Source organism: Humulus lupulus, chromosome 3 (assembly GCF_963169125.1).
Source record: "Humulus lupulus chromosome 3, drHumLupu1.1, whole genome shotgun sequence".
NCBI classification, from domain to species: domain Eukaryota; kingdom Viridiplantae; phylum Streptophyta; class Magnoliopsida; order Rosales; family Cannabaceae; genus Humulus; species Humulus lupulus.
This window is the reverse complement of record NC_084795.1, coordinates 13,436,808-13,508,896: the sequence shown is the minus strand read 5'-3', so window position 1 is coordinate 13,508,896 and position 72,089 is coordinate 13,436,808. Positions and strand designations below refer to the sequence as shown.

The following is a 72,089-nucleotide window of genomic DNA, read 5'->3' as shown; positions in this document are numbered from 1 at the left end:
TGGCCAATGACGAATTACGCTCCATATCCAGTACAGCACATGGAGCCAGTGTATAAGAGGTTCCGCAAGCAGCACGCTCCGAACTTCGAAGGGACTACAGACCCCTTTGAGGCAGAAGAGTGGCTAAGGAATGTGGAGTTGATTCTGGCCCACATGAACCTCAGTAATGCAGACCGCATATCCTGCGTCTCATCTTTGCTCAAGAAAGATGCCAGGATATGGTGGGACTTGGTCCAGCAATCCCATGATGCTGCCACCATGACGTGGAGTTGTTCCACAAAAAGTACTACAATTCGGCTGTACTTGCTATGAGTGTTGCGGAGTTCACCAATCTGAAGCAGGGTACTTTAACAGTGGTGGAATATGCTCGTCAGTTCGACCACTTAGCAAAGTTCGCGGCAGAGATGGTTCCAACCGATTATCTGAGGGTGAACAAGTTTGTCAGAGGACTTCGCCCGAAGATCGAGATGGGGGTTAAACTAGCAAACCCGGGAAACACCACATATGCTGATGTACTTGAGACGGCAATCGAAGAAGAAAGGTTGCAGGCCAATGTAAGCAAAGAAGAAGCCAGCAAGCCGAAACCTAGACAGCAGAGTCAACCTCAGGCCAGTTGGAACAACAACAACCATAACGGCAACAATCAGTCTAGCAATAGCGGCAACAATCAGTCCAGCAACAACGGTAACGGTCAGAAGAGAAGGCATCCTGACAACAAGCAATCTGACAACAATAAGAGTGCACGTACGAATAATGGAGGAAATAGGACGGGCTACGTGGAGTACCCGCCATGTGCTAAGTGTCAGAAGAAGCATCCTGGAGAATGCCGCGCCAACACCAAGGAGTGTTTCAATTGTGGTCAAGAAGGGCATCGTAAAAGAGACTGTCCTTAGCAAAAGCCAGAAGGGAAGAAGGACGAAAAGATGGTTCCTTCTAGGGTTTTTGCTTTAACCCAAGGAGAGGCCGAGGCTAGCAACGAGGTGGTCACAGGTCAGGTTTCTATCCTCAATAACTTATGTCATGTATTATTTGATTCGGGTGCCACTCATTCGTATATTTCGTTAGGAATGATAGAAAAACTAGACAAACCTAGTGAAAGATTTAGAACTAGGTTTGTAACCGAGTTGCCTTCAGGCAAAGTAGTTCTATCATCACGAATAGTACGAGGCGTACCGATCAAGATTGAGGATATAGAACTAGAAGGAGACCTGATAGAGCTAGTGATCAAGGACTTCGACGTAATATTAGGCATGAATTGGCTAGCACGGCATGGCGCAACGATCGACTGCAGACGCAAGAAGGTGATGTTCGAGACTCCTGACGGCCAGAGACGATGCATCATGGGACAAGCTTCATGATTGCGCACCCCGTTAGTGTCATCTCTCAAAGCTCAGAGAATGATGGAGAAAGGATGCCAAGCGTTCTTTGCCAGCATCACGAATATGGAGAAGGAGACATGATTAGTGCTCAAAAATATCATTTTATTAGTCTTAAAAGTGTAAAATTAATTAAGTTTTAATTAATATTTTCATGGATTTATTGTCATATATTTTATATTTGAAAATATTAATTTTAATTTGATTTGTGTTTAATTTTCAGGAAATAAAATGATTTTTGACACAAAGAAAAAGAAAGGAGAAAGAAAGAATTAAAATTGAAGAAATCAAGAAGAAAATGGCATTTTTGAAGATGATTTGGCCCAAAGCTAGGCCCAAAATGGAGCCAGCCGCCAGACAGCCGCCACTGCCACGCTGACACGATCTGCCCTGACGCGCGTCTGACGCGCCTGCCATGCTCCCCCATGCCCGACAACTTCTCTGACCTGCCACCTGACACGCGTCCCGTCAGCCTGACACGCCTGCCACGCCTGACGCCACGTCCCTTCCAGCCTGACGCGCCAGCCACCCGAGCCAACAAGAAGCTGCCACCTGCCCACGTCGTCAGCACCTGTTCCCCATGCACCCGACCAGCCGCCTGCCACAATCAGCACTTGTTCCCCACGGTTCAACACATTTTCCCCACTTTCACCAGTTTTTTATGCCACTTTCCCACCTTTTTTAACACGGTTTTGCACGTTTTTAGGTCCTATTTACACTATAAATAGAGTACCAAATGGGGTTAAAAAGATATGAGATTGTGCAAGGGAATAGTAGAGAGTATTGGAGAGAGAAACACTTACTTTTCCTATTTTTCTTTTACATTTTCTTAAGTGAAAACAATGCCTATTTTAGGCTAAATTTTCTTGTGGAAAGGCTAGAGTGGAGTTCATGTTTAATATTATATTTTTAATATATTGATTCTTTATTTTGTTCTTCATTTCTATATATTTGTTACAATTAAATTTATTTTCTTCTAATTTTTGTTCTAAATTTATTATTATCTTTTACATAAGTCTAGTCATGCTCTTCTTATGTAATTTAGGTTTTTAATTTAATTTAGAATATTTGTTATATTATATGCTTTTTACTGCATTCTGCCATTGGTATTTTGTCGCTCTAAAGTATATAATATGATAGGTTTTAAAATTAGAAGTTAGTATAATTTAATTAAAGAACATATTTTAAGGTGAGCTTTAATATATATATTTTCCAACTATAATTAATGGTGTAGAATTATAGTTGAGTATAATGAATCAATTTTATTAAAATATATATATGTTTGCATGAATGAAACTTATGCCTTCCATACTTTCTTTCTAATTCTAATCCCTCGATTTTATTCATTTAATGTTTATATTCTTTTTCAAATTCACATTTTTCCAAAGTTTATTATTTTTAATTTACTAATCTTTCTTTTAATTTTGTACTTTACCTCTCCGTGGATACGACATAGCCCGATTACTACTGCGACCGCTTAGGAGTTTATTGGGCGATATCAATTTTTGGCGCCGTTGCCGGGGAGGTAATTCTACAATTAAAGGTTTGCCTAGTAAATTAATTTTTTTCTTTCAATATATAAAAAAAAAAAGTAGTGTAATTTTTAATTTCTCTTTTATTTTATTTTTCCTTAGTAGTTTTATTTATTTATTTATTTTATTTATTCATTTTTTTTTTAATTTTAAGTTTAGAATTTTTATTTTAGATTTAGGTTTTTTTTCCGAAAAAAAAGAGCATAAAATTTTAAATCATAAAATTAAAAAAATCAAAAATCAAAAAATCAAAAAAAAAATCAAAAAAAAATCAAAAATTAAAAAAATCAAACAAAGTATTGAGAACATTTGTGTAATCGTGGAAATTAGTAAAAACCAAACTTGTTCTGTCTTAGAAAAATTGGTTCTTAAATAAGGTCTGTGTTAGCGTTACCCTCCAATCTTTTCTAAGAACCTCGGGGAGTTCTAGAAAAGCTCTTGGGCCTAAAGTGGTACCTTGGCAGCCTTTCCAATTGGCCTGGGAACATTTTGGTGTATACTTATTACATTATTACACATTTGCGCTTATAATACTTACAAAATAAAAAAATAAAAAAATATTTATGCCACGAAACAGAGACGCACTAGGGAGATTTGTAAGACAACAAGTAGAAACTTTAGAAAACTCTCCTAGTTCATCGTTTTCTTCCATTCGTTCAAACACTCCTGATTCACCAAGACTTCCTGAACCACCCACGATGGCTCATCAAGATGAAGTCCAACCAAGAACGCTACAGGAATATTTACATCCTACGCGTACAGCCACACCTTCGTGCATAATGTATCCCAACAATATGCCAAATTTCGATTTCAAACCCGGCATGATTAACCTCTTACCAACCTTCCATGGGTTGGAAAATGAGAGTCCGTACGTGCATATACGGGAATTCGAAGAGGTGGTGGCTACATTCAACAACCGAGCTGATGTCACCAACATTGTGAGATTGAAATTCTTTCCTTTCTCACTCAAAGACAAAGCAAAAAGCTGGTTGTATTCCTTAAGGCCTAGATCTATCGGAACATGGGACGAAATGACAAAAGCATTCTTTGCCAAATATTTCCCGCCCCATAAGACTAGCAGCCTTAAGAGACAAATCTCTACCTTCATCCAGAAAGACCATGAAACTTTCCATCAGGTTTGGGAGAGGTTTAGAGATTTGATAAATCAATGCCCACATCATGGATACGAAAGCTGGCGTTTGATCAGCTATTTCTATGACGGTCTTACAACCGTACAAATGATGTGCAATGGCGAATTCCTTCAAAAAGATCCCGATGAAGCTTTCGAGTACCTCGACGATCTTGCTGAAAAATCCTACACATGGAATGGACCAAGTCCTATGGACAAGCCACGATCAACTGGAATCTACCAATTGAAGGAAGAGGATAACGTCAAAAGCCAAATTGAATCATTGAGACAACAATTCGAGGCTTTCAAATCTCAAGAAGGTAGAGGAATCCACATGGCTGCAAAAGTAGAGACACGAGATCCATGCTTCATCTGTGGAGGAACGGAACATCAACCGCAAGAGTGCCCAACTCTTAGTGAGTTAAGAGGAGGAAAAGAGGAACAATGCAATGCTTTAGGGGATTACAAGAAACCTTATAACCCTTTCTCAAACACTTACAATCCTCAACCCCCAACTAGCTTATTGCTAGTCTCTAGCAATTTAAGCGAAATAAGAAATGTCAACATGATATATTTCCGGTCAAAAATTATAAAAAGAACTTAAGTATTAACACAAAATGTTAGTAACAAGTCAACAAGAGTTATCAAAATTACTTCGAATAAATCTAGAGTTGTGAGTGTGTGCACCAAACTTAAACCTTCTTACCGCAAACCATAGCACATAAGAGCCTTCGAAATTATGCCAAGTAAAAGTCTCAACTCCATTAACCTGTCATGTAATTGAAAATATTTAAAGTTTTAAGGGTTTCACTCATGGAGTTGGAAAAGAAGTAAGCACTCATCAAATGGGTATATATTTAGGACAAACTCTTAAATAATTATTGAAACGAAGATAGGATATAAACTATTTGGACAACCACTATAAAGAGTACCACAAAACCAGTTTTTCGGGATTTTAAGTTAAATAGACAATCTTTACATTTATTCTAAGAGCCATAAATAAAACATGAAATTAATAAACACATTTTTTTTTTGGACACAAGAGACAACATAATTAAAAATGATAGAAATATTGTTCTTGTGTCTTTCTCTTTTCTTTTTTTTTTTATTTTATTTTTCTTCTTCTTCTTCTTCTTTTTCTTCTTTTTTTTTTTTTTTTTTCATGAACAACATAATAAAAGGCTCTCTAATAAGATTTGTCTATAGAAAATATTATCCCTAAAACATCATCCATTCATACCACAATACCTTGTCCAAATAATTATAACCATTTCTAAGAATCAATAAAAATTTAAAAGTTGTTTTCTCAAGTCTCACTTCTCACACAAAAGAATGAATTACTTAAACATGGCAAATTTCTAAGCAAATATGTGCTAACAACCATCTTACCACAACAATTGGCATGTGCATTAGGTAACTCTAGAGAAACTCTTAATAATATAGATAACAAAAATTGACTCAAAAGTAACATTTTGCAAAAATAAATAAGTAATTTTTTAAAAAATTTGACCGTGAAAATATTATTATGACAAAAATCAACATGAACGTGCATGAATATGCTCACCACCCCCAACCAAAATCTGACAGTGTCCTCAATGTCTCAAAAGATAATAAATGTAAAAGAGCAGGGAAAGAGAACACCTGGATAGCGAGCGTCGAGTGGTAGAGCGAATATTGATTCTCTAAAACATGAAAAACTGAAAACACAAAATGATAACAAATAAAATAAAATGACAAAAGGGAAATAAACAGAAAACAAACCTATGTACAAACAATTTGGAACACTACTCAGACTTGGTAAGCCGGTTCCACGAGAGTGACTTCTTCAGGCTGGATTACCCTCTCTATGTAGTGTTTCAGTCGTTGGCCATTTACTTTGAATTCTCTCCCATCAGTTGGGTCTATGACCTCAACAACACCGTTGGGAAAGACGGTTTTCACAACATATGGGCCAGTCCACCTTGATCTCAGCTTGCCAGGGTGGATATGCAGACGAGAGTCATAAAGATGCACTCGTTGGTTTGGCTCAAATTCTTTTCTTAGGATCTGCTTGTCATGAATCGCTTTCATTTTAACCTTGTAGATCCTAGAGTTGTCGTAAGCATCATTTCTTAATTCTTCAATTTCTGACAACTGAAGCTTACGATTGAGTCCTGCCGCCTTGAGATCAAAATTTAGGCTTTTAACTGCCCAATAAGCTTTGTGTTCCAGCTCAACAGGAAGGTGGCAGGCTTTACCATAGACTGGCCTATAAGGAGACATACCAAGTTGAGTTTTGTAAGCAGTGCGGTATGCCCAGAGAGCATCGAGAAGTCGTGAGGACCAATCTTTGCGGTCAGGATTAACCGTCTTTTCTAAAATTTGCTTAATTTCTCGATTAGCTAACTCAGCTTGGCCATTTGTCTGTGGGTGATAAGGCAATGCAACCTTATGAATTACACCATATTTTTGCATTAAGGTCTCGAAAGAATAGTTGCAAAAATGGGTGCCTTGATCACTTATGATAGCGCGAGGTGTGCCAAACCTAGATAACACATTTTCTTTTAAGAATTTCACAACAGTTGTGTTATCATTATTTCGACAAGGCACAGCTTCCACCCATTTTGAGACATAGTCTATGGCGAGGAGAATGTAAAGGTAGCCAGAAGAAGGTGGAAATGGTCCCATAAAGTCTATCCCCCAACAATCGAATATTTCTATTACAAGAATTGGGTTTAATGGCATCATATGTCGTCGGGACAGGGCACCTAATTTCTGACACCTTTCACATGATCGACAGAAATTGTTAGTGTCTTTGAACAAAGTGGGCCAATAAAGACCACACTGTAAGATTTTTGCAGCAGTCTTTTTCATAGAAAAATGACCACCACAAGCTTCATTATGACAAAAGTTCAAAACACTAAAAATTTCATCATCTGGAATGCAACGTCTCATAATTTGGTCGGGGCAATACTTGAAAAGATATGGGTCATCCCAATAGAAGTTACGAACCTCGACCAAAAATTTACGTTTATCTTGTGCACTCCATGCAGTTGGAAGTTCGCCAGTCACTAAGTAATTGACGATATGAGCGTACCATGGCAACTTAGTGACTGCGAAGAGATGTTCATCAGGGAAGTCATCTCGAATGGCTGGGCCATCAGCGGAATCAGAAAATTCAAGACGAGATAAGTGGTCCGCTACCACGTTTTCAACTCCTTTCTTGTCTTTTATGGTCAAATCAAATTCCTGTAACAGAAGGATCCACCTAATTAAACGTGCCTTAGCATCCTTTTTGGAAAGGAGGTATTTTAAGGCGGAATGGTCCGTAAAGACTGTGATAGGTGAACTAATCAGGTAGGAACGAAACTTGTCAAGTGCGAATACTACAGCAAGTAACTCTTTTTCAGTGGTAGAATAGTTCATTTGAGCACTGTTAAGAGTTCTACTTGCGTAATAGACAACGAAGGGCTTCCCTTCCCTTCTTTGACCTAAGACAACCCCTATAGCATAATTGCTAGCATCACACATGATTTCGAACGGTAAGTTCCAATCTGGTGGCTGAATGATAGGGGCGGAAGTGAGTTTTGCAACGAGCGTTCGGAAAGATTCCTCACACTCAGGTGTCCAACTGAACACAACATCTTTTGCTAGGAGGTTTGACAAAGGGCGAGCAATTGTCGAAAAGTTTTGTATGAACCTCCTATAGAATCCTGCATGCCCAAGAAAAGACCGAATGTCTTTAACAGTCTTAGGGGTGGGCAGCTTTGATATGAGTTCAATCTTTGATTGATCGACCTCAATTCCTCGTTCCGACACGACATGCCCCAAGACTATGCCTGATGGCACCATGAAATGACACTTTTCCCAGTTGAGTACCAAGCCTTTCTCTTTGCAACGTTTAAGCACAGACTCTAAATTGAGAAGGCTGGATTCAAAGGAATCTCCAAAGACTGTCAAATCATCCATGAATACTTCCATGCATTTCTCGATCATATCACTAAATATGCTCATCATGCATCGCTGGAAAGTGGCTGGAGCATTGCACAGGCCAAATGGCATACGCCGGAAGGCAAAAGTACCAAAAGGACAAGTGAATGTGGTCTTATCCTGCTCTTCTAAGGCAATCTCGATTTGGTAATACCCTGAATAACCATCGAGAAAGCTATAGAAAGGATGACCTGCCACACGTTCCAATATTTGATCGATGAATGGAAGTGGAAAATGGTCTTTGCGGGTGGCTGCATTTAACTTTCTATAATCAATGCACATGCGCCACCCAGTTGTGACCTTGGTAGGAACAAGTTCCCCTTTTTCATTTGGTACCACTGTTACCCCAGATTTCTTGGGAACAACCTGAGTTGGGCTGACCCATTTACTATCAGCAACAGGATAGATTATGCTAGAATCAAGAAGTTTCAAGACTTCAGTCTTTACTACTTCCTTCATCGTTGGGTTCAATCTTCTTTGAGGGTCACGACGTGGTATAGCCCCGTCTTCCAATTGAATGTGATGGGAGCAAATTAATGGACTAATACCTTTGATGTCAGCTATCGTCCATCCTAATGCATCTCTTTGTTCTTGCAACACATTGATGAGTTGGCACTCTTGTGTGGCAGTGATCTTGGAGGATATTATGACAGGAAAAGTGTTGTCAGCTCCCAGGAAAACATGCTTTAGGCCGTCAGGAAGTTGGGCCAACTTTGGTTGAGGAGCTTGTTCAATAGATGGTTTTGGTGTTTCTCGATCTTGAGGGAGTTCCTCAAAGATTGGATTCCAAAACATGGTTCTTTTAGCCTGTGAGTGTTTGACGATTTCAGGGTTGATTGCAGACTCATCAGGCTCAGAACTTTCTGAAATTTGGAAGAGGTGATTAAAATGACTGGAAGTGTATTTTGATTCGACCTCTTCCGAAATAAGTGTATCGATCAGATAGGATTGGAAACACTCATCGTTGTTAGGTGGTTGTTTGCCGATGTGGAAAACATTCACTTCTAGAGTCATGTTCCCGAAAGAGATTTTCATGAGACCATTCCTACAGTTAATGAGTGCATTTTCTATTGCGAGGAAAGGTCTACCGAGAATGATGGGAATTTTGGACTCTATACTTACTTCAGATTGAGTGTCCAAGATGAGAAAATCAACAGGGTAATAGAATTTTTCAATTTGAATCAGAACGTCTTCTACTATTCCCCGAGGTTTCTTAGTTGATCGATCAGCTAGTTGTAACACCGCAGATGTGGGCTTGAGTTCTCCTAGACCTAATTGCAAGTATATTGAATATGGCATGAGATTTACACTTGCTCCTAAGTCTAGAAGGGCTTGACCAAATTCCTGTTCCCCTATTTGACATGAGATGGTGGGACAACCAGGATCTTTGTACTTAGGCGGTGTTTTGCAGTCAATTACCGCGCTAGCTTGTTCTGCCAAGAATGCAGTTTTCTTGACATGATGCTTTCTTTTAACGGTGCATAAATCCTTGATAACCTTGGCATAAGCCGGCACTTGTTTGATCACATGCAACAATGGCAAGTTGATCTTCACTTGTGTTAAAAGGTCCAGGATTTCACCATGATTTTCCAGTACCTTTCCAGTGGATTTCAAAGCTTGAGGAAAGGGTGCCTTTACTGGAATGTTTATTGGCACATCATCATCTGGAGCGGGCATTGACGTACTCGTTGTCTTTGTTAACGATGAAACCGTACTTTGACCACTTCGAGTAGTGATGGCATTAACCTCTTTGAAATTTGTATCTGTAGAGGAGGAGGTTTGTGCCATGTGTTGCCTTTTTTGATGGATTAGAGGTTGAGCGGGAAGTTTCCCATGCTCTTGAATCGCCAAAGTAGTGTTTAGCTTTGTCATTTGGACTTTCATGTCTTTCATTTCCTCTACCATTTGTGTGAAACAAGCCTTGAGCTCTTGAGTTGAGGCTATTTGAGTTTGTGCAAGCATTTGCAAAGTACTCTCAAGAGAATTACTTGACTGCATGATATTTTGAGGAGCGTTGTATGATTTTGGTGGTTGTTGCTGCTCAGGCCTCCATTGGCTCCCAGATGCTTGGTTCGAATCCTTCCAAATTTCAAGACATCACTTAAAGTTGGAGATGTTCGGGTTATACAAGAATTTCCAGAAGTTTTTCCCAATGACTTGCCATGATTGCCGCCAAATCGAGAAATAGACTTCACAATAGAATTAGTACCAGGCACCGAGCCTATCTATAAGGCACCATACCGGATAGCACCTATGGAACTCAAGGAGTTAAAGACACAGCTACAAGAACTCCTAGACTTGGGTTTTATTAGGCCAAGTCATTCACCATGGGGAGCTCCGGTACTATTCGTGAAGAAGAAGGACGGGAGTATGCGGATGTGCATAGACTATCGTGAGCTGAACAAAGTAACGATCAAGAACAAGTACCCGCTACCTCGGATAGACGATTTATTTAATCAACTCCGAGGTGAGACTGTATTTTCTAAGATCGATTTACGGTCCGGGTATCATCAGCTCAAGGTAAAGGGAGAAGATATTCCTAAGACAGCCTTTAGGACTCGTTATGGACATTACGAGTTCTTGGTTATGTCTTTTGGTCTTACTAACGCACCAGCCGCGTTTATTGACTTAATGAATAGGGTCTTTAAAGACTACTTGGATAAATTCGTCGTTGTGTTCATCGACGACATTTTAATTTACTCCAAGGATGAAGTAGAGCATGAGGAACACTTAAGGTTGATTTTGACGCGATTGAAGGAGCATCAACTCTACGCCAAGTTCAAGAAATGCGAGTTTTGGCTGTCGCAAGTGGCGTTCCTCGGGCACATCATATCGAAAGACGGAGTTGCAGTAGATCCATCAAAGGTAGAGGCCGTGAAGGATTGGCCTAGACCAAAGAACGCGTCAGAAGTAAGAAGCTTCTTAGGGCTAGCAGGTTATTATAGGAAGTTTGTAGAGGGCTTTTCTAAGATAGCCACTCCGCTTACCAACCTGACCCGGAAGCAACAAAAGTTTAACTGGAATGATAAGTGTGAGGAAAGCTTCCAGTTGCTTAAGGATAAGCTTTGCTCAACACCAGTACTTATTTTACCAACACCCAACGATAAGTTCGCTGTCTACTGTGACGCATCAAAGCTAGGATTGGGATGCGTGCTGATGCAAAATGACAAGGTGATAGCCTATGCCTCACGTCAGTTAAAGGAGTATGAGCAGCGCTATCCAACTCACGATATGGAGTTCGCAGCGGTGGTCTTTGCGTTAAAAATATGGCGCCACTATCTTTACGGAGAACGGTGCGAGATTTATACGGACCACAAAAGTTTAAAGTACTTCTTTACTCAGAAGGAGCTTAACATGAGGCAGCGCAGGTGGTTAGAGTTAGTCAAGGATTACGACTGCGAAATCCTATATTACCCAGGGAAGGCGAACGTGGTTGCCGATGCGCTCAGTAGGAAAAGCTATGGGAATTTAGCAGCCTTATCCGGAATAGAAAAGCCGCTTCAGCAGGAGCTTATCAGTGCCGGAATAGAAGTGATTGTAGGCAAGCTGGCTAATTTGTCTATCCAGTCGAATTTGTTAGAGGATATACGAATTGGTCAGGGACATGACGACACACTAGCAGCACACATGGATGCAGTCAGAGAAGGCAAGACTACAGATTTCTCAATATCTAGCCAAGGCTTATTGAGATACAAGGATCGGGTATGCGTGCCGAATGATCAAGGTATTAAGAAGACGATTTTAGAAGAAGTGCACAGCACCCCGTACTCAGTTCATCCAAGGTCTACCAAGATGACTCATGACATCAAGGTAATCTATTGGTGGCCAGGGATGAAGAAGGACATAGCGGAGTATGTATCTAAGTGTCTAGTATGCCAGCAAGTTAAAGCAGAGCATCAGCGCCCTGCGGGCTTATTACAACCACTTAGCGTGCCAGAATGGAAGTGGGACGACATAGCCATGGATTTCGTGACAGGTCTGCCAAAGACGAATAAGCAGCATGATTCTGCTTGGATAGTAATAGATAGACTAACCAAGTCGGCTCATTTCCTGCCGGTTAAGACTTCATACACGGGAGACCAATACGCAGAGATCTACATCTAAGAGATTGTACGGTTGCATGGAGTCCCCAAGACTATAGTGTCAGATAGAGGATCAGTATTTACGTCAAGATTTTGGAGAAGTTTACAGCAAGCTATGGGTACTAAGTTAAGTCTTTGTACAACTTTCCATCCTCAGACAGATGGGCAGTCCGAGCGTACGATTCAGATCTTAGAAGATATGCTATGCGCATGTATACTTGATTTCGGAGGATCATGGAACAAGTACTTACTGCTGATCGAGTTCTCGTACAACAACAGCTACCAGTCAACAATCGGGATGGCACCTTATGAGTTTCTATATGGAAGAAGGTGTTGATCACCATTGCACTGGGACGAGGTAGGAGAAAGGCAGCTTCTAAGGCCCGAAGCTGTTAGACAAGCTCAAGAAGCAGTAGCGCTTATTAAACAGCGTATGCTTGCTGCTCAAAGCCGTCAGAAAAGCTATGCGGATACCAAGCGACGCGATGTGGAGTTTCAAGTTGGAGATCAAGTCTTCCTGAAGATATCTCCTATGAAAGGTGTCAAGCGGTTCGGGAAGAAAGGCAAGCTTAGTCCCCGATTCATAGGTCCTTTTGAGATATTGGACAAAGTGGGACCAGTTGCGTATAGACTAGCCTTACCGCCAGCACTAGCCGATAGTCACAACGTCTTCCACATTTCGATGCTACGCAAATATGTGTCAGACCCGTCTCACGTCCTCAAGTACGATACGATAGCGCTCCAGAAAGACTTAAGTTATGAGGAACGACCGATTAGCATCCTAGATAGAGGGATGAAGCAGTTACGGTCCAAGAGCTTTCCTATAGTCAAAGTCCTATGGAGCAATAGTTCTGAACGCGAGGCAACATGGGAATTGGAGGAGGACATGCAAGGCCGGTATCCAGAATTATTTGGTAAGTAAATTTCGAGGACGAAATTCTTTTTAGTAGGGGAGAATTGTAGAGTCCAAGAACTTTACTTAGCTAATTATTAGTATTATAGTATGTATAGTATTATCTTTGTTACTGTGGATTTTTGGTTCAGACCGGGAATTATTTGGACACTCATAGTAGTACTTATAGACTTTCTAAGTTTGACCTATGGTTTAAGAATATTAATTTTAACCTAAGGTTTGATTATATAGCTGATATTAAGAATAATATTTATTATACTATAAGGTTTAGATATCAACCAATAGGATTTTAAGCACATGTTATGAATGGGTGATTAAAGATTAAGTATTTTGGAGGATTAAATTTAATAAGGAGTAAAGTTTGAATGCATTAGGGTCGAGAATTTGGAATTTGGATAAATGTCTGTTTTAGTAAATTCTGATTTGTTCGAGAATTTGGATATATGTCTGTTTTAGTAGCCCAAAATTGGGTAATATTTTGGAGATGTGGTACAGGTGATATATCGCCTGTCTTGGTCGGAGGAACGAAGAAAGAGGTGGGGGCAGGAGCCCCCCACCTAGAGAGGACCGACCAGCGGACCATAATGCTGGGGGGCAGCCCAGGCAGAAGAATGTCTTTAGTTGGCTGGGAGCCAGTGAGCAGCGACGAAGAGACGATGATCTGAGGGACGTACTTAACGACCGCCGAGAAAGGCACGATGAGTACGTTCCCTCGGCGCCAGAGGCCCCAACAATCCCAAAAGTTGTTCAGGCTCAAATCAATGCCCTGAACCAAGCGGTGCAGCAGCTGGTCGAGGGGTGATAAGCGTACAAAATATACGCTTATTGATAACATTTTCAGATTGATTTGGTTGTTTTTCTCAAGAGAAAGTTTCTATTTAATCTGTTTGGTGAATTTGTGCAGTTTGTTGTTATAATTATGATTTGTTCGAGAATTTGGATAAATGTTGGTTTTAGTAGCCGAAAATTGGCCAATATGTGGAAATATGGTACAGGCGATATATCGGCATAAGAAGGAATTCCAAATTTTGGCTTTGCAGAAACGACATCAGAAACTTGCGTTTTTATCGAGAACATTCAGTAGGCGATATATCGCAGCATCATAGGCGATATATCGGCACAAGGGCATTTTTGAAAATTTTCATGGAAATTCGTAGGTTTTTGGATTTTTGTAAAAAGAAGATCAAAAGAAGGAGAAAGGGGGAGCATTCTGACGGCGGGAGAAAGGACACAGAGAAGAATCTACTTTTATTTTGTTTGTTTTTCTTTATGCTTTTGAATTTTAGATTGTGTGATGAAGTTTAATATTATGAACTAAATTCTTATTTAGAGTATTTTAATATATTCATTGGATATTCTATTCGTCTTTAATGCAATTTCTATGAATCTTTGAATTTATGGTTATCTATTGTTCTTATGTTTAATGTTTGTAATTGATTGGCCATATGTTGCATGATTATTGGTTTTAATTCAATATCTGAAAAGTGAGAATTGGAATAGCTTTAGACAATAGACATAGATTTCAATTTAGAACGAAAGTATCAAATTAGTTTGTGTAGCAATTAGGTTTTTGTTCTTAACGCGGTTTATGTGTAGAATTTATCACAGACATGTAGAGAATTCACAGGTAAACTGAATATTTTATATCTTGAGAAAGAATAGAATTGTCATTAGTAAACTTGCTATAATCATAGATCAAAGAAACATATTAGTTGTATTATTGATTGAATAGAATTGAAGGTTGATGAAATTAGAATACTCTAATATTTCGCTTATATTAAATTTCGTTAATTAAATCTTGCTTTGCTAGTTTATTGTTCATTGTTAATTGTCACTAAATTTTCATTAGTCAAATAGAAATAAAAGTTTGCTATTGGTAATTATTAGATCAATTCCCTGACGGAACGATACTATATTTCCACTACTATTACTTGTTTATTCGATTGCGTATACTTAACCAGTAAGAAAAAAATTCGCAACATATGGATTGTAAACAGTTAATCCCTGAATATAGGAATGCAAATCATAAATTTTATTCATACCTGTTTTCTTCATCTTTACATACTCTTGTGATAGTTCCTGGGTTGGCCAACTGTAGCATATACAAATATGAAGGCAACAATGCATAACTTTCCTCATTTGACCCTCTAACATCATTAGCTGCAAGTGTTTTTGCTCTCCATGCTTTATTGTACGTTACACCTACCCCATGTTCATCTCTCATGTCTCGTATTATTTGCCTTGGTCGATAGGTTGATCCTGGGTCACGAAACTTCTCTTTGAAGTAACTACTGATGACTTTTGCACTTGCTTGTCTATTTTCAAAATTTCTGTGATTTAAGGAGCATGTGTGGTGTTTATGGTATTTGATAACTCGAAAGTAGTCTGATACTTTTGAGCTTCTTGCACGTACATACCAGCCACAATTCTCATCTATGCATTTTGCCCAAAATGCTTCTAAACATGATTTTTCAATTCTGTACTGAAAGTGTTTCTTGATGGCTATTTTCGCAAGTGTATGTTTTAGATCAGTCTTATTCTTGAAAACATAATTGACTCTTATGTCTTCAATCTCCATATTCGGCAACACATGCAAAGGTGATTGAGCTTCTTGCCCGTGTTCTGTAATTTTTTTGGATTCTTGTGTTGAGGCGCTCTTCATCTTGCTAGTGCTTGCAGTATTCGTATTGGGGTCTGTGAGAGTCAAACTGTGACTTGTTGCATTGCTTGCTAAAGCAGATGGAATGCTAGCTTCTCTTGGCAAAGAAATGGTTTGATTTCTCTGTTCTACTTCAACGATGAGAGGACATTTTTTCAACTCTTCCACAGTCTTGTTCAAGTTTAGATAAACTTGAAAATTCCCATTACTTTCTATCTTCATTCCTTTGCTTGTATCCATATTTGCATCAAAAATCAAGTTTGTTGAAATCAATCTTTCATTCAATTTGAGCTCTTTGTATATCTTGTTTACCAAATCCACGTACTTGATATCCTTTTCCACCATCAATATTTTCACTTCATGATCAATATATTTGTTGTTTGCATTCCATCTTCCGTTAAAAACTACAAATATCATTATCTTATCCATTTCCTGCAATAAAAAATAACACAACCATGAGAGCTTATTCCTTTATCTTGGATAGAAATTAAAAAAAAAAATCAATTCAATATACTTTTTGCCTTAACTTCACTCAACTCAAGACAAACACAATTTTTGCAAAACTAAGTGTCAATAATATTTGTGTCTCAATAAGAAGAATCGAAGTAATGCAAAAGATGTTTATCGTGAAGATGAAGATAATAATGTTATTTTACAACAAAATTTAAACCTCAAACATTCAATGGCTAAAAATTTAAACTAATACTTTCATAATTTACAACATTGTTCTTAAAATTAGGATTCAATCTGCTCAACAACAAAAACATATTTTGAGGATGCTGGAAAAATCTTTGGCAAGAGAAATGGATCTCGAAAACAAAATGACAACATTAAGACAAGTTGAAGAAGTGCTAAATCAAACGCTGGTCTCATCAGAACAAGAAGTATACTGCATGGGAGATGAAACAAAAGATGTTCGGGAAAGATTGTTTGTGGCGGATAATATGGCTATGGTTTCAGTGGGAATTTCAAAAGAGTTGTTGGGTCAATTGCAGACACTCCAGCTGAGTTTGAAAAGTTAAGCTTCTCAGCTGAGATCAAAGCTGGAAAGCAGCAATGCAAAATTTAATGACTTGCTTGTTGCATAGACAAACGAACTAAAATCCAATTTGAGAGATGCTGAAGATAAAATAATTCTTGCCAATTCAAAAGCCTTTACTTTGGGTGAAAAGGTCAGATTGCTTGATAAAGAGCTGAAAGAATCTGTGTTTCTGCTGCTGAATGCAAAGTATTCTGCAGATGGGAGTCAGGAAGAGCTTAATGCTCTATGTTCCATAATCAATGAAGTACCATCTTGCACTTCTATAAGACCAAGAAAATCACTAGCAAAAAGTATATATATTGTGTAGTTGGGAAACAAAGAAAATTGCTAAAACTCACTTACTCATGACATATCCATAAAAGGAATTAAGAATGCATTTTCGAGTGAGTTGTACAGAATCATATAATAGTTTTTAGTTACCATTATTATTACATATAATAAAAATAGTTTATGATCTTCCAAAAGTAAATAGATGTTATTCTTTGCATAAGATTTTTTGTTATGTGATAGATCTTTCTTAGGTAATAACAATTATATCTTAGTTTCCAAATCCAATAATGAAATTTCTCAAGAACAACTTTATTAATAACAATGAAAGATTTACAAATGAGCATATGAGAGGCTCAAACTCTCGTACCCCAGCATTTCAAGAGGGCTGATATCTCCACCAAAGTTTAAATTATAAATCTAGTATATTTAAACTCTTAGTTTTGAAATTTAAACTGCTAAGCTTTAAATTTAAACCACAAGGCTTAAAATTTAAACTACTTGCCTTAAAATTTAATCCGCAAGTCTTAAATAACTTAAAATATGAACCACTAAACTTAAATGGCATCAAAATTTAATCCACAAGGTTTAAGTTTTATTCATTTAGGCTTAAATCATAAACATACTCTATTTTAATCTATATAATGTAATGTGTGAATCTAATATAAAATCTTTATAATTTTAAACCAAATGTCTTAAAACTTAAACCACTATTTATAAATCTGAACCACAAGGCTTAAATGACATCATATTTAAACTACAATTTATAAATTTTTATCCATTTAAGCTTAAATTGTAAATCAAGCATCTTTAAACCCCTAGGTTTGAAATTTAAACCACTTGCATTAAAATTTAAACCGCAAGCCTTAAATGACTTAGATCAAATGTTTCATGGCATTTGTTTGCTCAATTGCAGACACTCCAGCTAAATTTGAAAAGTTCAGCTACTCGGCTAAAATCAAAGCTTGAAGGTTCCAAGGAAGAATTGAAGGCTAAAGAAAATTCTTTTAGCAAGCTGGAAAGGAGCAATGCAAAATTTAATGACTTGCTTGTTGCATAGACAAACATACTAAAATCAAAATTGAGAGATGCTGAAGATAAAATAATTCTTGCCAATTAAAAAGCCTTTACTTTGGGTGAAAAGGTCAGATTGCTTGATAAAGAGCTGAAAGAATCTGAGTTTCTGCTGCTGATTGCAAAATATTCTGCAGATGGTAGTCAGGAAGAGCTTAATGCTCTATGTTGCATAATCAATGAAATGAAAAATGTAATTGCAGATTCTAAAGTGAGGATATGTAAAGCAAAAAGTAGGGCTGAAAATGCTGAAACCAAGTGTCCAATATGGAGATTAATGAAGAGCTGGGCCTTCTTAAGAGTGGTCCTCATGCCTCTGACAAGGTTGATTTCCTTGAGAGGCAGTTAAGAGAGTCTGATGTTCAGCTTCAATGTGCAATAACATATGCCAAAGCTAGTCAAGACAAACAAATCCTTCTGCATTCTACAATAGCTGAGCAGTGAGGGCAGAGAAGCCACACAAAGGAGTTTTCATTGGAGGGGCGGAAGATTCTACCACTAGAGCATTACAGTGAGAAGTGTCGGAAGGCATTGAAGAATCAAGAAAGTAAAAGAAACAAGAGAAAGCTGAAGAAGAGGATTGATGTTTTTGGCTGATAGCATTTAAAGAATAGAAAGTGTTTGATAAAAGCTCTGATCAAGTAATGGATTGAGCTACTGAGCTTTGTATTTATAGTGTTTCATTAATACACCAAAACAATATTTTAACAGCTGTATCCTTACCCAGATGTTCATTTAGGTAAACAGTTACATAAAAACAATCTCTAAATTAATTTAACAGAACCTTAGTATAATTGTAATGCCCCGAATTCTCCGATGAGTTTAGCGGCATGAATAGTAGGCCGGGAGGGCCATACTTGTTTAATTATGTTATTAATCGATTAAATGCATGTATATGTTGATTATATTATGATATGATGTGAAATGCATGCATATGAGTCCATATTTACAATTACAGGGGTATGATGATAATTTGGCCCGTTGAGGGTAATTTGTGTATTTGGGTGCATAACTTGGTTTGTGAATGAGATTCTATTATTATGGAGATATATTCGAGCTAAGCAACATGAGACGGTTATTTTTAGTGGATTAGCGGTTTTACCATAATTGGGTCAATTTTGGGGTAATAGAAATGTTCATTTGATGATAAATTGGGAATATTTGAGATCAGGGTGAAATTTTGGAGGTTTTGACTATAATGTCCCCGGGGGTGTTTTCGGGACCCCGAGCATTAGGTTTTATTTGAGGTTACTTAAGGTTGAAGTAGCTTATCAGATAGAACATACGATAGAAAACCTTCCGTTCTCCCTTTTCAAAGTTCGTTTTACCGTTTAAGCCTTTTTGACGAAATCTTGAGTTCTAGGAGTCGGAATCGAGTGAGGATCGAGGCATAGCGATCCTAGGGAAGATTAGAAGCTTCTTAACCGAAGGATTCGACAGAAAACAACCCAATTGAAGGTAATCGAAGTTTAAGTTTTGAGTTTTTCCGAGTTTCTAAGCTTTGAATTGATTTTGTGAATTGTTGAGTTTTCGGTTCGTTCGAGCCTTGGGTTTTGAGGGTTTTGATGCATGGGGAAGCTTGGGAACTTTGTCTTGATGATTGGGGAATGTTTAGGGATGATTTTGGAGGCTTTGGAGTGTTAGAAACGCGGTTGGGAATGGCCCAGGGTGGAGTGCCGCGGCCCTGTTCTTGAGGCGCCGCGGCCCTTCTTTGAAGAAGCAGGTGGAGGCCTTGTGCCTGCTGGGCGCCGTGGCCCTTGATGAAGGGTGCCGCGGCCCTAGCCTCTGGGAACCCTGGGGGCCGCAGCCCAAGGTGCTAGGGCCGCAGCCCTTGCCCTATTTTCGCCCCGTTTGCTCGTTTTGACCCCGGAAACCTAGTTTTAGGCCTCGGGAGTGTCCTTGCTACTTGGATTAGCTTGGATTGATCTCTTGGAGGTTAAATAATGGTTTGAGACCCTTGATTATCTTGATTATTAATGGTATCCCAAATGTGTTGTGATTAGGTAACCGCTAAAGGACTAAAAGCTAAACTGTTCTCAGAGGTTGTTCTTTTGCTCATTTTAGCTCGAATCAAAGGTAAGAAAACTGCACCCAAAGTGTGACATGCATGGATATTTGTGAGGCATGTTGATTGTATAAATATGGACATGGATTGAATACAGAATCGACAAAAGTGTTAGTATCAGCTGTGAGGCTGTGACTTACTTGTAAGGCTCGGCAGTGTTACTGGACACAGGTCAGGAAGCGCTGACTTACTTGTCAGAACGGCCTTAGCGTGAATCACGCAAGCCAATGGAGATTAGATCTAATCGACCTTTAGCATTGAATGACTCAAGGAGCATTAATGCCTGACCGACCCTGAGGGTCGATGAACAAACAGAGCCTGGAGGCTAGTGGCTTACCCATCAGCCACTCTCCCGCTACAAAACAGAGCTTGAAGGCTAGTGGCTTACCTATCAGCCACTCTCTTGCTAGAAAACAGAGCTTGAAGGCTAGTGGCTTACCCATCAGCCACTCTTCCGCTACAAAACAGAGCTTGGAGGCTGGTGGCTTACCTAGCAGCCACTCTCCCGCTAGAAAAGAGAGCTTGGAGGCTAGTGGCTTACTCAACGGCCACTCTCCCGCTAAAATCATGTGATGTTCATTTGCTTGTTTGAAAGCTTTATGTTCAGTATGATTATAATGATAATCATTTGAAAATGTTTATGAGAAATGTTATGTTTTCTTGCTGGGCTTTGGCTCATGGGTGCTATGTGGTGCAGGTAAAGGGAAAGAAAAGCTCACCTAGCCTTGAGTGGAGAGCTGATGTGGTGTTGTGTACGTATGCGGCCGCTTGACCACCACGGCCAAGGCGTTCTCAGAGGAACTAGGGGGTTTACCCTATTTTTGCCGCTTAGGTCGGCGGGATTGTAAATTTCAAACACTAGTGACCATTTTGTACTGAGAACCTCTTGTAAATGTTTTGTTTAGCTCTGCAGAGCAGTTTGTAATAAAATCTCCATTTCCTTTTTATTGGTTTTGTACCTTAACCTGTTAATCATACTTAGAGCACGTTTTTGACCAAAGGACTCAGGCAATGAGTCAAATTTCCGGTCCACCGTTCACCGTAACTGTTCTGGGGTAGCCAGGGCGTTACAATAATATCTAACATAATCATGCCAATCAACGAAAGCTTTCATTGAGTTTAAGCTACATACCTTCAACTTTAATGTCAGGATAAAATCTAATTCTTTGTTCAAGTTGGCAACAGGTATTTGTTTACTTAGATCAAGCCATGCTCTATCAAGTACAAACCTACAGAAAATATAAAATCAATTAAACCAACAATTTTGGACAAATAGGTACAAGAATAATGATCCCAGAAATGGCCAGCACACATGTCAATCATCAGACAAGTTTAAGAATTTATTCCAGTATATTTAATTCCAAATCAAAGAGCCAAATGTAGTATTAAAATAAAAACATATAAATTTGAAAATCATATAAACAAAGATCAATAAACTCTTTTTTATACCAGAAATTTATAGTTTACATAGAGGCATTTAATCAACAATCTCCTAGCATTATAAATTTGTGAAAATGAAGAAAAACTCTCCATTATAATGATAATGATCCCAATGGCAGATTTTTTGCAATAACATAGTCACAGTTTTATTGAGTAATTTTAACAAATACTTAGAAGGCATTTTAAATTATGTATAATATGGAATATTCAATTTCATTTAACTTCACTAAATTTTTATACACACATGAATGTTATTTTATATGTATGATTGCAACAAACACATACAGTTCAAAAAAAATTTTAAAAAATAAAAATTGAGGAAGGAGGAAGAGAGAAATTTAATCTCAAAAGAAAGAAGAACTCACCAAGCAGATTTGAGTGGCTCTGGCAGAGGAACAGAATGGGAAAATTGATGAACAACAGTGTAATGGAGATGGTGGAACAGCAGTGCAGTGGAGATGGTGGTGGAAAATCGATGAGAGAAGGAGAAATCAATGGTGGTGGAAAATCGATGGGAGAAGGAGAAATCGATGGTGGTGGAGAAATTGATGGGAGAGGGAGAAATTGATTCAGGAAGAGCTATAACTATAAAACCAGTATGAGTAAGGGTAATATAGGAATCACAGCTATAAAATCGAGTATATTTAGGTAAGAGTTTGATGGTGGGTATATTTAGTTAAGTATGCCTAAAAACGGGTATATATAAAAAATATATATATATGTACTAGTACTACCACAAATCCAAAATTTAACAATAAATAATAGATAATAGAATTAATTGTATAAACGATCATCCCACTTTAAGTCTTTAAACCCACCCAATAACACAACACAACAAACAAATATGGCACCGAAGCGCACTGACTTCTTCAGTATATGAACACTTTTTCCGAATAAAAAAACAATTAAAAAAATCAATTTTAAAAAAGAAAAAAAAATTAGTGAAACAAATCAAATCCAAATAATAGCACTGAAAGCTCAAGGTCAGGCCCAAGCCCAATTGCCTAGTCCATTAGCTTTAGCGCCACAAAGTGGCCAAGTACAAGATATTACTGGCCATTTGGCGGAGCCTGGCGTTGGTTCTCGTCAGCGGTGAACTCATGCCCATTTCGGAAAACGCATCGTCGCACGTGACAAAATCGGTCAGGGACGCGGACACGTAGCTATTAAAGCTGCCCTTATCGTGGGCCCTCATCTTGCTCAAACTCGACTGTAGGTTACTAAGGGCATCATCGTAATTTTCTCTGCAGATCCCGAGAACCGGGGACCCCCTTCCCCCTTTCGACGCCGCTTTTTTCGCGCCGAAAGTCGACGAAATCAGTTGCTTTACTGCCAATTGGGTGGCAACGAACGGGTTCTTCTGGCCCTTCACGGCGGCGCGGCATACGGCGGTGTAGTCGGCTCTTCGGCAAATATCGCCGCCTGAGCGACGCCCCTTGAGGCGGAGGCTGCGGCCGTGGGTTGGGCCGGTAAAAACTAATAAAATAGCCATTGCCAGAAAGACCATTGAGAAAGATTTAGAGACGTTGAAAGCCATTTTAAAATAAGTATATTTTCTTCCTAAAATTCTATACTAACTCTATACAATAATATTTGGAGGGTTTTTTTTTTTTTTTTAAATTATTTAGTTATTCTTTCTCAGGTCTCTCCGTAATAATTGATGAGATCAAAGAGAGGGAGGCCTAGGCTTCTTTGTCGCCGTTGGTTGGGTTTGGGGTTTTATACGAATTTTGGTGAAATTTTTATATAAAAAAAAAATTGGGAGTGCTGATTCCGGTAATTTGTTTCAATTTGGCCTATTTTAGTTAGAGGATCGAGATTAATTACCTAAACTTTTATTACAATTTTTGTGGTCGTTTATTTTGTGAGGCTTAGCTTGATAACAACATAACACGATTCCTAAATTAGATTGCACAGAAGTAAATATAGAAATGGTTGTTCGTGGCTAAACATTAAGTCAAGATTTATTTATTTAATCATCCTTTTGCTTTTGACAATATTATCCTTCGAGTTTTGGTATTTAGCTTTCTACCCAATTTTCAAAGCATTTTTTATTAATTACTAATAATCATAAAAATAAATAATCTACAGTCTTTTTGGTCACTTTAATTTTAAGAGGATGAAATTTGAATGGGAGTGAATTCAAAAAGAGCTCTACCAGTAGGAGTTCTTTTACGTTCTTAATTTGTTAATAGTTTTTTATGTGATTTTTTTTCATGATTATGTATATTGTAGTTATTTAGAGTAGGGTACAAATTTTCAAAAAATTCTGAATAATTTACAGTGCCAAAAACTAGTTTAATAATAGATTGTTGCACGTGTGACTAATTTTTTTTATACATGTGGAAAATAACATGTTTGAACTTAATTTTTAGTATAATAAATTTTTAAAATTTTCTAAAAAGTTATAAAATATTCTAAATAAATACAATATACATATTCAAAAAAAAAAAAAAAAAATCACTGCTAAAAATTTGAATATCCTACCAACGTTCCCTGTATTAATTTCCTGTCTGTTCCCTGTATTAATTTCCTGTCTGGTGGTCATGTTATATGTCATTTAATGCAAATTTCTTGGAAATTGGTAATTAAAAGAATTATAATAGCCTGTTATATTTTGCATAATATTTTAGCGTAAAAGAATTAGAAGTGGAATTTAAATAGTATTTTTATTTTGAATTTAGAACATGTATATAGTTCACAAAATCGTCAAGTTCAATATAAGTATAATTTTCTAATTAAATTTTATTTACAAATTTATCCTTACTAAATTACTATAAGCAAGTTTTAATTGTATATTCACTAATTTATTTATGTATAATACAAGTGGTTCTAAAATGTTTCCCAAACCAAAAAAAAAAGGTTCTAAAATACGTAATAGAAGTTAATTATTGATGGAAGTTAACTAAATGATAAAATATAGTAACAACATTATTTTAAAAAAATAATACTCAAATACAAAAATTGCATTTCTTTTTAGTATGCATGTAATTAAAGTACAACTCGTACGGAAAATATAGATAACCAATCTCAAAAGCTTTCGCTTTCGCGTTTCTCTCAAATTGTAGTCGTAGTAAAATCTAGATTTATATATAATCATTAATCAATTGTATTTCCAAAAAAATCAATAATTATGGGCTTGTTATTCAATAATATATAACATGACTTATATACTCAACATATATTATCAGTTGATTTCATCCTCTTGAAATTTAGAGTTTTTTTTTAAAATCTAAACAAAAATGAAATTTAAAAGCGGACTGACATTAATTTACGACTTACGAGCTAGTTATGTGGGACACTAACGTGAGGCGCACATATAACATGTTTATTTAAGACTATTGTTTGAAAATAGAGTCTCGGGGCAAAATAATCTATTTTTTAAAGTTATTTTTCAATTTGAATTAGTTCTGATAATATTTTGTAAAATGACCTCTTACATTCGAGATAGGTGGTCGGAATTTTTCAAATAGGTCGTCGAAAAATACAAATAATTAGTCAAAAAATTTCAGACAAATAATCAAAAAATTCAAACAGTTAATAAAAAAATTTCAGACAGGTAGTCGAAAAATTCATATAATTAGTCTAAATTTTAAACAGATATCATTTTACAAAAAATTATTAAAACTATGACAAAGTACACAAGGATTAAAAAAAAACAAGTCATTTTCACCTATTACCTTGATAATAATTAGTTTATTGACATTGATGGCATTAAAAACACAGTATTTGATGACATGTCTAATTACGTGTGCAACTATATAGATTCAACTTAGTATTATGCAATTTCTTTTGTTTAAGTAGTTTTCATTTTTAAGCCATGAAAAGTAAAATGAATATAAAATATGTAACACGTTATGGGAATAAAGAATCTAAAATGTGTTACTAATAAGATAATCTTATCATTTTTTTTAAAATTATCGCTCTAACATTATTAGTCCGTCCCAAATTGCCTATTTTTTCTTCATAAATAAGTGTAAATTTTTTATGATTATTTTCTGGGTGACTTTTAAAAAAGTATATATAATTTGACACTATAAAAAAAAATGATATTTTAATATGGTGATAAAAGTGGACAACAAATGGTGATGAAATTGTCATATAATTTATTTGACAAATCTTAAAAATCACGAAAAATAATCACAAACTATAAGTTATCGTTAGCCTATGTCCAATTACTTAGATTTCACGACATACATCTTTGAAGTATATAGATTTTTTTTAAAAAGAAAAAGATAAATAAAAAAATAATTGATATTTATAAGACAACTTTTCTTGATGACGATTTTTGGATTAATCACCAAAAATATTATTCAGTCATTTTATAAGATGTCCATTTTCATTATAACTAACATTTATAAAATAGTATTAAAGCTAAATTTTTTATTCCTACTAGTTTTTAGTCATTGTTACTACTTACTAGCAAAGCTACCAATCAAATTTGGTTACTTCGTTGTTACTAAATTCATATGGCTAAAACCTACATGACTAACTAATATAATGGAATTAAATTATACATATTTATATATATATATTAAATCTGTATTTTTTCAATCAAAATGTATAATAAAAATAATTAAATTAACAATTAACCAAATGAAGAAAAATAAAATATTAAAAAACACAATAGTAATAAAAAGAAATGGAAAAGAAATGTACCAAAGTTATATTATCAAAGTTAATATTTGACATTGATTTTTGTTTACAAAAGTTATATTATCAAAAATAAGAATAGAAAACGAGTTTTGTTGTTTTAAAAAAAACAAAAAGTATTTGTTAATGTTTTCTAAGAAAAATAATTTTTTTTAGATTTTTTCAAAATAAAAACTCTTCAATAAAAAATTAATAAATATATTTACAAAAATAAAATATTTCAAAAGCTTATAATAAATAATGATACAAAATAATATGAAAGAGAAAATAATTAAAAACAAAAAAAATAATTTGAAAAACACAAAAAAAATATTTTTTTTTGCTCTTCTTGTAACTTTTTTTTTAAAACCGTTCTTTTAAATAATAATGTCAAATGTTACTACTTGTTTTCGATAATAATTTTTATTTCTTTTAAAAAGGAGAAAAAATTAGTGGCAATGTCAAACGAATGTTCAATTTATAATAATTTTTTTTTTTTAATTTAAAAAGTGTATACAGTCAAAATATCCCAAAAGATATCCTTTTAACCTACATTTCTACACCATCTTTTGGAATCTAGTTATAAAGTCCAATAAGTAGGTGGAAAACAAATTTTGAATCTTTTTAAGATATTTGTTTCCTAATTAATATAGAAAAATGAGAATTTTATACATAAAATATATTTTTTAATAGAAATTTTTAATCAATGAATTTATTTAAAATTACTTGGGGCAAAGTTAAATAATTAAATTAAAGTGGCATTTGGTTGAATGGAATAAAAATAGACGAATAAGAGTATCTCTAACCCATAACCTCATATATGGTGTTGCACTAACACCAAAATTAAGGAATCTTAGTATTATATTTTTTTTCCATTCCAACCACAACACTAAAAATTATACCAAAAAATATATTCTTTATTATTATATTATTTTTTAATATTCATATGTTTATATATATATATAAGATATAAATATATTTATCTTTTAAAAAAATATGAAATATATATTAAAAAAAATTTGTGTAAATAATGCACGACATATATGCCATGTCACTGTTGACACACGACTAAATGCAGTAACATATACCGCTCAGTTTGAGAGATTTATGCACAGCAACCCCATATATATGGGGTATTGCCGTTCGGTTACTAATGCTCTAAGAATGTAAAAATAAATATGAATGAAATAAAATAAAAATTAATTGAATAAAAAAATTATTAATTTTTTTTAAGCTTGCATTGGAATGTTATTTTTCTCATAATTTTAAATGGAAAAGTCATTCTACTAAAATGGTAGAAAAATTATTTCACTGTAATAATATTCTAATACTCTAAAATGCAATCAAACAAATTTTATTCTATTACCATCAACCAAACATCAGCTAAGTATACCAATGAGTATAAGAAAAAGAGAATTTATTCATTTGGTACCCTATGTTTTTGCAAAGTATCATTTTGGTACCCTATGTTTTCAATAATACTCATATGGTGTCATGTATTTTAAAATTATACATATTTGATACCCTAGACTCAGATTTGATAGATAAAATTTTGTCAAAAACACAGGGTACCAAAGGTAGCGACCCTAAGAAAAATGAGAGATTCAAGTTGAATTGTATAAAAAATACATTAAAAAAAATTAGCCGTCTTTTTACAATGAAATTGATGGAGAAGGAAAAATACTCAAATCTTTAAAACTCATTTGGAGCTAATTAATCTTGGTTAAACTTTTCATTAAATAATTAAATCAAAGGTGTCACGTCACATCGATCGCCTTCCACTACGTACAATATAAATTGTCTTTGACTAGCTACACAAGACAAGCTGTTCACTACCATCCATATAGGAGTACGTAGGACCACACATATCGAATTAATGCATGTGATTATATCAGACAAAGCTTTTTCCAAGAGTTGATTAAAGTGTGTCCTATATATAATTAATCAGCTCAATTAATATATGTTTTGTGTACAATTAGCATAAACGGTAGCTAGTCTTGATACATTTCTCACGTTTCAATTTTCCTAGTGGTAAATGGAGTGTTAAAATGAATATCTTTGTTGAGTCAAAACACAAAAGCATTCTAAATTTCCACAATACCTTTTGAAAAGCACAAAATCCACCACCAAGAACAAGGGAACTAATTATTTTCATTAGTTATAGCCTTGCACTTTTATTACATCTAAATTTATAATTAATAATTATTTATCAAATCATCTTAACCAAATGTCAATTTTTGCTGTGTTGAATTTTAATTTGCACCAAATATATAGGGATATATCTATATATTCATATTTCTTCTCTCTTCTATATTAAAAGTTTGGAGATAATATAAATTTTTAGTTTTAACAATTTTTTATTTTTTTTTCAGTTAATTTTAACAAAATATTCTTATATTTAACATAATATTCTCATATATAATGATAAATTGTAAACATGATTTAAACTTAAATAAATAGATAATTAAACAAAATTAAAATAAGATATTTATGATAATTTAAATAATTAAATAACATTTATTTAAAAATAATAAAGACATACATGTCATTTTTTTATCTTATAAATTTGTGTGATAGTTTGTTTTTTATAAAGTGAAGTTTTTTTTCTTCATCAAATTCACCAAAGGACATCGTGAGATACATTAGAAACTAAAAATAGTTGATGCATGTATATTAGTGCATACACTATAACTTTTTCTATTTTTATTTTATTTATATTATTAATTTCTTTTTAAATATTATTGTATTTTATATATATGTCATGTAATATTTACATAGAATTATAATTCATTCTATTATATATATATATATTTTTTTTAAAATCAGTGTTTAAGAATTATAATTCATTCTATTATATATATATATATTTTAAAAAATCAGTGTTTATTAAAATTATAGATAATATTTATAATTTTAAAATTAAAGAAACATGTATTGCATGTTGCTTCTACTTAATATATATATACGTCACTATATTAATTATTAAAGAGGTGAATAGTATAAATGGCAAGCTAATTATGCTAATAATACCACCTATATATAGCAAGTTGGACACAACTCTCTCTTAATTTTTGGCAAAGAACATCCCTTTCTGGCTTCCTATATATGTTATTTATACCAAAGAAAGAGAGAAATATATATGTATATTTATTTAGAAGCTGGCTTATATATAATTATATTTACATTACTATGTCAAAATACCATAGATCCTCATACAAATTTAAAAATGTTATACAATTAAGCTAGACGCACTCAAAATATTAGTTGCCTATTTTTAAAGAACAAATAAATACAATATATATTTTTCATATATCAACTGTCATCTAATCTCTTTCCTTTACCAAACACGAACTCCACAAACACAAAGGAGAAATTTATAATGAAAAAAAGAAATTCTTGGCTTATAGATGATAAATAGTTAGAGAACCAAGATTCTTTGAAAAAGTAACTATAGACATCTAGTGGTAATTAACTTCTCTTCGCAAAAAAAAAAAAATTAAAAAAAATATCTCAAGCTCAAATAACCTATAAAAAAAAACTTAAAAATTGTGTTCACCACTTCAAATTTAGAGACATATAACTTGATTCTTTGCATTAAATGATTAAATATGATTTTGGTTATTAAAACTTTACACGATTGCTTAATTTCCAAAAAGTTATTGATGGTAGTAGAGAAAAGGACCAGAGTTGACTTCAACGGTGTCAGCTCATCCACGTGGCACAAGTTGAAGACATTAATGAATTAATAATTGCATTGGACCTTAATACTGATATTGTCAAATATCAAAATTAATTAAATATTGATATTCTAACTATTATCGAAATGATTCTTAATCCGCTGAATATTCTTTCCTCGGTTCTACTCGGTGACAAGACGATTCGACTCGGATCGAAATTACCGCAATACCCTCCACCCACAGATTTGTCCGACTCTTGATTTTTTAAAATGAGAAAAAAGCTGTCTTATTAACTTATAAGCCGATCAATTAGATTCCAAGTACAATTCGTGGACAAAACATTTGGCTTATAGTAATTGTAGTTGTTTTATTCAGTGGCTGTGAGTGGTTTAGGAGTATAAGTATGATTAAACTTTAATCACAACATTCTAGTATCAAAATCAAATACGAACAAGTTCAAGAAAAGGGGTCTGATTGGTCTTTTAATGCTCTAGGAAGAGAATCACTGACTAAATCAAACATTAAGTATTATTGGTATATACCCCACCCTTTGAGGACGACGGAGATTCCAAACCTAATGCATATAAAGTCAATGCTAATAGTCAAGTTGTTCATGTCTGTACACATGCAAATTTTCAATATTGGCAGTGTTCTTTCACCAAACGTCAAATGAAACCAGACATGAAAAAGAAAAAAAAAACTCATTTATTAAGAAAAAAAAAATATATATCTATATTGTGATATATTTTACTCCTATAACGTCTTCATGCCACGGTGAAAGGCCGAGACTCGGCGGTTGAACAGGAAAAGAGATTCAAAACCATGATTTTCATCTCATCAAAAAGCCACTTGTATCAATCACTATTCTCCACGTCGCATCCCTAAATATTAAAAAAAAAATAAAAGGTATTTATTCAGAGTGGTGCTAATTGACAACTTTTAATGTTGGTCCAACAACACAACACAACAAATAAGGTAACATAATTGTTTAGTAACAATAACAATACAAATAGATTGCATAAATAACAATAAGTTATTTTCTTGTATGTTGTGCACCCATAATTATCCTCATTTATTTAATATATTATTATTATTAGGGTTTTTTATTTAAGTTATTATTAGGGTCAAAAATTTCAAATAACAACTCCAAATTTTAGATAATTAATCAAAAAAAGTTACACATATAGTTGAATTTTAAAAAAATTATAAAAAATATGCAATAGTGAAAAATCACTTAAAATAACGGTCAATTTTCACCATTTTCTCTTATTTATATTATACTTCCTAGTAAGTCTCATGCCGTTTAAGTTGTAAAATACCAAAATACATGTATATAAGATTCCAAAAGATATATTAGAATATACTAGAATCAAGTCAATTAAGCTCATCCAAACACGATATGATATAGATCTCTCTATATAAATATGATATTCAGTACATCCAAATTATTCCTTTAATCGCCTAATATTATATACATAATTGTGTGTTAACACTATATATATAACCATCTTACTATTTTTGTTAGTCTAATATAAACACATTTCTTCCTTTTGGTTTTACAGAGCCATGGAAGCAGAAACCTCCACCACAGTTCCGATGGACTCTAAGCCTTCAAAGTTCGCTCTCCCCGTAGATTCAGAGAACAAGGCCACCGAGTTCAGATTATTCTCGGCGGCCAAACCCCACATGAGAGCCTTTCACCTCTCTTGGATCTCTTTCTTCTCGTGCTTCGTCTCCACTTTCGCGGCGCCGCCGTTGATCCCGATTATCCGAGACAACCTCAACCTCACTGCCTCCGACATAGGCAATGCTGGGATCGCCTCTGTTTCGGGCGCGGTCTTCGCTCGTGTAGCAATGGGAACAGCCTGCGACCTCTTCGGACCGCGTTTGGCCTCGGCCTCTCTCATCCTCCTGACTGCACCGGCGGTGTACTTCACTGCCATGGCCAACTCCGCCACCTCCTTCCTCCTCGTCCGCTTCTTCACTGGCTTCTCTTTATCTACTTTTGTCTCGACCCAGTTCTGGATGAGCTCTATGTTCTCGGCTCCGGTCGTCGGCGGAGCCAACGGAGTCGCTGCTGGGTGGGGAAACCTGGGAGGCGGCGCCACCCAGCTCATCATGCCTCTAGTCTTTTCCCTTATCCGAGATCTCGGAGCCATCAAGTTCACAGCTTGGAGAATCGCCTTCTTCATCCCTGCCCTGTTTCAGACAATGACCGCTTTCGCTATCTTAATCTTCGGCCAAGACACCCCGGACGGAAACTTCCAAGGCCTGAAGAAATCCGGGGACAAACCCAAAGACAAGTTTTCCAGCGTTTTGTATTTCGGCGTTACCAACTATAGAGGATGGATTCTGGCATTAACGTACGGATATAGCTTCGGGGTAGAGTTGACCATCGATAATATCATAGCTGAGTACTTCTTTGACAGATTCAATCTGAATCTGCACACGGCTGGGATGATAGCGGCGAGTTTCGGGTTGGCTAACATCGTGTCTAGGCCCGCCGGAGGGATCATCTCGGATGCAATGGCGAGAAGGTTTGGAATGAGAGGAAGGCTTTGGGCTCTGTGGAGTATGCAGACTTTTGGTGGAGTTTTGTGTGTGATTCTTGGGCAGTTGAACTCTTTGGGTGCTTCTGTTGTGGTTATGATATTATTCTCTTTCTTTGTCCAAGCTGCATGTGGTCTTACTTTTGGGGTCGTTCCTTTTGTCTCTCGAAGGTACCAAAATCAATTATTACTTATAATTCTTGTTCTTAGATACGAAAAGAATCAATCTTTATTAAACCCCAATTTTTTTTTTCAGGTCATTGGGGGTGATATCTGGTATGACAGGTGGGGGTGGAAACGTTGGTGCAGTTTTGACTCAGTTGATATTCTTTAAAGGATCGAGATACTCAAAAGAGACTGGGATAACTCTAATGGGTGTTATGATCTTATGCTGTACCCTTCCGATAACACTGATCTATTTTCCACAATGGGGGGGCATGTTTTGTGGTCCTTCCTCCTCAAACAAAGTGAGTGAAGAGGACTACTATTTGTCCGAATGGAGTTCGGCTGAGCAAGAGATGGGTTTTCACCAAGCAAGTGTCAAATTTGCTGAGAACAGCAGAGGCGAAAGGAGTGGAAAAGTTGACTCGGTTACCAGGCCTGATGAAATCCCATCCCCTGAAGTTTGACTGTGTTCTTTTTATGTGTATAGATATATTTTACCTATATATATAGTCGTATGTATATATGCATATTAATGTGTTGTCAAGCGCCAAAAAAGGGTAATTAATAAAGGTTTCGTATTAATCTTGTATTTAATTTAAGGTTTTTCGACGTGATATATGAGGCTCTCATAGATGGAGAATCATATAATTTCGACGTGTTAATTTTCTTTTGGGAACATAAGCAGGACGTGTATGTGGGTGAACTCGTGAACTTGACTCCGTGTCTTGTATTAGAGTGTTCCATGTAGAAATGTGTGAAAATATTCAACTATATAAATAACATAGTTTTTTCATAGTAATAGGTATATTTTATTTAAGAGAAAAAAAATTGTCTGTAAAAAAAATTTATTGATAAATAAAACTCTCTTAATATACTTTATAACGCTTTCATCATAGAATTACTCTATGCTAATTATTCTAAATAGTTACAGATAATCTTTTAGATGTAATATATAATCTATTTTTATTCACTTTAGTTTATAAATAATGTGTACATTTATTTATGCTAATTATTTTTTTATCATTAATTAGGGTTTTATTATATAGAGAAACATTTGTTTGGCTCATAGTCATATATTTTTTTCATATGAAATGAGATCATAGTCAATTATTACAAAAATACCCTTATAAGATACTTTTTTAGGGCACCCACCTAGATGTGAGTCCTAAAAACAAACTTCTGAACTTTATAGGACTCGCGGAACGAGTCCTAAAAACTATGTATGTCCTAAAAGTTTGAGTTTTTTTTTTAAAGAAACACTTCCTGAACTTTTTAGGACTCACATTAGGACTCGCAAAAATTGCAAATTCCTTCCAATTTTTTTTAACTAAAATTACGAGAATGTATTTAGAAGTCACATTGCGAGTCCTAAAAACTTATGTGTGTTTTAAAAATTTGAATTTTAAAAAATTTCAAATTCCCTCCAATTTTTTTAACTAAAATTACAATAATGTTTTTAGGACTCGCGAATGATTTTAGGACTCACATTGCGAGTCCTAAAATCTTATGTGTGTTTTAAAAATTTGAATTTTAAAAAATTTCAAATTCCCTCCAATTGTTTTAACTAAAATTACGAATGCGAGTCCTAAAAGCTTATGTGTATTCTAAAAATTTTTATTTTAAAATTTTTTAAATTTCCTCCAATTTTTTTAACTAAAATTACGATAATGTTTTTAGGACTCACATTGCGAGTCCTAAAAACTTATGGGTGTCCTAAAAGTTTGAATTTTAAAAAATTTCAAATTCCCTCATATTTTTTTAACTAAAATTTTACTATTTATTACTTCACAAAGAAAAATAAAACACAACAACCCATTCTCTCTCTCTCATTGCTCTCTTCCCCCATTTCTCTCTCTATCTCTCTCTCACGAACTCCACAACCAAGCCACGGACGGCGGCGCTCTGGCCACCCTTCTCCTACACGCACCAGCGCAATGGACGCAGAAGGTCAGCGACCTTCGACCCTCGCGAGCCCAGCCCCTCATGCGCCGCCCTCCGCCGCCTAAAGTCGTTCGAAGTCACGGTGGTGCTATTTTTCCCAAACTCTTTCAAGTATTTTCCGACTGCCTCGAGCCACCCCGACCCAAACGAACACCACCAATGCATTCCTTGTGCTTTGGGAATCAAAACCCACTAAATGATTGATCATTTTCCCGAACCATCACCATGGGGTGGTGGCGCCACCGTTAATGTCGGAGCTCCGGTGGGAGCTTTGACTATCAATTAATTTTTTAAAAATTAAAAATAAGACTTTTTAGGGCTCGCAAAAAACATTATTTTAGGACTCCCATTGTGAGTCATAAAATCTTACTTAAAGGCACTCAATGAGATTTTTTAGGACTCGCGTTGCGAGTCCTAAAAATCCTTAGTTTTTAAGGCTCTCAAATAGATGACTCGCGCCCCGCAAGTCTTAAAAACTTTTTTAGGACTCACAATGCTAGTCCTAAAAAGTCTTTTTTTTGTAGTAATGGTCATGATATATATAAAAATTATTGGTAAATCTTTTTATTATATTTTTTTTTGTTGGGTATGCTATATTTATGAATTATTATATAGATTATAATTTTTACTACAATATTGTTATTAGATATATAGTGGATCTTATATATTAACTTATATAATAATTCCATGCATTTTAATAAAAAAAATTCTTGTATCATAAACTTTTTTTGAATATTAATGTATTATCATACACATAACTAGACATAGGGTATATTTTTCAATGGTATATATTTGGATTGTCTTTTTGGACCGTGAAATTTTTGTTAGATATGTGAAGTAGGATTATAAAACTAAAAAAAATACCTATGCTTTTGGTCCTAATATTGCCACTTTTATTTCATTTATACAATTTTAGAAATTTCAACTTGCATTTGAAGTGTTATGGTATATATAGAAAACACTATTTTCATTTTAGAGTTTAGTCTAAGTTTTCTTAATACATAAATGGCATAACCTACTGTTAAATTAATGCTCTTTAATGTATCTTTAATGTAGGTTGCCTCTGTAATCCTCATTGTCCATTTTGTAGAATCTTTAACTTTTTCCTTAAAAGTCATACACGTCATGTGAAGTCTGGCCCATCTTTTGCACATAAATAAATGTACAAATCAAAGTCCAATTAGTTGCCAATCGAAAAAAGAAGAGAAGGAAAAACAAAACAAAAAAGCATGACTTAAAGTCTTGAAACCTAAAATCCAATAATTCTCTTCCAACCATACCATTCACACCCAAACCACACATGAACTGATTGTAAAAAGACAAATTCGTTGTCAGATTTTAAGATTTTTTTTGCCATCTTAGCTTATGCCGTTTTAAGAATATTGATGTCATTTTTGAGTTCATGTTGCTTAATGAGTTAATTGTCGTTTTACATTGTTATTGTTGTTTTCCAGCTGGATATGTTATGTTGGTTGTTGTCTTTGTTAGAAATACATGTTCAAAGAATAAAGAGAATGAAGAAAATTAACAAACATAATAATATATTATTAATTGAAGAATAGGAAAAATAAATACAAAATAATAAATTATAAAATTGATAAGTGAAAAGAAAGCCGAGGCACGTAAAACACGCTTTCCTTAAAGCAGATTTGCCCCCTCTACCTGATTGGTGTTAGAGGATACGTGAGCAACCACTTCTCAGGATACAACGACTAACGAGTAGAGGAATACACCACTTTCACTACTCCAGCGAACTCGGATTGATACCTTCACTCTATCACCTTAAGACTTACGAAAAACAAAGAAGAAGAAGACAAGAGAGCTTTTTAGTAAGTGATTCTTTTTGTTGGTGTGTCTAGAATGAAAAGTGAAGCCTCCTTTTATAGACTTCATATGGGGTGGAATACCAAGTGTGGACACAAGGGAATTAATGCCAAAAATCCCACAAAATTAGTGATATTGATCAATCACAATCTTTACCATAATTTCTGATATTGATCAGAATATTCACCATTATTACGGTGATTACATCATTGACCAAATCTGCATTTATTAGTAGCTATCAATGGACCACATTTAAGGCATCAATTTCTCATTCACACATTAGCCTAAATTGGCTATTTATTATATATAAAATATAATTTTTCCAACAATCCCCCACATGAATGAAATTGATCAACGATAAGGAATACACAGAGAAAAGACTCACAATGAATTGACAAGACTCGACTCGACTCAACACGGTGATAGAATTCTACGGTAGATACCTTCATAGGATAGGTGGGTGTTACCTTTGAACCTTCCCTTGTGAAAATATATTTACCTTACTAGCTGATCAGTGGACGCGATGTCTTTGAACTGTCTGTTGTTGATGTAAATGTTGATATATCTCACACATATATCTTCCTGGCATCATATCGGTTCTCATGATTATGTTCATTTTGGCCATGAACATCCGCCTGGTTCTGCGAGAGGTTTTAGAGAATTTAGCCCCCACAATTCTCCTTTGAAGCGGCCCCACTTCTCTCTCACATAGGTGACCTCTTAATTAAGAACAATCCCGCATTGCCCCGTTCGGACTTCCGACGCATAAGGGTCATTAAAAGCTTAATGCTTATCCTTTTTTCAACGGGAATCACTGTTTCATCAACAGAATGGGTAGGGTTAGTCCCCACAGTGATCTTACAAGGTTTATATAATTAGGTTGTCCCATTGAACCTAGATCTTAGGATCTCCAGTCAACTAGGTTGGGTTTTCCTTTATATCTACCTTATTTCTTCTGGGCTTAAGTCCCATTCCTTCTGATGTCTTTTCAACTTGATCTCTATTTAACCCTTTGGTTAGCGGATCCGCAATATTATCTTTTGACTTCACATAGTCAATTGAGACAACTCCAGTTGAGATCAATTGTCTAATGGTATTATGTCGTCGACGTATATGTCTTGACTTACCGTTATATAGAACATTCTTTGCTCTGCCAATTGTTGCTTGATTATCACAATATATACATATTGCAGGCACAGGTTTAGGCCAGTCTGGAATATCCTCTAGAAAATTACGTAGCCATTCTGCCTCTTCACTACATTTATCCAGAGCAACAAACTAAGATTCCATTGTAGATCTAGTGATTACAGTTTGTTTCAAAGATTTCCATGAAATCGCTGCACCACCTAGAGTGAAGACATATCCACTAGTACCTTTTGAGTTATGAATATCAGATATCCAACTTGCATCAGTGTATCCTTCAAGCACAGCTGGATCTCTGGTGTAGTTTAGCCCATAGTCACGAGTATACCTTAAGTACCTAAGTACCCTTGCAATTGCTTTCCAGTGTTCAGCACCTGGATTACTCGTGAATCGACTCAAAGTACTAATAGTATAGGCAATGTCTGGTCTAGTACAACTCATCAGGTACATTAGACTTCCTATTACTCTAGCATATTCTACTTGGGACACACTTTCACCATTATTCTTGGATAGATGCTGACTTGTATCAATTGGTGTTATGGAAATTCAAGAATCATCTTTACCGAATTTGTCTAGTATCTTGTCCACATAGTGTGACTGACTCAAACTGAGTCCATCTGGCGTCCTTATAATTTTTATCCCTAAAATTACATCATCCAGTCCCATATCCTTCATGTCAAACCTTGAGTTTAACATTGTTTTGGTGGATTTAACCATTCGTTGGTTGCTTCCAACAATGAGTATGTCATCTACATACAAACATAGAATGATGTATCCCTCGTTTGTGGTTTTGATATACACACATTTGTCACACTCATTGATTTTAAATCCATTTGTCATCATGACACTATCAAATTTTTCGTGCCATTGCTTTGGTGCTTGCTTAAGTCCATACAGTGACTTAACAAGTTTGCAAACTTTCCTTTCTTTCCCTGGAACTACAAAACCCTCGGGTTGTTCCATGTATATTTCTTCATCAAGATCTCCATTTAGAAGGGCAGTTTTTACATCCATTTGATGGACTTCTAGATTTCGCAATGCAACAATTGCCAAAATCATCCTGATAGAATTTATTCTCGTCACCGGAGAATAAGTATCAAAGTAGTCATAGCCTTCTTGTTGTTTGTAACCTTTTATTACCAATCGGGCCTTGTACTTATCAATTGTTCCATCTGTTTTCATTTTCCTTTTGAAAATCCACTTGGAACCTAAAGGTTTACATCCAGGAGGAAGGTCAACTAGTTCCCAAGTATGATTTTGCAGGATGGAATCAATTTCACTCCTTATGGCTTCCTTCCAAAAAGGACCTTCAATAGAGCTCACAGCTTCTTTATATGTTCGAGGTTCTGCCTCTATCATATAAATTAGAAAATCTGGTCCAAAAGAATTTTCTATCCTTGCCCTTTTGCTTCGCCTTAGCTCTACTTGGACTTCATCAGCTTCCTCTTCTTGTTCTCGATCATCCATCGTTTCAGATGTTCGCTTAGAAGAGCTTGGTCCAACCCCATTATCTTTGCAAGGAAATACATGTTCAAGGAATGATGCATTCTTTGATTCCATTATCGTATTCTTGTGAATGTCCGGGTTTTTAAACTCATGTACAAGAAATCGATATGCATTGCTATTTTGTGCATAACCAATGAAAATACAATCTACTGTTTTTGGACCTATTTTCATTCTTTTTGGCAATGGTGCAATCATCTTAGCCAGACATCCCCACACTTTTAAGTATTTGTATGAAGGTTGTCTAACTTTCCATAATTCATATGGTGTCTTTTGATCTTTCTTTCGGGGAATCTTATTTAAAAGATAATTAGCTGACAAAATAGCTTCACCCCACATGTTCTGCGGTAATCCAGAACTTAATAACATGGCATTCATCATCTCTTTTAAAGTGCGATTTTTCCGTTCTGCCACTCCATTGGATTCAGGAGAATAAGGTGGTGTTACCTCGTGAATGATTCCATTTTGTGCACAAAGTTCACTAAATGGTTCTACATATTCACCACCACGATCACTTCTTATCATCTTAATTTTCTTATTAAGTTGATTTTCAACCTCTTGCTTATAGAGAGTAAATTTCTCTATAGCCTCATCTTTGCTTTTTAGCAAGTACACATAACAATACTTTATACTATCATCAATAAAAGTAATAAAGTATTTGTTACCACCTCTTGTTTGAACAAATTTTAAATCACAAATATCACTGTGAATTAAATCAAGGGGTTCAGTGTCTCTTTCAACTGTTTTGAACGATGACCTGGTTAATTTCGCTTCTACACAAGTTTCGCACTTATGTTTTGAATCAATATTGAACGTGGGTATGTGATTCAAGTTAATTAATCTATGCAAAGAATTATAATTAACATGACCCAGTCTACCATGCCATAACTTTGAAGACTCAAGAAGGTAAACAGAAGAAGTACTAGCTTTATTATTATCAATAACAGCATTTGGCTTAACAGCCATTACATTCATCTTCCACATGCCCTATTTTACATAACCCTTCCCAATAGGAACACCCGCTTTAGTGAGTACAATTTTCTGAGATTCAAACACCATCTTGAACCCATGTACACTCAGCAGAGTTCCAGATATCAGATTCCTACGAATGTCAGGCACATACAGTACATTTTGCAGCTTGACATTCTTTCCAGACATCATCTTCAAGAACACAGTTCCTTCCCCTTTTATCTCAGAGGTTGCCGAGTTGCCCATGTAGAGCTTCTCTCCATTTTCCAGTGTAGTCAGATCAGAGAATGCTGACTTGTTTGCACATATATGACGAGTAGCTCCAGTGTCGAGCCACCATTCCTTTGGATTCGCATCCACCAGGTTGACTTCAGAGACCACGGCACATAAGTATAATTCAGCGACCTCTTGGGATATCGCGTCCACCATATAGGTCTCATTGCCTTTCTTCTTGCGCAATTTGCACTCAGATGATTTATGTCCCATCTTGCCACAGTTAAAGCACTTCCCTTGGAACTTTGGCTTCTTTGCAATTCCACCTTTCGGTCCCAACTTGGGCCCTTTCTTGTGCTTAGGATTCTTCCCCTTTGAGCCTCTATCATGCTCCATCAAGTTTGCCTTGGCAGCATTAGGATTCAAGGTTCGCTTCTCATTACCTTGGTTATCCTCTTCAACGCGAAGTCTGAGAATGAGATCTTCAACACTCATTTCCTTTCGCTTGTGCTTCAAATAGTTCTTGAAGTCTTTCCATGCAGGGGGTAGCTTCTCAATAATTGCAGCTACTTGGAATGATTCACTCAAAACCATTCCTTCAGCATGGATCCCGTGGATGATCAATTGAAGCTCTTGCACTTGGCTTATCACATTCTTGGAGTCTACCATCTTGAAGTTCAAGAATTGACCAACCAAGAATTTCTTGGCGCCAGCATCTTCAGCCTTATATTTGTGGTCCAAAGAGTTCCATAATTCCTTGGCTGTTTTCTTCACACTGAACACACCATACAGAGTGTCAGATAAGCCATTCAGAAGATAATTCCTACACAGGAATTCAGCGTGCTTCCAAACGTCAATTGCTTGCTGATTTTGCACATCTATCTCATCCTCTCCAATAAAGGGAGGATCCTCTTTTAAGAATCTCGCAAGATTCAATGTTGTCAGATAGAAAAGCATTTTCTGCTGCCACGTTTTGAAGTTCACCCCAGTGAACTTATCCGGTTTCTCATTATGGTTCACAGGAACCGTTGAGACCGTTGGTACCAATGGTACCGAAACTTGCACAGCCTGACCCTTAGATTGGTCCTTGGTGGTTGAAGCTAGAGTTTGGGGAGATCCTTCAATGCTTCCAGTAGCAATGACATCCATATTTTCAGCCATATCTGATTAGTGTTAGATTGACCATTTAGCAAGTATGTTTTAAAATCAAGTATATAATCTTAGCAATCAATAAAAAATTATACATGTGTGGTGAGTAAACACATGAGATAGACAGTAAAAGTAATATAAACATCAGGCATATAAAACACATATATTAATTTCTATTTATATGTATACTTGATTGTAATTTAACCTAACCTAATATACATGAGTATAATTTTATGCATATCATTATATATATATATAATTTTATGTGTATATATAAGGTATATATATGTATCCCATGAAATATATCTGTGTAAAAGAAAACGAGTACATACCATAAAAGAAAACGAGTACATATCATAAAAGAAAACGAGTACATACCATACATATATATATATATATATAAACGACAAAAAAAAAATATAAATACACTTATGCATACCAATATAAAAAATCAAATACTAAACATACTAAGTATACATGCTTCCATATATATTTTTAATTAACATGCATAAAATAATGAAATAAGTTAATAAAATACATATATTATGTATATATACTGTACATGTTAATCAAAATATGCAAGATTAATAAATGTGGCAAATAAACTGAATATATACAATGTATTGTAAATATCAAAATTAAAATAATTAACCTTGCCAGAAAACGGTGCAAATATATAGTAGACAAGATATATATACATAAACAAAATTGGCAGTGTAAAAAGACAGTGAAAACATATATTAAGAAATCTAATCAACACTGATTGAATGGCAAAAAAAAAAAATCTGAAATATTTTCCGCCCTTCAATATGTTCTTCTTCTCCAAATGAGTTAAAATCTGCTTTAAGATTGTTAGAAATACATGTTCAAAGAATAAAGAGAATGGAGAAAATTAACAAACATAATAATATATTATTAATTGAAGAACAGGAAAAATAAATACAAAATAATAAATTATAAAACTGATAAGTGAAAAGAAAGCCGAGGCACGTAAAACACGCTTTCCTTAAAGCAGATTTGCCCCCTCTACCTGATTGGTGTTAGAGGATACGTGAGCAACCACTTCCCAGGATACAACGACTAACGAGTAGAGGAATACACCACTTTCACTACTCCAGCGAACTCGGATTGATACATTCACTCTATCACCTTAAGACTTACGAAAAACAAAGAAGAAGAAGACAAGAGAGCTTTTTAGTAAGTGACTCTTTTTGTTGGTGTGTCTAGAATGAAAAGTGAAGCCTCCTTTTATAGACTTCATATGGGGTGGAATACCAAGTGTGGACACAAGGGAATTAATGCCAAAAATCCCACAAAATTAGTGATATTGATCAATCACAATCTTTACCATAATTTCTGATATCGATCAGAATATTCACCATTATTACGGTGATTACATCCTTGACCAAATCTGCATTTATTAGTAGCTATCAATGGACCACATTTAAGGCATCAATTTCCCATTCACACATTAGCCTAAATTGGCTATTTATTATATATAAAATATAATTTTTCCAACAGTCTTTACTAAAATTGTATCGTATTAATATTTAATTTTAAAATAAAAGTTGTCGTCGTCAATTGATGCTTTTATTTTTATTTTGTGTTGTGTTGTGTTGTGTAATGATGTTTTGGTTTTTAATGCTATGCTAACCATTGCATTAGTGGTCTTGAGGAACTAATGTTAACTTTTCTACTAGTGTAAGCTACATTGAGAGAGAATTTTTTAAAAAGATTGCTTTCTTCTTCTTTATTTTCTTGGGGAGGATGGAAAGGGGCTTCAACTTAGTTGTTAAAGTATGCATATGGAAAATATGTGAGATAATTTTTATCATGTATAGAATATGAGTTACTTTACTTAATCACTAATTAGTTTTGTGATGAAATCTTATGTGTCTTAGTATACCTTTCATCTTACTCTTTATATTTTCTATATTTGTTGTCTAAATATTTTTTACACTTTATTATCCTTACTTTCCATATATTATAGCTTTAACTTCCATTTTTGCATGGTATCACGGCCAAATATTGAGTCATTTTATATTTTAATTTCACATCGTATTACAATTTTACAGTATTAGTTTTTTGTCTTTCATATAAAGACAAAAAGTTTCAATTGATTCTTGTTCTAATTCATTTGTTTGATAGTAAATAGAGAATATTATTACTATTAAAGTTTATATTAGCAACTCCTACATCTCCATACTTACAATTATTGAACTTTGACTAATAAATAGTTTTGGAGAGCTTTGTGGCCAAATTATCACTCACGTATCATGCAACCTTGTGACTATAGGGCGCTAACAACTGCCACGTTTTCTAGTGCATGCATTGTCATGCCAAATAACGGACTAACACATATGTTTTACTATTTTTGACACTTATTATCCTTACTTTCCATATATTATAGTCTTAACTTTCATTTTTGTATATCAGAGCCAAATATTGAGTCATTTTGCATTTTCAATTTCACATCGTATTTACAAATTTACAGTATTAGTTTTTCGTCTTTCATATAAAGATAAAAAGTTTCAATTGATTCTTGTTCAGTTCATTTGTTTGATAGTAAATAGAGAACATTATTACTATTAAAGTCTCTATCAGCAACAACTACATCACCATACTTACAATTATTAAACTTTGACTGATAAATAGTTTTGGAGAGCTTTGTGGCGAAATTATCACTCACATGTCATGCAACCTTATGATCGTAGGGCGCTGACAACTGCCACATTTTCTAGTGCATGCATGGTTATGCCAAATGGCGGACTAACACATATGTTTTGAAAAGTACACACCGACAATAATTATATTAAAATTTAGTAAGTATTAAATGGATGAGATAATTTGTTATCTTATTAAGGTATACTTTAATTTTATATTAATTAGTTTCCATTTAGTGTATATAGATAATAAAAGTTGTGATTAAATATGGTATTATACTACAATATATAGTGACACATTAATTATTTATATATACATAGATGATATAATACTATTGATGGCCTGTTTTGGACAGCTTTTAAAAAAGCTAAAATCTGCTTTATGAAAAAGTTGTGCAATAAAAGTATTTGGTAAGCAGTTAGAAAACAAGTTATTAAAGAATTTATGCTGAAACTACAACAAAAAGCTAAAAGTGGCACAACACAAACTTTTTTTTTTCTTTCTAAAAATAGCTTTTTGAAAAAACTTTCCAATAAATGTATTTTTATCTAAATATATTTACTTTTTTATTATATATTACTCAAAATAAAAATATTTAAAATAAATTAATATGATAATAAAATAAATAATAATTAAATCTTAAATGAATATGATGATAAAATATTTATAATTTATATTTATTAGATATTTTTAAATATATTTTATATTTTAGTAATTTTAAATTAACAAACCACTTTAATATAGAATTTATTATACAGTATAATATTATTTCTAAATTATAATTTATCAAACATAGTTCAATTGAATGTTTAAAAAATAATAAAAAAAGAAAATAATTATAATTTTAACATGTTTAAATAAATACAATATTTATATTGAAATTTATTATGTATATTTAGTATGTGTGAATCTATCTTGATCTTTTAATATTTACCAGCACTTTAATAATATATATATATATAGTTTACCAAATACTGTGATACAACTTTTCCAACGCACAGCTGCTGACCACGATTTTGGCCAACGACGAGTAGACGTCAAAACTACAATAAACCTTCAAGAGAAAAATACGACACTGATAATTTTATAGTGGTTGAGCCCCAATTTATTGGTAATAGCCTAATCCACTTGGAGTTGTGATATATATATATATCCTACACTTAAGATCAGATGAACTTGAGTCAACTGAGTTTTTTAAGTGTAAGTAGAAAAATACATAGTTTCTCTCTAAACTCTCTCAGAAAATGCCCCAAGTAATAGTCCCAAAGTCTCCAAACTAGAGAGTTTTTTCTCAGTCTAAAAAGATGAGATCCCCAAAATGATGCCATGAACCATTTATTTATAGGCTCATGGATCGTACATCAGATATTCCCTTTGATCGGGTCATTGGTTCTTCCAACAAACTTTAATTAATAAAATATAAATAAATCTAAATTACAATAATATAGCTATTATTCCGGGATATTTGAGAGATTCCCGCGGCAGTTGAGAATGATTCGGGTTGAAGTTGTTACTGAGGCTTTATTGAAGTAGACGGTAACTTCTAAGATTCTGATACGTGCACCGACCAAATCCATCCCCAAAGTGACTGGTCGGACAAGACAATTTACCAGTCGGCATGGGCAAAATCACTCCTCTAGCACACCTCTGGTCTATCATGACACATCTTTGGTCTAACATGACACATCTCTGGTCTAACAAAACACTTGACTGGTCGGCCAAAACAATTGACTGGTCGGCCAAAACAATTGACTGGTCCGTCAAAAATCTTTACCGGTCGGACAAAAATTATACCTGGTCGGTCAAAGCACTCCCAAACCAGATAAATAATTTTCATGACCAATAATATCACAACTCTGAAGAGCCAATACATTTATTGACTATTAATGTGCCATTTACTAACCATGCATTGCCACTTGTCACTTCTGATTGCCACGTCATCGAACTGAAATTTTTTGGGATAACATTTGCCCCCCAAGTTTATTATATGATTTATTTGTATGATAAACTTTTTCTCTAGCAAAATATTTTTGAGGTCATCCAAAAGCTCTCATTCGGTCAGTAACTTTCACTTTTGAATTAAACCCACAATCAAATGCTTCCTTTAGCCCATCAAAATTGTTTCTTTTACCATTCCTAACCGATCAAATTTATTTTGTCCCTTGGAAGCCTTGTGCCTCGAAACCCAAACAACTTCTTGGCAATGCTACTCCTCGGACATGCTGCTCCTCGGTCGCACCCCAGCTGCTCGAACATCACCCTAGCCGCTCGGATACCACCCCAGACGCTCGAAAACCTCTGCCTATTCGGACATGCCAGCCTCTCGGATGCGCATGCGCACCTGCAGCAGCTCCTCGGCGTGCCTGTCTCCTCAGATGCGCACCTGCAACAGCCCATCACCTCTCGATGCCTGGCTCCTCGGATGCAGCACCATCACCCAGCCGATTGGACATGCTCAATCCGCTCGGACACACTGCCAGTATCCGCTCGGATGCACCACCACCTTCCGCTCGGACGCCAATGTGCAACCTTTCGGATACGCGCCTGGCTGCTCGGACATGCCTCATCTGATCGGACACAGCGCCATCACGCTCAGACACTGTAATGCCCCGAATTCCCCGATGAGTTTAACGGCATGAATAGTAGGCCGGGAGGGCCATACTCGCTTAATTATGTTATTAATTGATTAAATGCATGTATATGTTGATTATATTATGATATGATGTGAAATGCATGCATTTAAGTCCATATTTACAATTACAGGGGTATGATGATAATTTGGCCCGTTTAGGGTAATTTGTGTATTTGGGTGCATGATGTGATTTGTGAATGAGATTATATTATTATGGAGATATATTCGAGCTATTTATTATGAGACGGTTATTTTTAGTGGATTAGCGGTTTTACCATAATGAGGTCAATTTTGGGGTAATAAAAATGTTCATTTGATGATAAATTGGGAATATTTGAGATCAGGGTGAAATTTTGGAGGTTTTGACTATAATGTCCCCGGGGGTGTTTTCGGGACCCCGAGCATTAGGTTTTATTTGAGGTTACTTAAGTTTGAAGTAGCTTATCAGATAGAACATACGATAAGAAAACCTTTTGTTCTCCCTTTTCAAAGTCCGTTTTACCGTTTAAGCCTTTTTGACGAAATCTTGAGTTCTAGGAGTCGGAATCGAGTGAGGATCGAGGCATAGCGATCCTAGGGAAGATTAGAAGCTTCTTAACCGAAGGATTCGACGGAAAACAACCCAATTGAAGGTAATCGAAGTTTAAGTTTTGAGTTTTTCCGAGTTTCTAAGCTTTGAATTGATTTTGTGAATTGTTGAGTTTTTGGTTCGTTCGAGCCTTGGGTTTTGAGGGTTTTGATGCATGGGGAAGCTTGGGAGCTTTGTCTTGATGATTGGGGAATGTTTAGGGATGATTTTGGAGGCTTTGGAGTGTTGGAAACGCGGTTGGGAATGGCCCAGGGTGGAGCGCCGCGACCCTGTTCTTGAGGCGCCGCGGCCCTAGCCTCTGGGAACCCTGGGGGCCGCGGCCCAAGGTGCTAGGGCCGCAGCCCTTGCCCTGTTTTCGCCCCGTTTGCTCGTTTTGACCCCGGAAACCTAGTTTTAGGCCTCGGGAGTGTCCTTGCTACTTGGATTAGTTTGGATTGATCTCTTAGAGGTTAGATAATAGTTTGAGAGCCCTTGATTATCTTGATTATTGATGGTATCCCATATGTGTTGTGATTAGGTAACCGCTAAAGGACTAAAAGCTAAACCGTTCTCAAAGGTTGTTCTTTTGCTCATTCTAGCTCGAATCAAAGGTAAGAAAACTGCACCCAAAGTGTGACATGCATGGATATTTGTGAGGCATGTTGATTGTATAAATATGGACATGGATTGAATACAGAATTGACAAAAGTGTTAGTATCAGCTGTGAGGCTGTGACTTATTTGTCAGGCTCGGCAGTGTTACTGGACACAGGTCAGGAAGCGCTGACTTACTTGTCAGAACGGCCTTAGCGTGAATCACGCAAGCCAATAGAGATTAGATCTAATCGACTACTAGCATTGAACGACTCAAAGAGCATTAATGCCTGACCGACCCTGAGGGTCGATGAACAAACAGAGCTTGAAGGCTAGTGGCTTACCCATCAGCCACTCTTCCGCTACAAAACGGAGCTTGAAGGCTAGTGGCTTACCCATCAGCCACTCTTCCGCTACAAAACAGAGCTTGGAGGCTGGTGGCTTACCTAGCAGCCACTCTCCCGTTAGAAAAGAGAGCTTGGAGGCTAGTGGCTTACTCAACAGCCATTCTCCCGCTAAAATCATGTGTTATTCATTTGTTTGGTGCTCAGTGTGATTATAATGATAATCATTTGGTAATGTTTATGAAAAGTATTGTGTTTTCTTGCTGGGCTTTGGCTCATGGGTGTTATGTGGTGCAGGTAAAGGGAAAGAAAAGCTCACCTAGCCTTGAGTGGAGCGCTGATGTGGTGTTGTGTACATATGCGGCCGCTTGACCACCACGGCCAAGGAGTTCTCAGAGGAACTAGGGGGTTTACCCTATTTTTGCCGCTTAGGTCGGCGGGATTGTAAATTTCAAACACTAGTGATTATTTTGTACTGAGAACCACTTGTAAATGTTTTGTTTAGCTCTGCAGAGCAGTTTGTAATAAAATCTCCATTTCCTTTTTATTAGTTTTGTACCTTAACCTGTTAATTACACTTAGAGCACGTTTTTGACCAAAGGACTCAGGTAATGAGTCAAATTTCCGGTCCACCGTTCACCGTAATTGTTCTGGGGTAGCCAGGGCGTTACAAACACAGCCCCAGCTGCTCGGACATGCAGCCAAGCCGCTCGGACACCAGCCTTCGGACGCGCGTGCGGGGCTGCTCGGGCACACTCAGCATCCGCTCGACCATCACCCAACCGTTCGAGCATATGGCATAGCTACTTAAGCATATGCCTAAAACTTATCCCTCCAAACACCATCAAAACACCTTGTTCGAATCTCTCAAAAGTATTTTGAGAGATTGATTTCTCTCAATCAATCTTGGGGAAAATTGAATTCTCTTCTCAAAGACATTTTTTCACTATGTAGTATTTACTTTGCATTCATTTGTTCGTGTTTGTTTGATTCACTCCAGGGACTCATTGCTATTAGTCATGCTCAACAACAGAGTTTCCTACTCGACCAGTGATATATGCTCAGCCGACCAGGGAAGTTGTATCTGCTCTCCCGACCATGAAAACTGTGCACCTAATTAACTAAACTTTGTACTTGGCTAGTAGTTTACTCTTTTTTCTTGTGAAGACAATTGTTGCTTAGCAGCTTTGATATTTTCTCGTACAGCCGAGCTGTTGGCATTTATACTTTACTTTTCGTTGTTAACTTGAAACATTCTAAGTCTTTTTAGACTTAAAAAGTTATAAGTTTTTTGTGAATAGTAAAGTCACTATGATGTATGCCTTATATTTTCGCATGAGTACTTAGTTTTCTAACTTATAAATTCTATATATTCCATAAGTCCATACTAAGTATACTTTCTCACACTTTTATTGCTCTAACATTTTATGAGCACAATGTTTATTGTCACACGAATATCTGCTTCTAACTTGAAATTTTTTAAAAATTCCAAGTTACTTAAGCTTTGTCAAACAAGTTGGCTTAATGGCCTTTTTGGACTTCGAAAATTTACAAGTCAGTCTAAAAATAGATATTTTAACTCGTGCTCTTATTGCCTGTGTTAAATTATATACCAGTATACCCCATGTGCCCCCCAAGCGATCGAAGGTTGAAAGATCCTGTGACGCCCCACATCACTATGGCTGCTTTCTGGAATGACGACTGGCCTTACAAACCAACACAAGTCTTTCCAGCGTGCTTTGTCCTCACTCGCACACTTCCCAGGAGGTCACCCATCCCTAGATTACTCCAGACCAAGCACGCTTAACTTTGGAGTTCTCAAGTGATGGGCTACCAAAAAGAAGATGCATCTTGTTGATATAGGCAGTACCCATCAATCCATTTAAGCCCTCTTAAACTGTGTAGTCCCATACCTACACAGTCTTAGAATCATCACACTTGACCTTCCCTAGGCGGTGTGGGATTGCACAGCTTACCCGGTCTTTCCCCTTACGGATCACAGGATTCTGACTATCACAATCACCCCCCCTTACAGGCCCGACGTCCCCGTCGGCCACACTTCCGGCTGGGTCAAGGCTCTGATACCAAGTTGTAACCCCCAGCCAGTCTACAAGAACCTTAACCTTAGCATTGCTCTGATACCAAGTTGTAACGCCCTGGTTACCCTAGAACCGTTACGGTGAATGATGAACTGAAAAGTTGACCCGCTATCCGAGTCCTTTGGTTAAAAACGTGTTCTAAGTGTTATTAACAGGCTAAGGTGAAAATCAGAAGAAAAAAAAAAGAAAAAAAAAAAGGGAAAATATATGTTTTATTTGATACATAAAACTGTTCATGGGCCCACAAGAACATTTACAAGTTATTTACAACTCAAAAAGGTCATTACTGTTCCAAAATTACAAACCCCCTGACCTAAGCGGCAAAATAGGGTAAACCCCTTAGTTCCTCTGAGAACTCCTTGGCCGTGGTGGTCAAGCGGCCGCATATGTACACATCACCACCTAAGCTCTCCACTCAAGGCTGGGTGAGCTTTTCTTTCCCTTTACCTGCACCACATAGCACCCATGAGCCAAAGCCCAGCAAGAAAACACAACATTGTATATAAACAATAACATAGGATTATCATTATAATCACACAGAGCTTATAGCTCTTAAACAGATGAGTGAATATCACTTGAGGTTCTAGAAAAACCATACTGAGTGACTGACAAGCAAGTCACTAATTTAAACAGAAGAGTGGCTGATAGGTAAGCCACTAGCCTTAAACAGATGAGAGACTGGTAGGTAAGTCTCTAACTTAACAGATGAGTGACTAATGGGTAAGCCACACAAGCGCTTATAATATTCATCGAACTTGAGGTCGGTCCGGCATTAATGCTCTTTGAGTCATCCAATACAGATATTGATTAGATCTAATCTTTATTAGCTTGCGTTGGACACGCTAAAGTTGTCCTGACTAATAAGTCAGCACTATGTGACCAGTGCCCAGTACCACTGCCGAACCTGACTAATGAGTCACGGCTTCACAGTTGATACTGACACCTTTGCCAAATCTGACTAATAAGTCAGTACCATGCACAAGTGAGCAAGATTTGCTAAGCATTTGGCAATCAATTCTTGTCCACATTTACACAATCAACATGCCTCAAGAATAACCATGCATGTCACATATGGGGTGCAGTTTTCTTACCTCTGATTCGAGCTAGAATGAACAAAAGAACGACCCTTGAGAACGATTTAGCTTTTAGTCCTTTAGCGGTTACCTAATCATAACACATTATAGGATACCATCAATAACATGATAATCAAAGGTTCTCAAACCATTATCTCGCCTCTGAGAGATCAATCCAAACTAATCCAAGTAGTAAGGACACTCCCGAGGCCTAAAACTAGGTTCCCGGGGTCAAAACGAGCAAACGGGGCGAAAACTGGGCAAGGGCTGCGGCCCAAGGTGGTGCAGGTAAAAGCAAAAGAAAGCTGGACCATCCTTGAGTTGGAGAGCTCAGGTGATGATGTGTACATATGCAGCTGCTCGACCACCATGGCCGAGGTTTGAAGGGGAACTAGGGTTAAACCCTGTTTTGCCGCCTAGAACGGCTGGTTGTAAATATTTTCTTGTACTAGACCTCTAAATTATATTTTTGGGATCCCAATGTATATAGTAAATGTTCTAGTGAAACGTTACATCTTAACCGAAATTTTTAATCCCTAAACCGCTAATCATACTTAGTTACACGTTTATGCCCAAATGACTCGATTAGCGAGTTTAGCACTGTTTGCAATGTGCACCGTAACGGTCCTTGGAGTTTAGGGCGTTACAATTTACCGGTCGGCATAGGCAAAAGCAATCCTCTAGCACACCCCTGGTCTAACATGACACATCTCTGGTCTAACAAAACACTTGACTGGTCGGCCAAAACAATTGACTGGTCGGCCAAAGCATTTGACTGGTCAGTCAAAAATCTTTACCGGTCGGACAAAAATTCTACCTGGTCGGTCAAATCACTCCCAAACCAGATAAATAATTTTCAAGACCAATAATATCACAACTCCGAAGAGCCAATACATTTATTGACTATTAATGTGTCATTTACTAACCATGCATTGCCACTTGTCACTTCTGATTGCCACGTCATTGAACTGAAATTTTTGGGGATAACAACATCAATTTAAAATCTATAATTTTCCAAACACTTTAGCACTTTTTCCTCACAACACAGCTGCACTTGATTTTCCACATAGCACAGCTACAACTCTTTTTTTCCACATCACAACTATATCAAATTAGCCCTATTCATAAGATTATTTTACATATATTATGTAACACTACAAAAAAATAAGGGTTTTATTCACACATGGTATGTGCAAGTAATACTTCTCTATGTGTGAGCTATACAATCAACACACACATAAATAAAGTGTAGACATGTGTTGAAAAGTAGGGGCAGAGAAAGGTATTTATCCACACATACCTATATTTGTGGGTAATTGCTATAACATTACCTGCACATATATGTCACATTTTACACATACATGCGTTATGTATGTAGTATATATGCTTGATGACATGAATGCTGATTTGACATATGACATGGCATATTATGTGGCATGCCACGTGGCAATTTTGTCCTACTAGTTCTAGATCATGGGTAGGATACCGCTGCTCATACTCCTTTAGCTGCCGTGATGCATAAGCCATAATTTTCTCATTCTACATCAACACACAACCTAGACCCATCCTCGACGCATCACAGTATACCACAAACTTTCCTTCCTCTAAAGGAATACTTAACACAGGTGCAGTAATAAGTCGTTGCTTCAACTCTTAGAAACTATGCTCACACTTCTCTAACTAAACAAACCTCTGATTCTTCCGTGTTAACTCTGTCATCGGTGAAGCAATCTTCGAGAATTTTTCTACAAACCGACTGTAGTAACCCGCTAACCGAGAAAACTCCGCACCTCCGAGGCATTCCTTGGCCGAGGCTAATCTCTCACTGCTTCCACCTTGGACGGGTCCACCTTAATCCCCTCTGTGCCAACTATATGCCCAAGGAAAGTCACCTCAGGCAACCAAAATTCACACTTCTTAAACTTGGCATATAACCGATGCTCCCTTAACCTCTGTAAGACTTGTCGAAGATGTTGCTCGTGCTCTGCCTCTAAATTGGAGTACACTAAGATGTCGTCGATGAAGACAATGATGAACTGATCCAAAAAGTCCTTGAACACCCTGTTCATCAGATCCATGAAAGTTGTCGGGGCGTTGGTCAAACCAAAAGACATGACCAAGAACTCATAGTGCCCATACTGCGTTCAGAAGGTCATCTTCAGTATGTCCTCGTCCTTGATCCTCAGCTGGTGATAACCAGATCAAAGATCCATCTTTGAGAACACCGTCTTTCCCTACAGCTGATCGAACAAGTCATCGATCCTTGGTAGAGGGAAGTTCTTGTAGTTGTATCTTCAATTCCTTCAACTCCATTGGCGCCATCCTGTATGGTGCCCTTGATACTGGTTCTGTCCCCGGTGCTAACTCAATAACAAACTGAATCTCTCTGCGCGGTGGCAATCCTGGTAACTCCTCAGGAAATACATCTAGAAACTCACAAACCACGCTGGTCTCTCCTGGCCCCGCTAGCAACACCCTAGTAGTGTCCACCACACTAGCCAAAAAACCTATACATCCACCTTGTAACAAGTCTTTGGCCCTCAACGCTGATATCATGGATACGCGGGGTCCACACATCGCACCCACGAAGACAAAAGGATCCTCGCCCTCAGGCACAAAAGTCACCATCTTCTTCCTGCAGTCAATAGTAGCCCCATACCTGACCAGTCAATCCATCCCTAAGATCATGTCAAAATCCTCCATATCTAGCTCAATCAAGTCAACCGAAAACTCCCTACTATCATCCATCACTGGCAGTGCCCTGATCTACCTCCTAGAAACTACCAGTTCCCCATTAGGCAATAAAGTCCTAAACCCCACAGTACGATACTCACTAGGTCTACACAGTCTATCAATCACTTTACTAGAAACAAATGAATGTGTAGCACCAGAGTCAATCAATATAGTAAAAGGAGAGCCAGCACTAGAAAGTTGACCTGTCACCACCGAGGGACTAGCCTCGGCCTCTGCCTGTGTCAAAATGAATACTCGAGCTGGAGTCAAGCTATCCACATTTCCTGCTTCCCCTTTCTTCACTGTTGGGCAGTCTTTCTTGAGGTGCCCCACTGTTCCACACACATAGCAAGCCTTGGCCTGAAATTCGCCCTGATGGCGTCTTCTACACCTTGGGCACTCCGGAAAGGTCCGCCACGCCTCGCCGCCACCCTGACTACCCCAACCCCTCCTGTCAAGACCAGCAGCGGTCGAAGTGTCAGGAGTCTTCCTCTTCACATCACTGGGGCCTCCGCCCCTACCTGACCCAGAATAAGGCGGCACCACTCTGCGACCCTCATGCCTCACTGCACTTTCCTTCCAAATCTTGTTCTCCGCTTCCTCAGCGGTGAGAGCCTTCTCAACGGCCTGGGCATAAGTTGTTCCCCCAGGTACCGTTATGATCCTTACATCCCGGACTATCATATCATTAAGCCCCCTAATGAATCTGTCTTGCCTAGCAGCATCAGTAGGCACAAGGTCTGATGCAAATTTCGCAAGTCTATCAAATTTTAAGGCATACTCAGTAACTGTCATGTTGCCCTGCACTAATCCCACAAACTCAGTAACCTTTGCTGCTCGGATGGCAACATTGTAGTATTTCTGGCTGAACAGGTCTTTAAATCCTTCCCAACTCAAAGTACTGACGTCCCTGGTCTATGATGCCACTTCCCACCAGATGCGGGCATCCTCTCTCAACATATATGTGGCACAGGCCACTCTGTCATATCCCTCTATCCTCATAAAGTCCAGAATAGTAGTAATCATAGTCAGCCATTGCTCGACCTTCAGTGGGTCAGGTCCTCCCTCAAAAGTTGGGGGATGCTGCTTTCGAAATCGCTCATACAATGGCTCCCACCTATTCCCAACCTCTGCTGACTGAATAACTGGTGTCTCTACGGGTGGCACAATAGGGGAAGCACTTCCTGATGGAGCCTGCTGTCACAGAATGCAGATCTGCTCATCCTGGCTCTGCAGTCGTGCTCGCATATTGGCCATAAGTTGCTGCCAGTTCTCAGGGACTGGCGGAGGAATCTGGCCCTGGTCATCACCCCCGGTCCCAGACCTAGTGCCGGCTAGTCGTGTAGATTTTCTTGGACACATACTATCCAAGTCAATCTGCAATCAACGACTCGGCAGTCAGACCATGTTGATAGGGTAAAAGTGTAACGACCCAAATTCGCTAATAAGGCTTAAGGGCCTTGATTAGTGTGCCGGGAGGGCATAAATGGGATTAGAATGAGTATTATTGACTTAAATGTGTGAGTATGTGATTAATGATAATTATATGATAATTGATGATATTATGTGATAATATGAAATATATTTATATATGTGTGATATAATTGAGAACCATATTATTATGTGGGTAAGTTTGCAGAGCACGACTCGAGGCGATCCTAGGGTCAGATAGCAGGAAAAGTCACAACGGGTTTTAAAGTATGACTTTGGACAAGTCGGGGAATATTTTAGGTATCGGGTGGTGAATTGGACTATCGGGTCATGAAAATAAATATATGGAGATATATTTGCGGTTAGGATGTCTAGGCGGGAATATTTGGGGATTTTACTGTTTTTGCCTCGGGGACGGTTTCGGCACCCCGAGCCCCGGGATTAACTTAACGAGTAAGACAAACCTAGGAAGTCTTTGGAGAAAATTAGACCGACACTATTTTCTTTCCCTTAGCTGCTTATTCACTCTCACTTTCAAGAAAACAAAGGAACTAAGCTTGAAACACTCAAGGGGAAAAACATAAGAGAATTTGGGAATTGGAGCTGGAGAATTGCTGGAAATCTAGAGGAAATCAGGGGCAACCTAGAGGTTTAGCTCAATAAACAATTAGGGATTAAATCAGAGCTAAGGTAAGCTTAAATTTCTTTCTTCTTATGTGGTTAGAACTTGAGTCTCAGCTGGGTATTGAGGTGTTGCTCAATTGATGATTAGGGTGGAATTGAGCTGGGAAAATCCTTGGAATCAGCTGGGTTTTGGCTAGAGGAAGGGTTCAATCAAGAAGGTAAGCTTTGTTTCATGAATTGATGATTTGAGTTTGAGTTTTGACTGATTAAAATTGGGTGTTTATGTTCTTAGAGTCTCAAGGATTGAAAGTGAGTTTTCTATGGGTTATTGAGCTGAATTTCTGTTGAATTATGTGGCATAAGTTGTGTAATAAGTTGTGGTAATGTTGGGTGTTGAAATAGGGAGTTTAGGGGTGGTTTAGACTGAAGTTTTGAGTTTTGAAATGATTCTTTTTCTGGGTTCGAAGGGAAGGGCTGCGACTCTGTTCTAGAGCACTGCGGCCCTAGGATGAAAATGAGCCAAGGAAGCTCGGCCAAGGGAGAGCGTCGCGGCGCCCAAAGCAAGGGCCGCGGCGCGTGTCTTTGTTCAGGTTGGCCTTGGTTCTGTTTTGAGGCTAGGTCCGCGGCTAAGCTTCAAGGGCCACAGCCCTTGGTTGTGCACATGAACTTTTGAAAATTTTAGGCATGGGAATGTGGTTTAGCATGCTCGGGATTGGTTTCACCACCGTGCTTGGTGGAATTCGGATCCCCGGGAGTTAGTTTTGTAACCAGAAACCTATATTTGAATGTTAATGGAACCCTATACTTTGGTTGTGACTAGGTGATAAAGGCTTAGGCTCGGGAACGGATCGTGCTTGAGGGGCGTTGCTCGTGATTCAATAACCATAAAGATTAAAGGTAAGAAAATTACACCCGGTTGAATATTTGAACGGGACTAAGGGCTCCCTGATATATATAAGATTGAAAGAATGGTATTATGCCATGAAAATTGTAAACCAATGGCCTAAGCGTGCCATGGTTAACTTGTGCAATTGGCACGGCTCGGACACTGGTATCCGAGGACAACTTATTATGCACTGAGCTCGGTTTAAGCGGGCCGGAGTCAGTGGATTAAACAGAGGGTGTGGCCTAAGGTGTTGACCCTAGTAATTGTGTTAAATGAATGTCGTAATTGGCTATAGATGAGATTGTTGAATAATCTAGGTGAAGATGAGATTGTTTGTACTTTGAAGTATGCTTGTATGCTAAGAATGGAATGATTGAACATGCTTATTAGATTATCTGTTTGATAATACCGTATGTGTTGTATATGTTGTTTTCTTGCTGGGCCTCGTCTCACGGGTGCTGCGTGGTGCAGGTAAAGGTAAAGGCAAGGTCGATTAGCCCTGACTGGAGAGCTCTGTAGGGTGAATATACATGACAGGCCGCTCAGCCGCCACGATTGAGGAGGTTACAGGGACAAGAGGACCAGAACCTTGTATTTTGCCTTAGTATGGCTAATGTATACTTTTAACTGTTAAATTTTGCAAACCAACTTTTAAATACTGATGTTTTGGGGATCCCTTCTGTAAATAGTTTATTATTTATTGAATGTTTCTTTTGAGGCCAAAATGTCTTTTAACCCTAGAACACCTAAACTAATGACACGTTTTTAAACTAATGACTTGATTAGCAAGTCTTGCACTTTATAAGTACACAGTGTAGCGGTCTTGGCTATCCAAGGCGTTACAAAAAGTTTCTCTAAAATCCACCAATGAAACATAATCAATCACAAACAACCAAGGTATAAGCATTTATCCACATGCACCGACATTGCTAATAGGCATGCCCCAACATCACCACGCAACAATTGAGATATAAACATCCATCCATACACAATATGCAGTTAATCATTCAAATATTCATTTACATGCACGGTGATGCTAATAAACATGCCTCACTATTTTCATATAGCAGTCAAGGGCCAGGCCCTATCAATATCTCATGCTTCTTATTAATCCAACAGATAACAACAATCACATTTCTTTTCATGCATTCAAGCATATAAGCATATATACACATACCAAACCCTGAATCAAGCTTGTCTCTAGCAGCGAATGTACATGTCCAACCGGTCTTCAGGAACCCTTAAACCTAAGACGCTCTGATACCAAGTTGTAACGCCCTGGATAGCCAAGACCGCTACACTGTGTACTTATAAAGGTGCAGGACTTGCTAATCAAGTCATTTGGTTAAAAACGTGTCACTGAAACCATTAATGTGGTTGGGTTAAAAGATTTTGGCCTCAAAAGATACATTTCTTATAACTAAACATTTTTACACATGGGATCCCAAAAGAAACATTGTTTAAAAAGTCAGTTTATAAAATTTCCAAAGTACAAACAACCATTAGCCACTCTAAGGGCAAAACAGACGTTTACGGTTTTCCTGTTCCTGTCTCCCCCTCAACCGTGGCGGCTGAGCAGCTGATCATGTACATTCTACTCTCAGAGCTCTCGTCAGGGCTGATCAAGCTTGCCATTGCCTTTACTTGCACCACGAAGCACCCGTGAGCCAAGGCCCAGCAAGAAAACATCATATTATATAACAAACAATGATAACAATTGAATGACCCTTTAAGCATGATCATACACTTAACATACCACATTAATCACATAGCACGTAAATACAACCAAGATTCAGCCAATCAACACTCAGCTATTCAGCATGACAAATCCACCAATCAATAATAACAATCAAATCACATGATAATCAGGGTCGACACCTTAGGTCGCACCCTCTGTTTACCCTACTGACTCCGGCCTGCTTAAATCGAGTTTAGCGCATAATAAGTTGTCTTCAGCTACCAGTGGCCGAGTCGTGCCCTGTGCGCTAATGTAAACTTCAGTACTCTTAGGCCGTTTGTTTACTATTTACATGGCATAATACCATCCTCTATGAAGCATACAAACACAGGGAACCCTTAGTCCTATTATAAATCCACAACCGGGTGCAATTTTCTTACATTTAGTTTCCAAGTGTACTGTTTACGCGAGATGCCTCTTGAGCACTGTTTAATGCCCAAACGTGACTTCCACTTAGCGGTAGTCGTAGTATAAATTGGGAGGTCGATTCCACAAGGAGGCAAAGAAATAAAGTTAATCAATAAATAAAGTTTAGAGATAAATAATGTGAGGAAAATAGAACAAGTGATATTTTTGTTGTTTTTGAAATTTAAAGATTAGAAATAAAGATAGAATAAAATGTGATGTAACAATAGCTAACAAGTAGGAAGGATCAAGAGTCACCAATATGTATACTTATTTATTTGGATCTTTGATTCACAAAAATTACACAAATGGATAGTTCACATCCCAACTATTCATTTGGAATATTTAACATTGATGCACAACTATATTTTACAAAAATGTATTCAAGTGATTATTATTCTTTACCATGGAAGGATGAGATAAATCTTATGAGAAATCTAAAAATGACATTATACCATTGGCAATAATGCAATAAAAGATTGGACATAAAACCTAACACAAATATTACTTTTACTATTTATAAAACACATAGAAATAGCATGACTAATTCTATATAGATTTTAGCAAAAGTACATATATATGAGTGAGATGGAGAAAATGATAAAGATATTATCTATATTATTTTCACTAATTTGATAATATATAGAAAGTGCATGACAAAATCTATATACTATTAGTAAACATAAATATAGATAATAAGATGAAGAAGTAGAGATGAAAGAAAATAAATCACTAAAATATATAAACTTTAAGCACATGGTGAATCAAAAATACCAAACAAAGTCATAGTGCATATAGGATCATCCTAACCTTCCTAAGAATGTTGGCCTATTATGTTAGACATTCTCATGAATTTCTAGAGCGAAAATATGAGAAATGAGACTAAAATTTGGTAGAGTTTTGCTACCTAAAAATTACATAGAAATTGTGAAAGAAGAGTCCCTATTTATAGAGGGAGAAAATGACTAAAAAGAAATTAAACAACAATTTTGGGTTTACAAAATAAATATGAAATATTAATAATAAAATATGATTTTTGAAAAATCAAATCTTATTATAAATATTAACTTAGTTATTTTGGTGTATGGTCAAAATACTATTTTTCTAAAACACCAAAAAAAGATGAACTTTAGAGCTCAAAATGGCAATTTTGCAAGGCCTAATACCCACAAAATATGGGTTGAAGGTGGCTGGTGGCAGCTAGTCCATTGACCAATTTCCAGCCAATGGGAGTGCGACACGTAGGCGGCTGGCTGGGGCGAATTTGGCCTTGAGGATTACATCGGGGTGCTGGGCGCATGGCTGAATTGCTGAATGCTGAAGGAGGCAAGTTGCTTTGGGTGAGGCGTGAGAGGATTAGGCCTTCATTTGGGGTTTGGGCGTGAGAGGCTGCTGTAGAGTTGATGCAAGGTGTTGGGCTTGGAGGCTATGCTGGGCCTTGTGGATGCGGAGAGATTGAAGGGCAGCTGGCGCTTCAGGGGCACGCCACGTGACACGCTGGGGTGAAAGGATACCAGGCGGGCTTGGGGCATTTGGGCCTAATTGTGGGCTTCTTCACTTAAAAAATGCCACATTTCCTTTTCTTTCTTCAATTTTATTTATTTAATTTTCTTTGTTTCCAAGTGCCAAAAATACCAATTAAATCCTACAAAATAAAAAAAACTAAATTAAAATTAAATATTTTCATTTATAAATTTAATCATATTAATTCGATGAAAATATTAATTAAAACTTAATTTATTTTGACTATTAAAATCAATAAATGAATATTTTTGGGCACTAATCAAGCACGATCCGTTTCCCGAGCCCCTAGCTTATACCTAGTCACAACCAAGATAAGGGATACCATTAATAATTATAAAAGGGCTTCTAGATAAGGTTCTAGTCTTCGGAACACCGAATTCCACCTAGCACGGTAGTAGATTCGATCTCGAGCACCCTAGGTTAAATTCCCATGCTTAAAATCCCAAAAACCCAAATTCCCTTAAGGGCCGCGACTCAAGCTTTCTATGCCGCGGCTTGGCCCCCAAATAGAACCCATGCATACTCAGAACCAGACACGGGCCGCGGCCCTACATAGCCCATGCCGTGGCCCGCCCTCCCTCTCCAACATTCATCAGCTTCAAAGGCCGTGGCTCACCAAGAACTATGTCGCAGCTCGACCCCTTTGAACCAAGAAAAACCTCCATTTTTAACTCCAAAACCTCACTCAAAACCATCCTAATAACATACCACAATTATCACAAACATCCTTACATGATTTCAAAGGCACAAGCCAGCAGAAACCTAATATAAAAACTCATCAAAACACCTTTTCAATTTCTGAAACTCTCACACTCAAGAAGATTAAAACCAGTCATAAAACTCAGAATTCAAGCATTAAACACATGAATTGGAGCTTACCTTGATTGAAGACTCAATCCTCCAAGAAATTACTAAGCTAACACCCAAGCTTTCTTCCTCAATTCAACCTTGAAGTTAAGAACCTAGAAACTCTTAGAAACCAGCCCCAAAATTATATAATCAACTGATCAAGAATGCATTTCAGTGCTTACCTCAGTTGTTAGTTAGGTTCTTTAGCTTCCACTGAGTTAATCCACCAAATCCTCCACCCAATTCTCTGTGTTCCAGCCTAATTTCCTGTAGTTTTTCTGAAATTTCCTTGAGAGAGAAAGGGAAGGGTCGGTTTAGCCTTTTGATTCTATTGTTTTCTAAAGTTTCCTAGTCTATCCTTAAGCAATTAAATCAATCCCGAGACTCGGGGTGCCGGAAACGTCCTCGAGGGCAAAATGGTAAAATTCCCCAGTATTCCCACCTAAGCTTCTTAACCTCAAATATATCTCCAATTATTTATTTCCATAACCCGATAACCTAAATAACCATTCAATACCTGAAATACCCCTTGACTTGCCCAAAGTCAAGTATTAAGCCCCGTTGTGACTTTCCCGCTAACTAGCTCCTTATGATCGCCTCAAGTCGCATGCTGCAGATTTACCCACATAATAATGTGGTTCTCACAATTATAGCATATAATCACATTTACATTCATATAACCATACAAACATGCTTATTATATAATCACGCATTAAATTAATAAATTCACACATAAACCAATTATGCCCTCCCGGCACACTAATCAAGGCCCTTAAGCCATATTAGTGATTTTGGGTCGTTACAGGATAAATACCTCATCATCTTCTTCTATTACTTTGGATATTCTTGCAACTGTGATATTTTGGACCTTAACATTTATTTTCCAATCAATCCATCATGGAATATGATTTCCTGGAATTCTTTGTCCAATCATTTCTCCCAATTTTGGCATTGCTTCACAGATCCATATATATAAGAATAAAAAAAAAATTATAAGCATGAAAAACATATGGTAAGCCATACTTATCAAAATTTAGATACAAAATTTTAGATTTTTTTACCTGAAATATCCAAGGACAACATATGAAGTTCCACCTGATAATATCTTTATTATGATCTTTCCGGAACTTTACATGAGTGATTTGATCAATAATCTTCTCATATACTAGCCTCCCCAAGGATATTTATCAAATACTTCCAAATTGTCCACTAGTCGTAGCCAAGATAAATCTATTGTAGTACCGACACTTGAATTTTACATAAACGCACTTAGTAGGTAGATAAAGTACATCTTCACTCTGTCTTTCGTTCTCTCCTCTTTTGGTATTTATCTAGCACATTTGCTACATCCTCTATTTTTATAGACCTATCCTTGAAGTACTTATTCTTTAAATTGTTGTTTGATGAAACCACATTTAGTTCTTCTGGTGTTAATTCGCCACCAGTGTATAATCCAGATACTATTGCAAACTCTTGGATAGAGAATCTCACAGGTTTGCCATTTATCAAAAACCACAACTCATGCTTTTTTTGACAGTTTATCCTCCTTGCAATTATCTAGTGCAATAAGGTCCCCCAAAACTTCCCTTTCCAAGGGAGGTCCAACAAATGACCCAACTGACCATGTTTTCTAAAAACAATCTTGTCAGTTTTTGATAACCAAGAATTTATTTTTTCAAATATTTGCATCGAAGACCTAATGGTAACTTTAGATTTCATTTGAACATTTTCATTAATAATAACACTCGGAACACAAGGAAGCTCTGTTGTCAAAATAGTTCTAGAAATCTGAAATTTGCCAAACAAACAAAATACAATGTAAATTAATGTAAATAATAAGTGCAAATATTTATTACAAAATTGAAATAAGCGACCCTAAGTTGGGTTAGGTCTCTTAGTGTATATTTACATCAACAAGAAAATTGAACTAAGCAACCCTAAGAGACCCAAAGGGTTGCAAAGGTCACTTAGTGTATTTTAACATCTAAGAAGAAAATTGAACTAAGCGACCCTCTGAGTCGCAAATGTCGCTTATTGTATTTTAACATCAAGAACAAAATTAAACTAAGCGACCCTAAGAGACTCAGAGGGTCGCAAAGGTCGCTAAGTGTATTTAAAAACTAAGAAGAAAATTGAACTAAGTGATATTCTAACATAAAGAATAAAATTGAACTAAGCGACCCTCTAGGTCGTTTATGGTTTGTTGACTGCGTTTTTGGCCAACGATGTGTAAAGGTCTAAACAACAAAAATCTTCAAGAGAAATAAACGACACAGATGATTTTTATGGTGGTTCAGCCCCAAATGTGTTGGTAATAGCCTAATCCACTTAGAGTTGTGATTATAGATCTACACTCAAGATCAGATGAACCTGAGTCAACTGAGTTTCTTCAGTGCAGATTACTAGAATACAAGAATACAAGAATTCTCTCAAATACAAGTACTCTTTCTCTCTCTAGAAAATTAGAATTCGAAAAAGCTCCAAAAAGTCCTCTTTATGATGCCATAAGCCTTGTATTTATAGGCTCAGGATCGTACAAATGATATCCCCCATAATCAAGATATTTTGTTATTCTCATTATATTTAAATTACAATAATATTCAAAATATAACAATACACTAAATTTGTGGGATAAATTGAGAGATTCCCGCGTAAGCCAAGACCGATTCTTGTTGAAGCCATTTCTGGGAATCTTGACGTAGCCCTGCTTTATCTAGTCGATCCATATCATATTCAGTCTGGTCAGCCAAACCTTCACTGGGCAGACATGCACCTGGCGGGGCAGACATGCACTTGACTGGGCAAACATGCACTTGGCTGGGCAGTCATGCACTTAACTGGGCAGACATGCACTTGGCTGTGCAGTCATGCACTTGACCGGTCGGGCATTGTCATGACTGGTCGGTTAAGGTCATGCCTGGTCAGCCAAGGTCATGCCTGGGCAGACAAACATGTGACTGGTCGGACAAGGTCATGCCTGGTCGGTCATGACACTTGACTGGGCAGTCAACATTCTCCACTGGTCTATCGGGTCACTCCTAAGCCACATCAACTAACCATTCCTTGCCATTTGTCATTTCTGTTGCCACGTCATCGCTTTCAAATTTTGGGGATAACATTTGCCTCCCAAGTTTATTATATGATGCTCTCACATAATAAACTTTCTTTCTCCACATCTAACGGCACAATTAAAAATCAACTGTTCATCTTCCCGCCATGCAACAGACCACGATCACTACAATTAACTGCTTATAGTCGTGGGGAGAAAAAATATCCCAGGAATTCCAAGGGTCCAAAAATAAGTGGCAATTCCCACTTTTTTCCTTTAAATAGACCCTTGCACTCTCACATTTCCACACATACAAGAAAGCAAAAAAGAAAAAAACTCTCATCTTCTTTCTTTTCCCTCCTTTGGCCAAAACCTCCTTGAGTTTTTCTTCTCTTTGCCGAAACTTCAAGGGTCTTCAAGGAGGAGCTCTTCATTTCTTCAAGCATTCTTCAAGGTCTCTTCAATATTGGGTAAGTCCTCTCCTCCATCTTCACTTGTGTTATTTTTTTTTTAAAACCCCATGAAAAATACATGTGATGGCCGAAACCCTCCTAGGGAATTTTTTCTTGAGTTTTGTCTATGAATCTTTGAAATACAATGTATTTGGTGGCTGTTTTGATGTTGTTTAGGTTATGGGTAACTTAATTTTTCCTTCAATTTCATAGAAATTTAGAGAAAAATTAGTTTTTTAACCTAAATTGCTTGTATGTGTTTATGGGTATTTGATGATATGAATGGTCTCAAGAACATTGGAAAACCTTACAAATTCCCCATTTTGATCTTGTGGTTGTGTGTTTTGGATGAGAAATGGTGTTTGTGCTAGATAGAATTTAAGGCTTTATTTTTCAGAATGGGTTTTTGGTATGTTGGTTTGGGTATGTTTGGGGTATGGTCGATTGGCCACCATTCTTTATACTTTGAAAATTTTGATCCGATCGGACACCTAGTCATGGGCTCGGACTAGAGCCTCACCACTCAGATCAGGGGTTCACTGCTCGGACTAGGCTTGGCATCCCTCGGACACGCACCCCGATCAGTTGGACTTGCTGCACTCCTCGGACCCTAGGCGAGCACCTCGGACACCAGGCGCGCAGCTCCTCGGATGCGACGCTGGCCTCTCCTCGGACCCAGGCGCACAACCACTCGGACCAGGCGCGCAGCTCCTCGGATGCGACGCTGGCCTCTTCTCGGACCCAGGCGCATAGCCACTCGGACCAGGCGCGCAGCTCCTTGGACACCCCTACGCGCGCAGCTCCACCCAAGCTCTTAGGTACGCACACATGGACACGGGCGCTGGTCGGATGCCCTAGCGTCCGCTCGGCCACATGCCCAACTCCTTGGACACCAACTTAGGCATGCACATGGTCACTTTTTAGGCACTTTTAGGCACCCTTAGGCACAAAATTTATTTTTTCCCATGCATGATATATTTTCACTACTTAGATAAATTTTTTCTAAGTAGAAAAATAAACATTGCTCTTGTTGATTTATATTTGTATGGTTACTCACCCCCCCATTTTTATTTTTTGTAGATGAATCGCTTCGACTATAGGGGAGGTGACAACCACACGAATTATGATACATCTGTCCCGCAGTCGATCGACACCTCTCAAAGCAGCGACTCCTCGTCAAAGTCTCCTAACAGTCGTACTCCTGAGGATCGCCTCCGCCGCTTCAAGAAGATCCTTCCACGTTCAGCTTTATCCGTTCTTCACGAAGAGCAGTTCCTTCATCAAGCTGAATAGTCGACAATGAGGGTAAAAAAGTCAAATAGACTCCCGCAGGACCAGGACCTTAAGTAGCCAGCAGGGCGGTACAAAAGGTAGTGGACCGCAGTGAGGTCCGAACTGCGGCTTCTTCGAGACCACCACACCAGACGCCAAAACCAAACAAGCCTCGGAGAAAGATTACCCATAAATTTGCTACCGACATCCAGCGTTTGGCTGTCCAAAAACCAAGGAAGGAAGGAGAGGAAACACCTTCCTGGTTTACCGCTAAGCCCACGAAACTTAATCCTGGGATGTTTGACAAACACTTCCAAGCATTGGGCTTGAGAGGGGTGAATGTAATATGTCCGCGCCCTCATCAGAGAGCTAACAGACCTGGTGGACCGTACTGTGCCTAGTCGAGGAATCATATATATGCAGGAGCGACTATCCCGCTACACCCCTTCTTCCGGTCAGTAGCGGATTACTTCAACGTCTCCCCTTTCCAGATCGCTCCTAACGGGATTCAGGCGTTGTCTGCTCTGTTCATCCTGTATTTTCTGCAAGGCTGGGATCCGCCTACTCCTCATGAAATACATTACTTATTCGACTTCAGGACTAACCCGAGCCATAAGAACACGGGTTTCTTCCACCTCTTTCACAGGCATAAAGGGGTTAAATACCTTTGTGGCATCGCTCACAAGTCGAACCCTTGGAAATACTATACAGAGTATTTTCTCACCTCGGACATCAAAGCCAACAACCTACTTTCACACATGCGGGCCCATTCCAGCAACCTTTGCCCACAAAATAAATGTTCGACCGAGCAGAGGAGTTGGACAACATGTGCATTGAGGAGAAGGATGTGAAAATTTTGGTTACTGTAGACCATCTCCAGATGGCGGGCTTGCTACCAAGTAACCAAAACATCACAGTGGAGAGCACTACTGAGGAAAACAATGCAATTGATCAGTCCAATGCTGGCACTGAGGTAGTGACCGATCAGTTCTCCCCTGGACCATCTCCTCACTCCTGCAGACCAGGCGATCTCATCATTAGGGAGCCACGGCCAGAGGACCAGCGCTGACCTGCTATTCCCACACAGCCTGGGAAGGGGAAGGCAATCCATCTTGAGAGGGACTTGAGCTCATCATCCGACGACGAGGACGACTTCCTCGACCAAATCCTCAACTCAGGTCTAGTAGCTATAGTGAGATGTTCAATAACTTAGTCCTATGGGATTTATAGAACTGTCTAGTAGTAGTAATGTACTCATCCACATATTGCTTTATTGTTATCATTTTTCTTTTACTAACAAATCTTGTGCTTTCTCTTTTGCAGAGTCAGAGATGTTTAGGCATTTCAACGCCCCTCCTGCCCCAAAGAGGAAATCCGGAGAAGGAAGCGGCTCCACCCCACCGAGCAAAGTCCCGAGGATAGTACCGCCCAGCCAAGGGAGACAACCCGAGGGGTCGATTGCAATCCCGTAGTTGACTCCTTCCTCGCTTCCTCCCTCTGCGAGCCTAACTCCTACCCGCTCGACTAGCTCAAGTGAGGTCCTCCGCACTGCTAGTGGCCTCGGAAAGGAACTACTCGAGGAGACTGTCCATGATACTTCAATGCTTCAAAGCTTCGAATCCTTTCCTCGGCTTAGCGTTGAAGTCGTCTTAAGAAGAGGGCTTGCTCAGTTGATGAATGTAAGTGTATTATCTTAAGATAATTTGTTGTTAATATTTTCACTTGTAATAACCTCCTGTTTTCCATGTAGTCGCTTGTCACCATCAGTCGCGTTCAGCTCCGAGCAGTTGACTATAAAGAGTTGATCAAGGTCCTGAACGATCAACTAGTGGACGCCCAAGTTAGAGTGGAGACTCTAACTGCTTCGGAGAAAGACTCCAAATCCAAGCTGGAGTAGGTAGAGAGGACCGTGGCTGAGTGGGATGAGTCTCTTAGGAGATTGTTTGATGAGAATCAACAGCGAGTTCAAACCAACAAGCCCTTGACTGATCAGCTGGAGAAGCTGTCTCGTGAGAACGAGGAGTTGACTCGCGAGAATGAGGAGCTAAGGCGGGAGAAAGAAGCCGATCTCGTTCGCTATGAGGACATCTACTTCAACTGCTTTTACCAGGTGTGGAAGCTGAACAAGCCTCTCAACCTTGACTTTCTCACAGAGGAGATCAAGGCAGAGGAGCTTGCGAAATGTGAGGCAAGGGCTGCCGAGGAAGCAGCTAATCCTGCCGGCACTACATCTGTTTCCCCCACACTGTCATTCCGACCAGAAGGAGCAGCTGATGCTGAGGAAGGGGTTGATCAACCCGCCAGAGCCGACCAGTGATCCCTCATCCGACCAGAGAGGCCTCCATTTGACCAGTCAGGCTGTCATCCGACCAGCTCTTTTGTAGACTTTTGTTTTGTATTTGTATTTTGCTACTGCACTTTTGCTCGTATGGCCGAGCTGTTGACATTTATACTTTACTTTTTTTTTTTGACAAACTAAAAACATTCCAAACATTCCAAGTTTACTGTGAATAGCAAAGTCACTCTGATGTATGCCTTATATTTTCACATGAGTACTTAGTTTTCTAACTTAGAAATTCTATACATTTCATAAGTCCCTACTAAGTATACTTTCTCACACTCTTTTTGCTCTTAACATTTTATGAGCATAATGTTTATTGTCACACGAATATCTGCTTCTAACTTAATTTTTTTTTAAAAACTTCCAAGTTACTTAAGCTTTGTCAAACAAGTTAGCTTAATAGCTGTTTTGGACTTCAAAGATTTACAAGTCAGCCTAAAAACAAATATTTTTGCTCATGCTCTTATTGTCTGTGTTGAAGTGTACGCCAGTATACCCTATGTGCCCCCCCAAGTGATTGAGGGTTGAAAAATCCTTGATCACTTGCTACTTGACCGAATTTGTCCGAGCAGTTATTACTCGTGAAACACATAGAATGTACAAAAATATTTCAGCAGTTAACCACTGCAAAAACATGCAACTATTTAAACGTTGGTATTCATCTGATGGATATCGACCAGTTGAACACTGCCCGGTATATATTTAGAAGACCTTTTTTGTTTTAAGTTGTAATGACAGTTGAACACTGCCAAAGCAAGAATAATCAACACATATGCAAATTTTGTAGCAAGATTCGACCACGCTGCGCGTGATCTTTTTTATTACTCGTAAAAAAAAAGGACAAAACGTGTCTAATTACGAGTCTCAAACAAAATAATATTGTTCAAAATAACATGACTGGTTAGCAAATAGCCAGTTCACAAACAAACTTAAATAACAAGTTAAGCACTTGATACAAAGCTACTACTCTGTAAGCAGTATTTATTGATAATATTTCCTCAAGTGCTCGCCATTCCAATAGTTCCTGATCAGCTCTCCATTTAACCGAGCAAGCTTGTAAGTGCCGGGTGGCAAGACTTGCTCAATTTGATACGGTCCCTCCCAGTTTGGTCCTAGTACTCCAGCGGTCGGGTCTCTGATGAACACCTTTCTAAGGACCAAATCTCCGACCTGGAAATTTCGATCTCTGACTTTGGAATTAAAATAGTGCGCCACCTTTTGCTGATGAGCAGCAACTCTCAAGCTTGCTTTTTCTCTTCTCTCCTCGAGGGAATCTAAATATTCAGCTAGCAATTGGTGATTCTCCTCCTATTCGTACATGGCTCTCCGATGAGATGGTGGGTCTACTTCCACAGGTAACATGGGCTCATACCCATATGCCAAGCAAAATGGGGTATGACCAGTTGCTCACTCTAGACGCTTTTTTAGAGTGTCTTTCAGAGTTTTGTTTACGGCTTCAACTTGCCCATTAGCTTGTGGATGGGATACCAAGGAGAAACTTTTTGTGATGCCATGCCGAGTGCAGAAATTGGTAAATATGTCACTGTCGAACTGAGTGCCGTTGTCAGACACTATCTTCTTGGGCAGACCACAACGAAATATTATATTCTTAACCACAAAGTCTAACACTTTCTTTGAGGTGATCGTGGCTAGTGGTTCGGCCTCCGCCCACTTAGTGAAATAATCCACAGCCACCATCGCAAATTGTATTCCTCCTTTCCCTTTGGGTAATTTCCCGATCAGATCAATGCCCCATACTGCAAAAGGCCATGGGCTCTGCATTTGCTTCAAGACATTCGGAGGCGCCCTTGGCACTTTAGAAAATCTCTGACATTTATCACATTTCTTCACGTACTCCATAGAATCCTCGTTCATTGTAAGCCAGAAAAATCCTTGCCGCAAAATCTTTTTAGATAGACTCTGCCCCCCAGCGTGATCTCCACAGAACCCCTCGTGCACTTTAGCTAGTAAGTTTCTTGACTGGTCGGGTGCTATGCACCTGAGTAGAGGCAAAGAGTACCCTCTTCTATACAGCACCCCATCCATTATAATGTAGCGAGCAGCTTGCCTCATAATCTTCTTTGCTTCATTACGATCATTTGGGAGGGTTTCTTGCTCAAGGTAAGCAATGATGGGTGTCATCCAAGTGTCAAATATTATGATGGGCATGGCTTCTTGATTACTAATGCTCGGCTCCGCCAAGTATTCCACCAGTACTATATTCAGAGTTTCAGCGTCTTTAGCACTAGCTAGTTTTGCTAGAGCGTCTGCATTAGAGTTCTGCTCCCGTGGTACCAACTTAATGGTATACTCCTTGAATTGTGCTAGGAGATCCTTGGTCTTATTTAAGTATGCCATCATGCGTAGGCCCCTCGCTTGATATTCCCCTAAGATTTAGTAGACCACCAATTGGGAATCACTGTTTACTTCAACCGACCGGGCACGAACATCCCTAGCCAAGCGCAAGCCTGCTAGGAGGGCTTCATACTCTGCCTCATTATTAGAAGCATTGAATCTGAACCTTAATGCGCAATGAATTCGATGTTTCTCTAGCATGACCAATATAATTCCAACTCCCAAATGATGCTTGTTTGACGACCCATCAACAAATAGTTGCCAAGTAAGAAACTCCTCTTTCTTCCAAGTGGCACGCTCTTGCTGGTCGGGGACATCAGCGATCCCAGTACATTCAGCAATGAAATCTGCCAAAGCCTGACCCTTAATAGCAGATCTCGGTTGGTACTTGATTTTGAATTGGCCCAATTCAACCGCCCATTTAAGTAGCCGACCAGATGACTCCGGCTTCTGCAAGACTTGACGTAGGGGTTGGTCGGTAAGGACTTTAATGGGGTGTGCCTGGAAGTACGGCCGCAACTTACGTGATGCAAGTACCAAGCAATAGGCCAACTTCTCGATCATGGGGTACCGAGATTCCGCTCCTATCAAGCGCTTGCTAACGTAGTACACCGGATGATGCACTTTATCTTCTTTTCGTACCAGGGCAGCACTAACAGCGTGCTCCGTGAATGCTAGGTATATAAAGAGGTCTTCTCCATCAACTGGCTTCGAAAGAACAGGAGGTTGGGCCAAGTGTTCCTTTATGGCTTGGAAAGCTTGCTCACATTCTATCATCCATTCAAACTTCTTGCTCCCTCTTAGCAGGTTAAAAAACGGGACACACTTGTCTGTCGATTTAGAGATGAACCTGCTTAGAGTTGCAATCCGCCCCGTCAAGCTTTGCACATCCTTAATTCTGGCCGGAGACTTCGTTTCTACGAGAGCCCTTATCTTTTATGGATTCCCCTCTATTCCTCGGGAGTTCACAATAAACCCAAGAAATTTTCCAGAACTTACTCCAAATGAGCATTTGAGGGGGTTTAACTTCATGCTGTACTTTCTCAGTATTGCAAAGCACTCCTCCAAGTCTCGTACATGTCCTTCTGCTTCCTTTGACTTCACTAGCATATCGTCTACGTACACCTCCATGCTCTTGCTGATT

General features: G+C 37.6%; 5 protein-coding genes and 1 non-coding gene across 6 annotated transcripts; 2 read left to right on the top strand and 4 right to left on the bottom strand.

Moving 5' to 3' along the window:
• Positions 1-3,987: 3,987 nt before the first annotated feature.
• LOC133827712 (small nucleolar RNA R71) lies at positions 3,988-4,094 on the bottom strand. Its single transcript, XR_009890364.1, has one exon. It is a non-coding gene; the product is annotated as a small nucleolar RNA R71 (small nucleolar RNA).
• A 10,939-nt stretch (positions 4,095-15,033) lies between these two features.
• LOC133823664 (uncharacterized) lies at positions 15,034-16,089 on the bottom strand. The gene has a single exon (XM_062256515.1). It carries the CDS (start codon positions 16,087-16,089, stop codon positions 15,034-15,036), a length of 1,056 nt encoding a protein of 351 aa, XP_062112499.1.
• A 374-nt stretch (positions 16,090-16,463) lies between these two features.
• LOC133823663 (uncharacterized) lies at positions 16,464-18,392 on the top strand. Its single transcript, XM_062256514.1, has 4 exons — positions 16,464-16,613; positions 16,749-16,946; positions 17,886-18,020; positions 18,114-18,392. Exons 1-4 carry the CDS (start codon positions 16,464-16,466, stop codon positions 18,390-18,392), a joined length of 762 nt encoding a protein of 253 aa, XP_062112498.1.
• Positions 18,393-22,382: 3,990 nt separating this feature from the next.
• Positions 22,383-23,443, bottom strand: LOC133820937 (uncharacterized). Its single transcript, XM_062253496.1, has one exon. It carries the CDS (start codon positions 23,083-23,085, stop codon positions 22,567-22,569), a length of 519 nt encoding a protein of 172 aa, XP_062109480.1. The 5' UTR covers positions 23,086-23,443; the 3' UTR covers positions 22,383-22,566.
• Positions 23,444-31,267: 7,824 nt separating this feature from the next.
• LOC133822152 (high affinity nitrate transporter 2.5) lies at positions 31,268-33,193 on the top strand. The gene is made up of 2 exons (XM_062254394.1): positions 31,268-32,577; positions 32,663-33,193. Exons 1-2 carry the CDS (start codon positions 31,424-31,426, stop codon positions 33,033-33,035), a joined length of 1,527 nt encoding a protein of 508 aa, XP_062110378.1. The 5' UTR covers positions 31,268-31,423; the 3' UTR covers positions 33,036-33,193.
• A 4,421-nt stretch (positions 33,194-37,614) lies between these two features.
• LOC133823662 (secreted RxLR effector protein 161-like) lies at positions 37,615-37,920 on the bottom strand. Its single transcript, XM_062256513.1, has one exon. It carries the CDS (start codon positions 37,918-37,920, stop codon positions 37,615-37,617), a length of 306 nt encoding a protein of 101 aa, XP_062112497.1.
• Between the last annotated feature and the right edge of the window lie 34,169 nt (positions 37,921-72,089).

Bases quoted from the DNA above. Each gene is read 5' to 3' on its own strand.
- LOC133823664 (XM_062256515.1), bottom strand. From the start codon at position 16,089: ATGGATAAGATAATGATATTTGTAGTTTTTAACGGAAGATGGAATGCA.
- LOC133823663 (XM_062256514.1), top strand. From the start codon at position 16,464: ATGGATCTCGAAAACAAAATGACAACATTAAGACAAGTTGAAGAAGTG. The intron at 16,614-16,748 runs GTTTCAGTGGGA...CTTGTTGCATAG, and splicing joins TGGCGGATAATATGGCTATG to ACAAACGAACTAAAATCCAA. The intron at 18,021-18,113 runs GTTGCATAGACA...TTGGGTGAAAAG, and splicing joins CAAAATTTAATGACTTGCTT to GTCAGATTGCTTGATAAAGA.
- LOC133820937 (XM_062253496.1), bottom strand. From the start codon at position 23,085: ATGGCTTTCAACGTCTCTAAATCTTTCTCAATGGTCTTTCTGGCAATG.
- LOC133822152 (XM_062254394.1), top strand. From the start codon at position 31,424: ATGGAAGCAGAAACCTCCACCACAGTTCCGATGGACTCTAAGCCTTCA. The intron at 32,578-32,662 runs GTACCAAAATCA...TTTTTTTTTCAG, and splicing joins GTTCCTTTTGTCTCTCGAAG to GTCATTGGGGGTGATATCTG.
- LOC133823662 (XM_062256513.1), bottom strand. From the start codon at position 37,920: ATGAGTTGTACTAGACCAGACATTGCCTATACTATTAGTACTTTGAGT.